General features: G+C 37.6%; 4 protein-coding genes and 1 pseudogene across 6 annotated transcripts; 4 read left to right on the top strand and 1 right to left on the bottom strand.

Moving 5' to 3' along the window:
* Positions 1–2,343: 2,343 nt before the first annotated feature.
* On the top strand, positions 2,344–3,153 carry LOC109148584. The gene has a single exon (XM_019296321.1). It carries the CDS (start codon positions 2,344–2,346, stop codon positions 3,151–3,153), a length of 810 nt encoding a protein of 269 aa, XP_019151866.1.
* A 22,498-nt stretch (positions 3,154–25,651) lies between these two features.
* Positions 25,652–31,128, top strand: LOC109148853 (annotated as a pseudogene).
* A 1,752-nt stretch (positions 31,129–32,880) lies between these two features.
* LOC109148866 (protein EMSY-LIKE 3-like) lies at positions 32,881–36,369 on the top strand. 3 transcript variants are annotated; one of them, XM_019296623.1, is made up of 9 exons: positions 32,881–33,143; positions 33,691–33,878; positions 33,974–34,083; positions 34,165–34,399; positions 34,536–34,703; positions 35,081–35,326; positions 35,416–35,481; positions 35,546–35,609; positions 36,086–36,369. In XM_019296623.1, exons 2-9 carry the CDS (start codon positions 33,780–33,782, stop codon positions 36,115–36,117), a joined length of 1,020 nt encoding a protein of 339 aa, XP_019152168.1. In that variant the 5' UTR covers positions 32,881–33,143; positions 33,691–33,779; the 3' UTR covers positions 36,118–36,369. The 3 variants fall into 3 exon arrangements, with proteins under 3 accessions (XP_019152168.1, XP_019152165.1, XP_019152166.1); XM_019296620.1 differs by having other exon boundaries at positions 32,882–33,143; positions 34,527–34,703; XM_019296621.1 differs by having other exon boundaries at positions 32,882–33,075; positions 34,527–34,703.
* Positions 36,370–36,420: 51 nt separating this feature from the next.
* LOC109148867 lies at positions 36,421–39,834 on the bottom strand. Its single transcript, XM_019296624.1, has 2 exons — positions 39,371–39,834; positions 36,421–37,006 (listed from the first exon to the last, which is right to left on the bottom strand). Exons 1-2 carry the CDS (start codon positions 39,732–39,734, stop codon positions 36,684–36,686), a joined length of 687 nt encoding a protein of 228 aa, XP_019152169.1. The 5' UTR covers positions 39,735–39,834; the 3' UTR covers positions 36,421–36,683.
* An 11,824-nt stretch (positions 39,835–51,658) lies between these two features.
* Positions 51,659–59,333, top strand: LOC109148824 (zinc finger CCCH domain-containing protein 31-like). The gene is made up of 3 exons (XM_019296568.1): positions 51,659–51,930; positions 52,478–52,535; positions 58,370–59,333. Exons 1-3 carry the CDS (start codon positions 51,849–51,851, stop codon positions 59,106–59,108), a joined length of 879 nt encoding a protein of 292 aa, XP_019152113.1. The 5' UTR covers positions 51,659–51,848; the 3' UTR covers positions 59,109–59,333.
* The last annotated feature ends 1,615 nt before the right edge of the window (positions 59,334–60,948 follow it).

Here is a 60,948-nt window from a genome sequence, read left to right on the forward strand (position 1 = left end):
TGGCTTCTTCTGAGTTGCCTTTTTGCTCGTTCTTCCATTCTTTTGGCTTCTACTAGTTAAAATTCTATCCATAATCAGGTGATAACCTATGGATAAATCTAAACTATTGATATAGTAGATCTAATGGTTGAAAATACACCAAACTTTGTACTCCCCCACCTCATCCCAATTTATATGTCATACTTACTATTTATTGGTCAAATCAACTCTTTTTTTTTTTTTTGAATACTACTAACTGTATTACATTATATTATATGTTCAAACATACTTTCTCAACCTAATGAAGCACAAAGAGTCAACTCTTTCTTATTTGTTTATTTTCTTTAGTATTTTTTACTTATTTTAAAATTTAATTTTTTGTGTTTAATGGTACTTGTAGTATAGTTTCTAACTATATAAAATTTGTATAGTAATACTAAATTTAATATTATGAAAAATTGGATTAAAAATAACTTTAGTCAAGCCTCGTTAACCGAACCAGACACATAAAATTGGACGAAATGAGTAATATTTGCTAATTTTAAAAATTTATAATTTATACTCCGTAATATTTATGAAAATGACCATGCTCACCCCCCCTCCCCCCAATAAGTCCGTGTAGAGCAATCCAATCCATTAAATGTGACGTTCGATGGCTTAAAATAAAAGATTTTTAAAAAGTTTATTCCTTTTTTATTATTATTTTTTCATATTTTTGGATGATTAATCAATATTAAGGGTAAATTAATAATGTTAATTGCTAACTGATCTCAAGTTTTGTAGAATTTTAATTAATTTGCTTGGCCTCTTCCTTATTCTTCGTTGCGATGGTTTTTTTTTTTTTTTTTTTTTTTCTTGGAGGATTGTGATAGATCCAAGCTTGTGGGTGCGTCTGTTTCTAAACTCGTTGCCGTTCTAAATAAGCTTGTTCACATAATTGTGCACTATTGCACACAGAATTGTGCATTGTTGCACACACAAGTATACCTTGTCATCCATTATTCAAAGATCAATGGATATGACTTGTACACATGGACTTGCGGAAAAGGGTGATCTCACTTCAACAGTGACATATATATATATATATATATATATATATATATATATATATATATATATATATATGGGTTCCCGTGCAGTTGGCCTTCTTAGATGTGATAGTGCGGTTGTTAAGGTGCGAGATTTTCCTTCTTAAGCTGCGTGAATTTTCTTTTTAAAGTCCATGAATTATTAAAACTTAAGGTGCGCCATTTTAAAACCTTAAGTGCGCGGTTTGTAATCTTAATGTGCGTGCTTTGTGTACTTAAGGTGCATCGGCCTAAAACTTTAGGTGCGTATAATTTGTGTGCTTAAGGTGCTTTGTTTGTGTATTTAAGGTGCGTGGTTTGTGTATTTAAAGTGCGCCATTTTAATGCTTAAAATGCTTCAACCGCTATATATATATATATATATATATATATATATATATATATATATATATATATATATATATATATATATGTTACTCATCGCCTCGGCGACAAGGCGGTCGGGGGCGTCGTGATAAGCTTGTTTGCAATTCCCTTATTTATACATTGTTAGATTCCACAAGGCATCATAACTGCAAAAATGAAAATTCTACACAGGTCATCCTAATTTCCTTGAACTAATTTGATATCCAACATCTCTGATGGCAATCAGTATCCCACTTTCAGGATGAATTTTCTCATGGAAATTCAGAAGCCATTAACCCAATAGTAGTACTACTTTTCCGTTTCCAAACTTTCCAAGTCGTTCTCTTTCTCTTCCACCTTAACATTGCTCTCCTTTTAGATTTCCATTTTCTATATTTTTCTCTATCCTGTAGCCAACCTGCATAATCCTTCCCTTGTTTGCACTCAATAAAATCGGCTAACTCGCCAAAATCAGAGTCATTTTTTGCGTTGGGTTCCATGCACCTCAGAAAGATCTCACCGTTCAATGTTTCCTCTTCAATGCTCACCATTTCTTCTTTGTCAAATAAATTGATGAACTCACCATATTCTTTGACTTGATGACAAAAAGTTAAAACATGCAAGGAATAAGCAAATATAGAAGCATTGCCAACATGAAACCAAGTAAATCATCGGTTAGAAATAACAAAATATGTAGACAAAGGATTAGGTCCCAGTGGGGAAAATACTTTCTATGAAAATTGTTACTCCGTATCATCTAAGATTGAGCCTATTAGGACTATGTTATCCATATTAGACTAGGACTATATTATTCGTGTTAGACTAGGATTCTATCTAGTACCTATATATTCGCTCTCTGTACTCTCAGATATTACGATTGAATACAACACAACTATATTCTCATCTGGTATCAGCTTCCAAGTTTTCTCTAATGGAAGGTCTCGGTCTCCCTGATGATGGCTCTGTTCGATCTTCTGAACGGACCGTTACCGAGACTTCCCCTATGACCACCGGGAATAACCTCTCATCGGCTCATCACTTTGTTTCTTTAAAGCTGATATCCCGTAATTATCTCTTTTGGCGGACACAGATGCTACCGTTTCTTGAAGGTCAAGGTCTTCTTGGCTTCATCGATGGTAGTCTACAATACCCGGTCGCAGCGCCAGCCACCACCACCGACACTGCTGCCTCGACTGCCGACAGTCTCACGGCAGCGAACGAACTCGTTGCTTGGCAGGTAGATTGGAGGAGACAAGACAAGGTTATCTTGTCCCTCTTAATTTCGTCTCTTTCGAAGGAGACGATGCGGTTCACCGTTGGTCGGTCTACTTCCCGGCAACTCTGGCTCACCATCGAACAATCTCTTGCCTCTTCCTCACGTTCTCGGGCATTACGGTTATTCGGTGAATTGCAAGCCCTTCGGCAAGGTGATTCTTCCATCGCAGATTATATTGGTCGTGCACAGTTGTTGGTTGATGATTTGGCTCTTGTCGGTCGTGCTGTTACGTTAGACGACCAGAACCTATACGTCTTCCGTGGCTTGCGATTTGAGTTTCGTCCGCTTGTAGCAACCCTAGCTCGGGGTGCTGCGGTTCCGCTTGCAGAGGTGGCGGATTTCTTGGTGTCACAAGAGTGGATCTACGCTGCCGATGGAGACGGAGGGGCACCGCAGGTTGCAATGGTCGTTGGCCGAGGCGGTGCGGCCTCCAGCCACGGTGGCCGTGGCAACATGACACAGTAGCACGTTCGTGGTCGAGGATCAGGCGGCGGCAGATGCGGTCGCAGGCACGGGTCCTCGATGCCAAATTTGCAACAAACAAGGACACAGGGCTCTCTCGTGTTGGCATCGTTACTCCACCTCCCCGGCTCCTCAGGCGAATGTAGCTGTCTCTGGTGAAAATGGTAATCACACAGGTCCACATGAGTGGTTCTCAGACACTGGTGCTACGAATCATGCTACACCTGATTCGTCGTTAATGACTTCCGCAACAAGTTATGATGGCCCGGAAACTTTGCACGTCGGTAGTGGTACAAGCTTGCCTATTGTTAATGTTGGTTCTGCTTCGTTAGCCACTAATTCTAGATCATTTACATTGCGTGATATTTTGCATGTCCCTGGTCTCTCTACTTCATTATTATCTGTTCAGCGTTTTGCCAAAGATAATAATGTTTTCTTTGAGTTTCACTCTCTTTGTTTCTTTGTGAAGGACACTTGACCAAGAAGATCTTTTTTAAAGGGCATGTGTCTAGAGGTCTCTATTCCTGGCCTACGTCTTTTCCTGCTCCAGCTGCTTTTGTTGTTGCGCGCTCGTCCTTTGTTTGGCATATGCGGTTGGGGAATCCGCACTCTCGATTCTTACGCAAAATTTTAGAGTCTTCGTATGTTAGTACATTTAATTCGAAAGATCTTCCCAATGTTTGTTCCTCTTGTCAATTGGAAAAATCATATCTCGTTTCCCATTATCTCGTGTTGAAACTACTAGTACACAACCTTTAGAATTAATATATTCTTATATTTGGGGCCCTGCGCCATTACTCTCTGCGAATGACTTTAAATATTCTGTGTTGTTTGTGGATGATTACACACGATATATATGGTATTATTCGATGCGTGCCAAATCTGAATTATATGGCATATTTGATAAGTTTCGGTCACTTGTTGAACGTTCTTTTTCTCGCAAGATTATTTCTTTTCAATATGATTTATGGGGAGAATATAAGAAGCTTGGTTCCACCCTTTCTTCTCTAGGTATTCATCACAGGCAGTCTTGTGCATATACTCATGAACAGAATGGACGGGTGGAGCGCAGGCATTGTCATGTTGTTGAGACAAGACTTTCCTTAATGGCTCAAACATTTGTTCCTTCTCGTTTCTGGGACTATGCTTTTGAGACTGCTGTCTATCTTATAAATAAAATGCCCACTCGTGTTTTGTCTGATGAGTCACCACACTTTCGTTTGCATCGTTCTCCCCCATCCTACTCTTACTTGCGGGTATTTGGTTGTTTGTGCTTTCCTGTTTTGCGTCCATATAATCAAAATAAGCTACAGTTTCATTCATCTCCCTGTGTTTTTCTGGGTTACCCCCCATCTTATCATGGCTATCGTTGTTTAGATACTAACACCAACAAGGTTTTTATCTGTCGCCACGCGCGGTTCGATGAGGCTGTGTTTCCTTTTATTTCTCCTATTGCCTCGCATGTTCCTAAGCCATGGTCCGAACCGTGGGCCACCGCACCAGTTGTGACGAGTCGAAGGAATGATGTCTCGGACACTCTTGTTGATGGCACTCGACAGGTTAACGAGCCCGTGTTGGCTCATGGCCATGATGACGGTGTTGGTCACGAGTAGTCCGCATCGAGTGAGCGGACTGTCTCGGACCAGCAGGTTGAGCAGTGCGGCAGACCGCACGGGCGTCCTCGGCGATCCACTCCGCCTCCTCGGTCGCATGGCATGAACACTCATAGCTTGGGTCCGCATCAACATGTTGTCTTAACCACTACTTCCACCGTGGTGTCTGAGCCTACTTGTTACTCTCAGGCGGTCAAGTTTCCTGAGTGGCGTGATGCAATAGACACAGAGTTCAATGCCTTGGTTCATAATCATACATGACGTCTTGTTCCTTCTCAACCAGGTATGAATGTTGTTTGTTGCAAGTGGGTTTTCAAAACCATACGGAAGGCCGATGGTTCAATAGAACGTCATAAAGCACGATTGGTGGCCAAGTGTTTTAATCAGGTTGCTGGAAAGAACTTTTTTGAGATATTTAGTACTGTCGTTAAACCCACTACGGTACGTCTTCTTTTATCTTTAGCCGTATCACGTGGGTAGTCTATTCGCCAGTTGGATATTCACAATGTTTTTTTGAATGGAGAGCTAGTTGAGACTATTTACATGCGCCAGCCACCTGGTTATGAGGATTAGTCATTACCTGATCATGTGTGCTTGCTTAAAAAATCTCTCTACGGTCTCGCGTGCATGGTTGTTACATGATTTTCTAGTCTTTGTGGGCTTTGCGCCCTCAAAGATGGATGTGTCTCTTTTATCTATTCTCGTGATAATGTTCATCTTTATTTCTTGGTGTATGTTGATGATATTTTGATTATGGGGTCTGACTTAGACCGTGTTACTGCTCTTATTGATAAATTGGCACTTGAGTTTAAAGTTCATGATATGGGTGTGCCTTCTTTCTTTTTGGGAATTGAAAATGTCCCGTTATCTGGTGGTATGCTTTTATCTCAACAACAGTACATGAAGGACATTCTCAAACGTGCTGGCATGGTGGACTGTAAGCCCGTGGTCACGCCTGTCTTTGCCGCGAACAAACAAAGGATTCAAGCAACCAAGGATTAAATCTATGGTTGGAGGTTAGTGGGTTTACGGTTATTGAAACATATTAACGTTTAATGTGGATTATGTGCTTACATTTGGTATTAGAGTTCATTTAATCGCTGCCTGGTTTCTTTTGATTGCATAAATTTAGAATTTTTACATATGATATACATTGTTGTATAATTGAGAATTCGTATGTAACTTCTTTTGCAATTATATTGGCCTGGGGTGCTGGAAAATTATTTGCTTTATTAGTTTCCGCATTAAAAATAAGAAAAAAAAAATTGCAATTGGATATTACTTACTGTTTTTTTATTGTTCATCGCCGGATTTCGGTTCGCCTTTTTGGACCTCTAGTTGTCGTTCGGTTCGCCGGTGGCCAGAGATGACGGTTGAAGCCGATTAAACATATGGTTCGCCGGCAGACCATTGTTGATGGAGGAAAGACGACGAAATTCTTTACATTATTAAAAAAAAATTGCTCTTCCAGTCGTTCTCCCTTCATTGCCGTCAACAATGGTGTTTTTTTCCGGTGATGACGGATGGACCATCGGCGACGTCAACACGATGCTAAGGCACGTCGTCTTTTTATCAAGTGAAAACATTGATTAGTCAAAATTAGTTCTTCCAAGTAAAAGTGCAACCGTTTTCTATCTTCTCCATCAGATCGTTACTGGCATCATGGACATCCCAGCCCTCACCGATCAGTATGCAAGAGTTACCATTGATACGGACCAAGAAGGTATCTCTTTCGTTGACCCCAACCTGGAAGTACCGCACCAAACTACTACCGCAGGAATCTTGGTCGGACGTTTTTTTAACGGACAAGGCTATATGATTCGATGCCATGTAATAGGTTCTCGCCAAAGTTTGGAGACCAGTGAAGGGCGTCCATATCATCAAAGTTTGATCTGTCAGGGACGTTATTTGTTCGAATTTCCTTTGGCAAAAGAAACTATGCGTGTGATTGAATAGGGACCATGGTCCTTCGATAACAGATCCTTAGTATGTAAAATTCTGTATGAAGGTGAATCGCGGATGGATGTTACTCTAAATCACATCCAACTTTGGGTTTAAGTCTTTAATCTTCCTGACCTATGGGTATACTTCGGACTCAATCTTCGCTAAGTGAATGGTTGCAGACTCTTATGGAAAATGCCACTAATGACCAAAGGGTAGAAGCTGCCTTTCTCTTTGTTGTCATATGGCAAGCCAGAAATCAATTGCTTTGGAATAATATATAAGTCTTCATCCACTAACGACATCCGAAGAAAAGCTGATGCCCAATGCAATGCATGGCTCTTATATGGCAGGAAAAAAGCACCAGTTTTCTTGGGCAACCCAAATAAAATTCGATTTCACGATGAACCCTTCGCTTCTTCTCTAAAAAATCCATCTCCGAACCGCACAACATCGATTACTTCTTCCACCGGCACCGCCGCTGCTGTAATTCCTATCAAACAGATGTGTTCGGAGGTAAGAGATAGAGAGCTGTCTGGCATCTAGGTGCGGGTGGATTCCATGTCGCCTCTGATTAGAATTGCGAGCTCGGCTATTATCTTCGCCGGCGCCGACACTGCTGGTTATGGACTCGGATTCCGGTTTGGCAAGTCCAACAATGCCGGCTTGAGTGGGACTCTGGCGCTGGCGCGACTTATGCTTTGAACGCTTGTGCTCCTGAGGTTGCGGCCGTGAATTGGCTTAATTATGTGGCTGGCTATGATGACTCGGCAGCTTTGAATCTCGTTGAGCAAGCTTAAATTTTTAATGTCCCCCTTTATGAAGTTGCATAAGTAGTACATACGAAGCCTCCATTGGCAAATTTGACGAGTTTCACCACGGCTCTGTGATTTGGGCGAAAGTGACGACCTACCTTTGCTGGGGAATGAACAAAGCCTTTAAAGAATGTAATATAGGAGAAATGACAAATTTGTCCTCAAACTTAACGCTTATTTGACAGAAAATCTAACACAGGACCACGGGTGATTGCTTTTTAAAACTCGAAGGACGTCTCAGGGTAGTTTTAAACTCAGATGACCACAACCGGTAATACCCTAATACTCAGAGGACCATTGGAGGTATTAACTCTTGTATTAAGTGTAACAATTTAATTGTGACGTAAGAGGTTATAATATGCAAAATCCGAGCATGCTTTTTTTTATGTTTTAATGCAATAATTATTTGATTGTTATAATTATGCCTTATAGAAAAACATGTTCTTTAAGTATGAATTTAGAGTCATTTAGGTCTGAATTATATGTTTATTATGCATGATATAATGCCTTTAAGAATGTATTAAGCATATTATTTCACTCTTTCATTATTACTCCACCCGTGGCTTTTTAATTAAAGTTATAAAGCACATAAAGTACAACAAAATTCTAGTTTACCATATTCAAAACCTTATCCATAGGTATATCTCCATCTTATAGATCTCCCAAATGATTTTACTTCAAATATGAGAATGCATGACTTAGGGAAGTTTCTTGGGGAGGAATACTAGTTCTATGGCCCTGGCTTAAAAGCCTTGTTGGTACTAGTCCCCTTGCGACGCTACTCTGTCTAAAGAGTTGGTACTCTGTGTAAAGAGTTGGTATTTAACTGAGCTTCATCTCGACCAACTTTTCTGGGACTATACCTAATGATTGTCTATCATATGTTGGTTTAATCTATTTGCTAGGCTTTAAATTCTCCTTTGCCAAAATGATTACAATTTTGTAATTAAAGAGTAGCCACAACATCTTTAATTGCTTAAATTGTCTTTAGATTAACTCACATAAAGAGTTGGAAATACCCTTGTAATTAATTCTATGCGATATAACAAAATTTAGCCAAAAGGCAATTTTGTTGTATTTATAGGATTGATTAGGATGAAATGCCCGACTATGATCATAATTTGCCCACAGGGATTATGTATCCGCATATAGTTTTGGTAGTTTTGTCATTAAGGATGAAAATACCCAAATCGTATCAATTCCATTTTTCATAATTTAGCCCACATGTAATGTTTAAGGCATTCATTTTTTTATTTTTTTTGCATAAATTTACATTGGTAAAATATATGTACTTTAGTCCCTTTGTGCCTCTCATCCTACCCAACTCATAATTTGTTTTTCTAGCAACTACCCCAATTGTCATGAACATTGATGTACCAATATTTACTCAAAACAAGCATAGAGAATGGAAAGATGCCCTCCTCATTTATTTTGGCTGGCTCGAAATGGACTATGCCATCAACCATCCAGAGCCCCCGGGTATCACCGCGGCAAGCACTGCAGAAGCCAAAGAACTTTGGGCTAGATGGGAACGATCCAACCGTCTATGCATCTTGTTCATTAAGTCTCGGCTTCCGAGTGATATTCGAGGCACGGTTGATAAAATTACGAAAGTTCAAGGGTATATTAAGGCCATTGATGATCAGTTTGAAACTTCAAACAAAGCCCTGGTAAGCACATTAACCATGAGGTTCACCTCCATTCGTTTTCCCCCACCAAAGGTGTGCGTAGTCACATCATGCAACTCAGAGAGATTGCAACTCAACTTGACAAGATGGAGATTAAACTTCCAGACTCATTTGTGGTGCACTTTGCACTAAATACTCTCTCTTCTAAGTCTAGCCCCTTCAAAATTTCTTATAACAGACATGACCAGAAATGGTCTATTAATGACCTAATCACTATGTGTGTGCAAGAAAAAGGGAGGCTACTTCAAGAAAAAGGGGGAGAGAGTGCCATGCTTGCAACAACCAAGCCTAATGGGAGATCTGGAAAGCGTTCCACTTCAGCTAAAGGGAAAGAAAAAGTATTAGCTGAAATGGAACGCTAATGTCAGCCTCAGGGGATACTTTTTCTTTCCATTTAGCTGAAGTGGTATGCTTTCCAGATCTCCCTTTAGGCTTGGCTGTTGCAAGCATGGCACTCTCCCCATTTTTTCTTGAAGTAGCATCCCTTCTTCTTGCACACACATAGTGATTAGGTCATTAATAGACCATTTCTGGTCATGTGTGTTATAGGAAATTTTAAAGGGGCTATACTTAGAAGGGAGAGTATTCAATGCAAAGTGCACCACAAATGAGTCTAGAAGTTTAATCTCTATCTTGTCAGGTTGAGTTGCATGATGTGACTACGCACACCTTTGGTGGGGGAAAATCGAATGGAGGTGAACCTCATGATTAAGGTGCTTGTTAGGGCTTTGTATGAAGTATCAAACTGATCATCAATGGCCTTAATATACTCTTGAACTTTCATAATTTTATCAACCGTGCCACGAATATCACTCGGAAGCCGATACTTAATGAACAAGATGCATAGATGGTTGTATCGTTCCCATCTAGCCCAAAGTTCTTTGGCTTCAGTCGTGCTTGCCGCGGTGATAGCCGGGGGCTCTGGATGGTTGATGACATAGTCCATTTCGAGCCAGCCAAAATATATGAGGATGGCATCTTTCCATTCTTTATGATTGTTTTGAGTAAAACATTGGTACATCAATGTTCATGACAATTGGGGTAGTTGCTAGAAAAAACAAATTATGAGTTAGTTAGGATGAGAGGCACAAAGGAACTAAAGTGCATATTTTACCAATGTAAATTTATGCAAAAGACAAATTTGAATGCCTTAAAAATTGCCTGTGGGCTAAATTTTTACGCATAATGAATCTATCAAAACTGTATGGTGAAAAATGGAATGTGTACGATTTGGGTATTTCCACCCTTAATGACAAAACTACCAAAATTATATGCCGATACATAATCCCTGAAGGCAAATTATGATCATAGTCAGGCATTTCATCCTAATCAATCCTACAAATACAACAAAATTGCCTTTTGGCTAAATTTTGTCATATCGCATAGATCAATTAATTACAAGGGTATTTCCAACTCTTTATGTGAGTTAATCTAAAGACAATTTAAGCAATTAAAGACGTTGTGGCTACTCTTTAATTACAAAATTGTAATCATTTGGCAAAGGGGATCGGAATTTAAAGCCTAGCAAATAGATTAAACCAACATATGATAGACAATCATTAGGTATACCACCAAGAAAGTTGGTCGAGACGAAGCTCAGTTAAATACCAACTCCGACTAGCGTCGCAAGGGGACTAGTAGCAACAAGCTAGTATTCCTCCCCAAGAAACTTCCCTAAGTCATGCATTCTCATATTTGAAGTAAAATCGTTTGGAAGATATATATGATGGAGATACACCTATGGATAAGGCTTTGAATAGGGTAAACTAGAATTTTGTTGTACTTTATGTTCTTTATAACTTTAATTAAAAAGGCACGGAAGATCTATAAGATGGGGATACACCTATGGATAAGGCTTTGAATAGGGTAAACTAGAATTTTGTTGTACTTTATGTGCTTTATAACTTTAATTAAAAAGGCACGGGTGGAATAATAATGAAAGAGTTAAATAATATGCTTAATACATCAAAGGCAATAAATTCACAAAGGCACTATATCATGCATAATAGACATATAATTCAGACCTAAAAGACTCTAAATTCATACTTAAAGAACATGCTTTTATATAAAGCATAATTATAACAATCAAATAATTATTGCATTAAACATAAAAAAAAATATAAAACAAATAAAACAAAAATAAAACATGCTCAGATTATGCATATTATAACCTCATACTCCACAATTAAATTGCAACACTTAATACAATTTAAACTGAAATTCAATATTAAATTAAAAAATTCAAACAAATCTAAAACTTAATAATTTGTTCAAAAATTGAATAATAATTTAATATCAACTTTAGGCAAAAAAATCAATTGGATAAAAACATTAGAAGAAACCAAATATGATGAATTAGAAAGAAAAAAAAAAAGAAAAAAAAATAATGAAGCCCAAAACCAAACAGGCCCAGAATAATTTGTTATTATAAAGAGCCCAGGTCTGGCCGAATTGGGCCAGACCCGGCCCAACACTTAAGGCATCATCATCTCCTTCATTCTCACAAACCTAGCAACAACCAGCTGCCATGGTTAGACGAAGCAGCGAACAACGAAGGGGGCAAGGTCGCCGATCGCCTAAAGGAGGGGACAGTAGCAGTGTTGTCATCGGGAAAGCCGAACTCCTCCACCACTGAATGACCTCTTCGCGAACCAGCTCCGCCACGTCGCAAACCAGCCGTCCAACATTCTGCAGAACATGACATGCCTTAGCATCATGTTGACGTCACCGATGGTCCATCCGTCATCACCGACCAAAAACACCATTGTTGACGACAATGAAGGGAGAACCGGAAGAGCAATTTTTCTTTTTTTTATAATGTAAAGAATTCCGGCATCTTTCCTCCATCAACAATGGTCTTCCGACAAACCATATGTTCAATCGGCTTCAACCGTTATCTCTGGCCACCGGCGAACCGAACGGCGACCGGAGGTCCAAAAAGGGCGAACCAAAATCCGGCGATAAACAATAAGAAAAATAGTATGTAATATCCAATTGCAATTTTTTTTTATATTCTTAATCTTAATGCGGAAAAAGAACAAATAATTTTGCAGCAGTCCAGACAGATATAATTGCAAAATAAATTACATACAAATTTTGAATTATACAACAATGTATATCATATGCAAAAACTATAAATTTATGCATTCAAAAGAAACCAGACAGAGATTAATAAATTAGCTCCGATATGTAAGCACATAATCCGCATTAAATTATAAACATTAATATGTGGCAATAACCGTAAACCCGCCAACCTTTAATCCTTGGTTGCTTGAGTCCTTTGTCTGTTAAAGATGAGTTCCTGGAGCTGCTATGATATCACTATGAACAATGAAGCGTTTCTTTCACTTCTCTCAGTACTCTAGATGGTGTATGAATCTTCAACGGAGAACTTAGGAGTCTAAATACCCACATCCCATCAATGTAGGTAACCAATTACCTAATGTTGACCAAATCTTAATATATATTTAGTCCGCCTAAATAGTTTGCACCACATGAATTAATAATAATAATAATAATAATAATAATAATAATAATAATAATAATAATAATAATAATAATAATAATAAAGGAAACGTTACAAAGTACCGATTCTGTATATTTCTAAATTTTGATGCAACCATTATGCTAGGCAGTGGCGGATCCAGGATTTTATCTTGAGTGGGGGCGGAAAAGCAAAGGGAAAATGTTTAAAAATGTTCAGATTTATGATAAACTATGGGATAATACTCCTCTACTCCTCAATACAAGGCCTTATACTTGACACTTCGCGACTACATAGATGAATCCTCAAAAGTTGATTTTCTATTTTTCCATTCCTGAACTAAATGTTATTACAATCAAATGTTATTTCAATTTCTAAGTTCTAACTAAAATAATTACATAATTACATAAGCAAAAATTAAGCAATACATTATGCATAAATCAGTCCATCACAGCCAGATATACATAGTATCATATTCAATTCCTCATTTTTTTATTCAACACCATAGCTAAATGCCTAAATCACATATTCACATTCACAGAATTTCAATTTCCAAATAAGCATAAATCACCAAAGCTAAATCACATATTCACAGTTCAAAGAATTTCAATTTCCAAATAAGCATAAATCAGTCCATCACGGCCCGGCCATCCATAAATCAGTCCATCACGGCCCGGCAATCCACGGCATCAACCGCATCACATAATTACATAAATTAAACCAGCAACAAAGCCAACAAACAAAATTAGGGCAAAACCATAATTAGGGAAATTAAAGAAATTATGACAAAAACAAGATTAGGGAAATTTAAAAAATTAGTGCAAAAACAAGATTAGGGAAATTATAGAAATTAGGGCAAACAAAAAATGAGAGTTGCTTATTGAATTATTGAAATTAAGCAAACAATTGAAAAGCATTCAAAAAAAAGAAACAAAAAAAAAAAAAAAAAAAAAAAAAAAAAAAAAAGAAGCAAACAATTGAAAAAATTGAACAAGGGGTGAGAAGTTGAACCTGGGCAGAGGTGAGGCCTGAGGCAGAAAACGGTGGCCAATGGCGACGGGAGAGGAAGGATCGGCCACCGGAGAGGAAGGGGCCGACACAGACACAAGAGGCCAAGAGCAGAGGCGAGGCGAGGCACACTAAGAGAACACAGTCTCTGTCTCGCATAACAAATGAAAATAAAATAAAAAATAAAAAAATAGTTATATATATAACAGCTCCAAACGAGGCCGGCCCCCATGGCAGTCCGCCACTGATGCTAGGCCTCTGGTCCATTACTGCCTGCATGACAAATAGTAGTTGAGAAATCTGCAACTTATTTGTAAAAGAAAAGAAAATGTAAACAAACTTTCACCTCGTCAAGTACAAACAAATTCACCAGAGCAGTGATAGTTAACAAGCACCCATCGGTTCCTTTCCCGTTAACCATAGAAACAGGCCAGGCTAAGCGCCATACCTCTGAACCCCTGGGAGCTTTACTTCGACGTCTATATGATTATGTGAAAAACTAAGGAGACTGAGACAGTTTCGTTCCTTCCAAAGTAATGCCATACCTCCGTTGTTTCCTCTACTATCTACGTGGAAAAGTACATCAAAAGCCAGATTAATTCGAAGCGTCTCTGCCTGCTGTCGTGCCACTTTGAAGAACTTTCGGACTGTGGAGAGTCATCAGTGATCAACCATCTGGAACCAGCCCCTCCAGTTTGACTTTTCGGATTGGCTCGTAGCTTACATTGATGCCCAACGCCGGCCTCCACACCGAAGTAATGGTATCACGGAAGAACGGAAACTTGACCGGTTTATCGGTGACCAAACGCCAGACTGCAAGAAACTCTTTCTGATCGACTATCTGCTTGATCAACCGGGACGTTAGTGAACTGGTGAACATCCGGCCTCTTCATCATCAAGATCCACCAAAGTAAGGTTGGCAATGCCATGAAAAGCACTAGAGGACGTTATGCAGGACAACTGGAACGAACGGAGAGGACGAAAGCAAGAAACCCTAAGCAAACCCTAGAAAACTCCACAGGCAGAGAGAGAAGTCTAAAACATTTAAAATACTGGAAAAGTGTAATGTTTTTTTAAAGAAGTTAAAATAAGTGCAAGTTAAAATAATCATATTAAAAGAGATACACATGATTCTTTAAAGTAAAATTATTATTAAATTAAACTATATTTATAGAAACTACATATACATAAATCTATGCGTGAGTTTATCTAGAGGTGAAAGTTTGAAAGAATGATCAGGGATCGAATCTCACCAGCGGCAGTGTGGGAGTAAAGGTTCTCTGAATGTTCTGTCGGTTGAGGTTCAGCCTTTTGAAAGAATGTACGTGTGAGTTTGTATTTTACTCTGAATGTACGTGTGAGTTTGTATTTTACTCTCTCTATCCTATTTTAATCGTGTACACGTACTTAATCGCGTTTGCACATATTTAATTTGTGTTCGCACACACTTAATCTAATCTAGACCATTAAAAAATATTAGATGGATGCACACGATGGGTTCTCACCTAAGCAAGTGTTCTCATATGATCCTATATATATAATGTGGCAGCTGGCCAAAATTACTTAGGGTACTTAGCCCTTCAACGTGCACTGGCCAAATATTTGGCCGTTGCACGTTGTACATAGCCTCTGCCGGAGGCTAGGCTAGGCCTGGCCTCTGGCAGAGGCTACTCATGTAGTCCTGTTCTCGCCTCTTGGCCAGTGCAATGGTAAAAAATTAGTGAGTAAAAATCAAATGAACTTTACAAACTATAATACATTTTATAATTTTTTAAGTTATCAAATAATATTAAGTCTTATATAAAATTTTAATAGTACAAGACTACAAGTTTAAATGATATTAAAATCATTTATAAATTTTAATTTTGTAAAAAATCATGTTAATTTTAAATTTTGAGATTAATAATTAAAATATTATTTTTAACAAAAGTATTAATTTTGAAAAAGTGTGCATGTAATGTGTGTGTGTGTGTGTGTGTGTATAGCTTAATTAGAAAGAACTTAAATTAAGAGCAAATCCAATTTAAAAGTCTTTTATAAATTTTTAATTTATCAATCTAACATAATTTGGTGAGTAAAAATCAAACAAACTTTATAAACTATAATATATTTTATAATATTTATAAGTTATCAAATAATATTAAGTCTTATATAAAGTTTTACTAGTGCAAGACTTGAAGTTCAAATGATATTAACGTCATTTATAAATTTTAATTTAGTAAAAAATCATGTTACTTTTTAATTTTGGGATTAATAATTAAAATATTATTTTTAACATATATATATATATATATATATATATATATATATATATATATATATATATAGGCGGGTTCAGGAGCGGCAGTGTCTTACGGTGCGGTTATTTCTTACGGTGCGGCAACACCAATAGTTCACCAAATATGCACAATCAACGTTAGGAAATACACCACACAAAACAGAGTAAACAGAGCCCTGCATCACCAAACACACACCATTAGGTGTGAGTAAAAACACCATACACTGTTCGGGAATACACCATTGGGGGTGGTGAGTTATATGGTGTGTTTTTTTGAGTCTGTGGTGTATTTTGTGATGTTTTATTACATTTCATTGGGGTGTGTTTTTATTACACTGTTGGTGCATATTGTTAACACTGTTGGTGTATTCTGGAATTTGACCGCACCGCCGCACAGTAAGACCCCGCCGCATATGAGCGCTCTTCTATATATATATATATATATATATATATATATATATATATATATATATATATATATATATATATATATATATATATATATATTTATTTATTTATTTATTTATTTATTTATTTATTTATTTATTTATTTATAAATTAAATCAAATAAGTTTTGAACCCTTAACCTTATAGTTGGTAACTATAAGGTTAAGGGTTCAAAACTTATTTTATTTAATTTATAAATAAATAAATAAATAAATATATATATATATATATATATATATTGTTGGAAAAAATGGCTTAAAATGGCATATTAAGTGGCTATTTTGTGGTACAATTATCAGTGGGATCCACTTCCGATTTGGGTCGGGTCAAAGTGGATTCGGGTTCTTCGTAGTGAGACGAAGAGATCGATATATTGTACGCTCAAAACGGATAATGGGTGAATGAGATATTGATTCTCAAAGTAGACCCAATTGAGTTGGAAAATGAAAGGGAAAAAGTGAGCTTTTGTCCCACATTGGTTTGAGAAGAGGATTTGCCCCACTATTTATACAAGAGCTCTTTTTAAGCTTATTGAATTGTATAGCATAGAGGCTCTATCTTGCGCAGGGGGGTGCAAATCAAATCCCAGAATGAGATCGAAAAGGCTTGGATAAAGTCTAATCTCGGTTGGTCACACATTTTCCAATTCAGGCAGCCACGAAATGAAACTGGTGAAACTTGGTTTCACTGTTTCGTGTGCCAAGGCTTGGATAAAGTCTAATCTCGGTTGGTCACACATTTTCCAATTCAATGAAACTGGTGAAACTTGGTTTCACTGTTTCGTGTGCCAAGGCTTGGATAAAGTCTAATCTCGGTTGGTCACACATTTTCCAATTCAGGCAGCCACGAAATGAAACTGGTGAAACTTGGTTTCACTGTTTCGTGTGCCACTTTGGTGGTCACCACAAAATGAAACAAAAGTTGTTTCACTTTCGTGTGCCACTTGGCCACGAAATGTAGCATGAAACAATTAACAATTGCAATTGTTTCGTGTGCCACCTTGGCCAAAACCACTACTTAGGCCGAAAGTTTGGCCTGTTGGGATTTAATTCAGCTGTTATGGGATTAATTTTTGAATTAATTTCAATTTTATTTTTTGAATTAACACCCATGTTAATGGTTGCTGTTACAAGAGTTGTAGGGATGCCTCTAAATGCCATAATAAAGGCTATTCACTCCTCATTTCCTATATAAGAAGGAGTTGAGCAGTAGCTTTTTTGGAACACACAAGAAAATAATTTTTTCCAAGCCTCAAAATACTTCTGCTTCTACTCCATTCTTGAAGCTGTGTTTTGCCCGCGCTCTTGTTCGTCGGGTTCGTTCGTTTGGGTGCTCAAACGTCGAACCGTTGTACGTTTTATCCTGGGAGACCTAGGCCACAACGCTCTTAGCACTTTTGGGAGGTGGCAAATAAGGTTTTAAGGAAAGAAAGGCACTCGCCTAACTCGTACATTTCTTTCTTCCTTCTCCTTCTTTCTTGTTTGGATTATGCTTTTAAGCAAAAAATCCGTTCTCTCTCTTTTGATATATATATATATATATATATATATTTTTTGGATTGGACTCTTAATCTGAGGATTATTAGTTTCAATTTTGGTTGATATATATTGGTGTATCTTTTTCGTAGATATACATGTATATATAACCTTTGGATCTGTTTTATATATATTTGTGTGTATATATAGATTTTGGATAAATATCCAATAATATTTTATATACTAGTGTGTGTATATATAAATATTATTTTTGGGATATTAAATCGATTGTGGTTCATTATCACCAACAATCTTAAAACCTTATTTCTTTTGATAATGAACAAATCGTTGGATTCCAAGAGTATTGGATCCGTGAATGTTGCCAGAGGTGCACATTCTAATGGTAGGAACGGCAACGATGTTGCACATTTCGAGATGCCAGTTGATGGCAGCAACGTTGGAAATAATATTTCCATGGGAGTTTCAAAAGCACACGATGGTGCTCCGGAGAACTTCGGTTCACGATCCGGTAGACCTGTGACTAATGGCACACAAGTGGTACCTATTGTGTTTCCTAACGGATCGGCTAAAAATCACGAAGGATCCTATGATGGTGTAATGACTACATGGTCGGAGGACTATGGTAGTGTTACCAATGACTTCAACCGTAATCGAAGGAAACTCAAGCGGAAGCTTAGCTTTGAAGAAGATTACGAGAAGAAGGAGAAATGCCACTACAAAGCGAACCGTCATCCTGGTGAAAAGGTTGAGGATAACTTCGCTATGTTTAAAACATGTGGATGGTTGGACGAGTGAGGTCACAACCGAGGTACCCCCGATGTGCGCTATGGACCACCCTTCGCGGAGTGGACGGTTGGGAAATGGAACAAGGCACACGGGTTGAAGGACTACTACGAGATAGGAATAAGGAATTTGTTTCCAATGTAGTTTTTCCTATTTATTTATTTTGAATAAATATTGTAGTATCATTGTAATATTTTTATTTGAATAAAAATATAATTGTTCCATTGAGTTGAATCTTGATACATACGAATTATTTGCTAGAATAATGTCAAATGTATGAAATAATTCAATATGGGTGCGTAGTGCATCACGGGGCATTATGTGGAAAATGCTAAAATGGCTTAACGACCGAAATGAAATGTAACAAGCGTGTTACATGTTGAAATCCCGTAACGAATTTCGGTTCAAGTTCATGTAGAACGATACGGATTTCAAGGATCAATTTGTCAAAAATTGGAATAACTATATAATCGAGAGCGTCTCAGCTCAAGTGTTGAATATTTTAAATAATATTCTAAGAACGATTATATGAGTTTGGTTCAACTAGTTTTGGAAATTTGGTTGATTTGGTTTTGTTAATTGTGTTATAATTAACTTGATCAAAAATTCCAAATTATACTAGTATATTTAATTTGAGACAAATTGTGTTTTGATGAATAGTGTTTTTGTAGCACTAATGGATAGTGCAATTTAATTTGGCACTTTGAAGTGCAAATTAAAACACTGTAACAGTGCTATTACGCACTATGTAGAGTGCCTAATTAGGTACTTTCGGCCACTTGGTGGCTGCACCTTTAGGTGTTGAAAACTTAAGCATTTGGTGCTTTGGTAATAACAATAAAGGTGCTAGATTATGATTGGTCTTAATGCTAATCTACTTAGCTTAAACCTTTCGTATGTGGCTAATTAAATTTAGCATTATAAAAGTGATATGTGATTAGCACGAAAGGAGGTTTGGTTAATTGTGTAATTAACTAATAATCCTAGTGCTAAGTAGCATTGTAATTATAAATTAAGCAACCGAATGTTGCTGCAAGTTTATAATTTAAAGCAACAGAGATTGCTTTAGAATCGGTGTGTTAGTTTGGTAGCAATGATTCGTGCTTGGTATAGCATGATTCGTGCCTCATTACTAAGCACTAATTCGTGTTTCAATTTCGGAAGCACTGATTCGGGTTTGTGGCCTTTCGGTCAAAACCGAATGGATTCGTACGTGCTGACTCATTCACACCTACGAGATGTGCTAACTTGTAGCACATAGTTATTCTTTATAAGAATAAAAGAGAAAACCAAAATAATCATGGATTAATGCGGTTACAAACGATCGACGTGGTGGACATGAAACACTTATTGATGATTTCTGCGCAAGCGTTGGTATTGTACTCGAGAGTACGATACGGTATTCACCTCAATCGAACGTTGTTGCCGAACATAAATATCAAGACGTTGATAAGTTCGGGTCTACCTCAAGGTATGTGAGGGGTAAGACAATACTTTGGACAAGTAAGAACCTTTTAAATAAGGTTACCCGCATGAAATTCTTACGAATTGTGGGTACGTAGGAAGCTTTCCTACTAATGCCTGAAATGTGGGGCGTCTTGCCAAAGGTGTGTATTGGTTCTTAGTACACGAGTCCTAGAGTTTGGACGTACATAAGAACACGATAAATTGAATAAGGTAATTCATCGTTCTTTGAAGATGTATTTTTGTGAAGGTTCAATAAAGGACCTAGCACGTTGAAAGAAACTTTCGGCGTAGCTATGGTTGAAGGGTATGAAAGATAACCCGAGCTCGAAGCTAGACGTAGCAAGAGAGCTAGGGTTGAAAAATCCCTTGGTCCAGATTTTCTGACGTACATGCTAGAATGTGACGCGCATATTCTAACTTGTTTACTAGAAAATAAATTGGATTTTCTGACATGATTGTTAGGAAAGGAGCCTCGAACGTATGTAGAAGCGTTGACTTCTACAAATGGACCAACCCGAGAGAGGCTACCGAGAGTAAAGTAGATTCTATCTTAGAGAATCATACTTGGAACTGGTTGTTCTTCCTTCAGGTTGTAAAACCTCGGGATCCTAAACAGATCACTAGTCGGAAGATAAAATCGGTTGGTCATATTGAAGTAAAATGGCTGGGCCTGTAATTGTAGATTACATGCAACGCGAGTGCCTCGGTTACTTCGATATAAATATTCTCTTGTGATGAGAATAAAATCCATTAGTATGATACCTGCCAAAGCCGTTTAGCGAGACTTGGAAGTTCATCAAAATGGATATATCGCTTTCTTAGTAGACATGGAACAACCCGAGGGTTTGTGGTTCCACAATGTGAAAAGAAAGTGTGTAATTGGTGAGATCATTGTATGGTTCGAAACAATTGCCTTAGTATTTGGCATGTAAGTTTTGATCATACAATGATGAGTAACGAGTTTAGTATAAACAAAGGTGACAAATGTCTACGTAATGTGTACGATAGACGAGGTTATCACTATTTGTCTATACACGATAAACTCAACATGGGTAGTAACAATCACATGATCAATTCTACCATGGTCATGTTAAATTTGAGATTTGACATGAGACGAGTGAGTTTGGCAGATTTAATCTTCGAGATTGAAATCGTGGGAAGACCGTATGGTCTCGTGTTAGGCCTATCTCATTGTGTTGATTGAATCCTTCCAAAGGATTTTAATCAAGTGGCTTGGACACCGTTAGATACTAACGTACAACTAGCCAACAATCAAGAAGATTGTACTTCTCACAGAGAATACATTCAGATTATTGGAAGTTTAATTGTATCAAATGGGTTGTACTAGGCCGGATATTGCCTTTGCGGTTAACGAACTCGGTAGACATACGAGTAACCCTAGTGTTATGCACTAGAAGGCAATAGTGAAAGTTATGAGATACTCAATGTATGCTCATGACGTTGGACTGCACTATGTGGGATATCCAGTTGCACTTGGAAAGTGTAGCACGGATATCAAAGGACTCTAAGTCCATTAAAGGCTACGTGTTTACGTAGGACAGTGCAGTTGGTTTTATGGAAATTCTCGAAATGATTTGTGATAGCTAAGATCCGACGGGATCTAAGCTGAGAGCCTTAGACTCGTGTCGCGAACGAGTAGGCCGAATGGCTATGCCATTTTTTTGGGGAATGTTCCTAGATATAAACTCGTACCTCCAATTTGTGTGCATTGCAATAGTCAAGCCAAATTGGTTAAGTACAGAGTTAGATGTGGAATGGTAAGTCTAGACTTATGAGTCATAGACATAATACCATTAAACAATTTCTCACAACGGGGGTTATCTCTATTGACTACGTGATGTCAAAAGATAATGTAGCGGCGCTAACTCGCTAACCCGAGGGTAAGCAAATGGTTGTGGAGAAATTGGAACAAGGAATGGGTCTAAAGCCCTTGGACTAAAAGTTCTATAGTGGATACCCAACCTAGCTAGCACCTAGGTTCAATGGGACAACTGAATTATGGAACGGAGCGTGTCACTGTGGGGGTCTCGGACTTCCTATCACTCCTCGTTAGAAACAGTGGCTCCCGCACGAGGTTAGCATGTTGATGCTTTAATGACTCGAATGTCGGTTGACATGCGTTAGTATGCGGGATACTTGGAAAAGAATCACCTATGTGAGAGAGAAGTGAGGGTCGCTTCAAAGGAGAATTGATGGGCACAATTCTTCACAAACTCTTGCGGAACCAGGACGGTGACCCACGACCAAAATGGGCACACTCATGAGAACAAAGCATGGTTGGGAGGTTCCTGTGTGAGATATGTCATCGTCTACACAAAACGGCAGTCGGTTCAAAGACATCGCGTTCTACCGTACCGCCAGTAGAGTAAACATGTCTTCACAAGGGAAGGTTCAAAGGGTATAGTGATCCCTACCTATCCTATGCAGGGATCGACCGTTGAACACAGTTTGTTTCCGATTTCAAAATACCCTGAAAATCAATTTTCATTCATGTGGGGGATTGTTGGAAAAAATGGCTTAAAATGGCATATTAAGTGGCTATTTTGTGGTACAATTATCAGTGGGATCCACTTCCGATTTGGGTCGGGTCAAAGTGGATTCGGGTTCTTCGTAGTGAGACAAAGATATCGATATATTGTACGCTCAAAACGGATAATGGGTGAATGAGATATTGATTCTCAAAGTAGACCCAATTGAGTTGGAAAATGAAAGGGAAAAAGTGAGCTTTTGTCCCACATTGGTTTGGGAAGAGGATTTGCCCCACTATTTATACAAGAGCTCTTTTTAAGCTTATTGAATTGTATAGCATAGAGGCTCTATCTTGCGCAGGGGGGTGCAAATCAAATCCCAGAATGAGATCGAAAAGGCTTGGATAAAGTCTAATCTCGGTTGGTCACACATTTTCCAATTCAGGCAGCCACGAAATGAAACTGGTGAAACTTGGTTTCACTGTTTCGTGTGCCATGAAACAATTAACAATTGCAATTGTTTCGTGTGCCACCTTGGCCAAATCGAAAGTAGTGGCCGAAACCACCACTTAGGCCGAAAGTTTGGCCTGTTGGGATTTAATTCAGCTGTTATTGGATTAATTTTTGAATTAATTCCAATTTTATTTTTTGAATTAACACCCATGTTAATGGTTGCTGTTACAAGAGTTGTAGGGATGCCTCTAAATGCCATAATAAAGGCTATTCACTCCTCATTCCCTATATAAGAAGGAGTTGAGCAGTAGCTTTTTTGGAACACACAAGAAAATAATTTTTTCCAAGCCTCAAAATACTTCTGCTTCTACTCCATTCTTGAAGCTGTGTTTTGCCCGCGCTCTTGTTCGCCGGGTTCGTTCGTTTGGGTGCTCAAACGTCGAACCGTTGTACGTTTTATCCTGGGAGACCTAGGCCACAACGCTCCTAGCACTTTTGGGAGGTGGCAAATAAGGTTTTAAGGAAAGAAAGGCAGTCGCCTAACTCGTACATTTCTTTCTTCCTTCTCCTTCTTTCTTGTTTGGATTATGCTTTTAAGCAAAAAATCCGTTCTCTCTCTTTTGATATTTTTTTTTTTTTTGGATTGGACTCGTAATCTGAGGATTATTAGTTTCAATTTTGGTTGATATATATTGGTGTATCTTTTTCGTAGATATACATGTATATATAACCTTTGGATCCGTTTTATATATATTTGTGTGTATATATAGATTCCGGATAAATATCCAATAATATTTTATATACTAGTGTGTGTATATATAAATATTATTTTTGGGATATTAAATCGATTGTGGTTCATTATCACCAACATATATATATATATATATATATATATATATATATATATATATATATATATATATATTGAAAAACAATATAATAAGGAGGCTGTTTGTAAGGCTCCCGGGGAATACAATCAAAGTGAGAAAGACTGTACTGTGCTTCAGAGCATCCCGAATTATACCATGAATATTTTCCTTTTGCCAAAGGGTTTGTGTGGTGAGATAGAGAGGATAATGAATTCCTTTTGGTGGGGGTGTGAGAATAGGGGAGGTAGTGGTATACGATGGGGTACTTGGAATGACTTGTGTAAGCCTATGAAGTTTGTAGGAATGTGTTTTCGATCCATTCATGAAATGAATGTGGCTATGCTAGTGAAACAATGGTGGAAGTTTTTAACTGAAACTGATGCCTTGGTAACAAGAGTTTTCAAAGCCCGATATTTCTCAAAATGTTCTTTTTTAGAAGTGAATCTAGGTTCAAACCCTTCATATGTTTGGACAAGCATTAGGGAGTCTCAAGGGGTGATTAGTGAGGGAGTTCGGTGGAGGGTAGGTAATGGGTGTGACGTGCGAGTATGGGGGGATCCATGGCTTCCTGATTCCCATAATCCTTATATTACTTCACCTGAGCCTGCTTATTTAAACAATCCTTTGGTTCAGTTGTTGTTTCATCCCGGAACGATTCATTGGGATTATGACTTGGTGCGCGATATTTTTAACCATAGAGATGGTCATCAAATTTTGAGTGTGCCTACCTCAATTGTGCCCTGTGGTGATGTTAGGTACTGGGTGGGGGAGACAAATTGGTTCTATTATGTTAAAACTGGATATAGGCTTTAGGCGACATTCCTCCAAAGGTGAAATGTTTCTTTTGGGCTATGTGCCCTAAGCGGTTGCCTACTAAGGATGGAGAATTATGTTGTGCAACCGTGTGCACCATGCAAGGTGCACACAAAATTGGATCCATAATTTCTATATTATAGATCCATAATTTCTATACTATGGATCTATAATTTTTATACTATAAATTCATAATTGCTATATTGTAGGAGGCTCAAATATTACCCCGTTTGGAGCTATTATAGAGGAGATTCGTTCTTTGTTACAAAATCTTGAGAGTGTTGTTTTAAGTTTTGTGAAGAGGGGTGCACGAGACAGCCCATGTTCTAGCTCATAAAGCTTTATGTAATCCGACCTCGGGTCTTGTGGAACACTTTGATTGTATTCCTTGCTATCTTTCGCATACTCTTTGATTAATAAAGTTTCTTTTACCTTTAAAAAAAAAAAAAAAAAAAAAAAAAAAAAACTAATTGAGTTAATAGTACGATTCTACTATTTTTTGTTTGACAACTTGCTAGCCCTTTCTAATTTACCTTTGTACAAATAATGTTATTTAAGCACTTAATACCTCCGATCAAACTAATATTTACTTAACACTTAAATTCAAGAATATAAATAAAATTAATTTAGCTCTATGTAAAAATGTATAAAAGTTAAAGGTGAATTATTAAATTTAAAAATTTATACCTTGTAACAATTATATCTTAATTTGATATTAAATTATCAAATTTTAAAATTTTTAGATATAATTATCCACATAACGGTTTGGATCTTTCAAATAATGTACCCATGTTATATTTTCTTTGTAGTATCGTCCTATCTTTTTCACAACAAAATTCAACTACAAAATTAATCTTTCCCCTCTTTTTTAAGCCTTCCCTCCACTATCCCATTAGCTACCCAGAGGCCAGAATTGCCCACGCCACCAGGAAGGAATTCAAATGGGCTCCAATAAACTGGAAAATGAAGTCGGGAAGAGAGCTTCCTCGATCAGCTCACTCTACGACGCTGGAGAATTTGTTTCTCTCGATGTGAAAAAATATGCCGATAAGCTGTTTGACAAAAGTTGATTTTGGTTGGAGTTGATATATATAACTTGTTCTTCATTCTGTTTAATCCGTTCATATGTACAAGTTTTTTATTAGCCTTTTTGCTGGCCTGATCTGTTTCCTGTATATTCTATGTTTTCACATTAATATGCACATGAAACAACATTCTCTAACCAAGTGGGGTAATACTAAAAATAAATGAACATAAATGGAGGTTGCTGGCAAGGTTGAATGAGAAAACATCATAAATTTATTTTCCAATCTTCTCTGTATCCTAATAATTCAATCAACTTGCAGTAAAATATAACCCTGAGATGAGCTGACATTCTTGTATAGTCATATCCTTTGAGTCATAAACTCATTACTACTGATCTTTAACTTAGCTTTCTGAAATCTTCTCAATCTTTAGCTGTAAAATGTATCAGAAAAAGGAGGATATGCAACCCAGAGATGTTTGTTAAGGGCAACAAAAGAGGTTAGTTCTCTGAATTTAATTAGTACCTGCCCTTGTTCTTTTAGATGCTTGTACTTGTTTGGATGATTCATGTTTAATTGATTGGCGATGGCAATTAGAGCTACACTTTTTCTTGTATAGATCAATGTAAGTTATGTAACGTAAACTTCTTGCATGTGATATATTCGATGATATGCATATGTTGATCGATATGCCACTTAACTTGAGTTTGGTATACTTTCTGTGGGGTGTTTAAGATAGAGGATGTTATAGTTCTGTAGTGAAATGAATCATTAGTTTTACATGATCCTGTTTGGTTATCACATTGAAATGCAAATTTTCTTGTACAATATATCATTCAGTGCTATCGAATGCATGATTTGTCCTTCTAACAAATGGTTTGCTTTAACTTTGTCGTGTAAATTCATATAAGCAGTGCAAAACCAATGACATATTTGATACTAGGATGTCTTGCAAATGGTCTGTGCTCATGCAGATATTCATAGTACTCGATGTAAATATAACTCATAGTTTCAGACACAACTTTATCATTTCACCATTTCTTATTTTTGTTTCCTGTTTCCAGCATAAAGACCCCTCACAGTGGAATTGAAGATGGCTTATCCTTTAGAAGATGATCCCTTGCAGTGCCTGGAGAACATTGAGAATAATGAGAACTTTACGTTTACTGCTCCACTAAAGTCCCTTAAGGTGGAGCTGAGATTCTTGAAGACTTTCTTCTGGTGCATGGCTAATAGATCAGCTGATAGGAATCCAAAGTCGAAACATTTCTTGTCAGTTATTGAAGGTGTTATTGTTGAAGCGAGAAACCACCTTCACTCCCAATACTGTGATTCTACAAATGCCTATTTGGAAAACGAGGCAGATTCTTACTGTAATGATATTCTGGAAAAGATCAACAAGTACAAGACAGGAGTTAGAGATTTTTATACATCCATTCTACCATACAGGTCAAGAACTACTACTACTTCAATAGGTGATGAAACTTCAGCAGACATCATCCAATCCCTCATAGATAATATGAGTGATCTGTTACACCATAAAACCAACTTGATTGCCTCTGTGAAGGAAAAGATCAAATCCCTAGAAGAGAAGCTCAGATATCTAAGGTCCTTTGTCAAGTTTACTAAAGCCAACTGCGTTGAGCAAGACAAAATGGAGGATCTGTTAACTCATATCCACGATGTTGTGGCTGACAAAGCAGCATATCTTTCTTACCAGTGTTGGGTGTATACCATTGATGCAAAAGGAGCACATGGAATGAATTTGAAGCTTACTGGTCTGCTAGAGAATATCAAGCCTCAAAAGCCAGAGGTCACTGGGATTTACACTGGTGTCCTTAAAGTTTTAATGGCATCAAGATCATCATCTAGCATGATGCAGAATGAGTTTGTTGCAAGCTTTGTCAACTTTCTTTTGGAAGATCTGATTGAGCTGACCAACTCGAAGAAGAACAACTTGGTAAAAGAAAACAAGAAAAAGAAGGGGGGAAAGATGAAGAACATCTCTATGGCTCCTATGGAAGATCAAATTGACAGTCTTCACAAGAAAAAGAAGAAGGGAAAGATGAAGAACAGCTCTATAGCTCCTATGAAAGATCAAATTGACAGTCTTCACAAGAAAAAGAAGAAGGGAAAGATGAAGAACAGCTCTATGGCTCCTATGAAAGATCAGATTGACAGTCTTCACAAGGAGCTTAGGTTCCTGATTGCGTTTTTCATTGATCCCCCAAAAGAATATGCCCTAACTCATCTCTTGGTTCATATAGAGTCTATGATCAAGGAAGCAGGATCCATTGTTCGTGCTAGGGAACTTCATTTCACATTACCATATTTGTTACAAAAGATGGGAAAAGCAAGCACCGAAATCAGAGAAGTATTCATCACTTTCCCAAGGAGTTCCTACACTAACTTCCCAAAGACTGATGAGCTGGGGTTTATTGATTCTCTCTTGCATCATTTGAAGGAGTTGGTTTACTATAAGATTGTTTCAGATGGCTCTCTCAAGGACCAAATTAAAATAATTCAGCAAGACCTAGTATTCCTTAGAGATTTGCTACATGATTCTGCAGAGCAGTGTGATAAACTGACCAATCTTAGGACGAATACTATGCAAGAGGCCTATAGGGTGGAATACACCCTCCACTCACTTTTAGTTGGTGACCATACTATATGGAGTCACATTTTGGATGATCTTATATATGAAATCCAGCTAATTAAGAGAAAGGCAAATCATATTATGAGCCACAAGAAAGCTAGCAATATTGGACACCCACCTGTTGCAAGGGCTCCTAGTCGCCAGAATTCAGAAGCCAGTACGCCCAAAATTCAAGATGTAGTGGTGGGTTTGGAGGGTGAAGTTAAAGACTTGGTGAGTCGTCTTACTAGCAAAGGACAACAGGATGTGGTATTGATTGTTGGCATGCTTGGACTTGGTAAAACAACTCTGGCCAAGAAACTTTACAGTAACAACAGAATCACCAATCACTTTGATGTTCAAGCCTGGTGTTGTATTTCTCAACAGTATGATAAAGGAGAGGTGTTGCTTGAGCTACTAAGTCAAGTTAGTGAGCAAGATGACCATTTCAGAAACATGAACAGTGATGATTTAGCTCACAAGCTACGTCAAAGCTTGTTGGGAAAAAGGTATCTCATTGTCATGGATGACGTATGGAATATCCAGGCCTGGGAAGACATAAGTAGATCTTTTCCGGATGAAAACAATGGAAGTAAAATCTTGTTGACTAGTCGAGTAAAAGCAATAGCCTCAGAAATAAAACCTGGTAGCACCCCACATTGCCCTCGGTTTCTATCCAAAGATACATGCTGGGAATTGTTACAAAAGAAGATATTTAGAAATGGGATTTGTCCTCCAGAATTGCATCAAGTTGGAGGGAAAATTGCAGAAAAGTGTGGAGGACTTCCACTGTATGTTGTTCTGGTGGCAGGACTGTTACTGAGGACAGACAAAACAAAAGAATGCTGGAACCAAGTCTTAGAAAAGTTAAATTTAACAGTATCTGGAGAGGCAAAAGAATGCACTGATGTACTAGAGCTCAGTTATCAGCATTTGCCTGATCATTTGAAATGTTGTTTTCTGTATCTTGGAGCATTCCCAAAGGACAAAGAAATTCCAGTTTCGAAGCTGACAAGGTTATGGATTGCTGAGGGATTCATCAAAGAAAGTAAGACGAGGAGCATGGAGGAGGTTGGCGAAGATTACTTGATGGATCTAATCGATCGAAGCCTGGTTTTAGTAGCCAAAATAAGATCCCAAGGAGGAGTGAAAGCCTGTCGGGTTCATGATTTACTGCGAGATTTCTGCCTCATGAAAGCAAAACAAGAAAATTTCCTGCACTGGGTAGATGGGGGTTCAAGCCTCCCACCTTATCCAGAAGACCATGGCATTGATCCTCACCATTCTCCATCTTCTGGCTCTCCAGTATATGAGCACCATCGACTATGCATTTACTCTAAAAGAAATCAGCTTCTTTCTGCCAAGCTTTCTGGTCCGTGTGCCTGAACTCTGCTAATATTTTCCCGTCCTGATTGGCACCCGCAGCAGGAGTACAACGTCTCAACTATTTTTCATGGATTCAAACTTCTGAAAGTATTGGATTTGGGGTGCATCAATATCGGCCAATCTTTCCCCAGTCAAATAGAGCTCCTAGTTCAACTGAGATACTTGGCTGTTTGGGGGAGCATGAAGGAAGTCCCATCTTCAATAGAAAACCTCTGGAACCTGCAAACGTTTCTTGTGAAAGGAACAATGAAAAAAGTTGCAATGCCCATGAATCTATGGGACATGCCGAAGCTAAAACATGTGCATGTGCCTCCATTTCGTCTGCACAAGTATGATCAAGATTCTCTTTTCAACCATGTTGAAACTCTCTCCACACTATCTCTCAATGACGGGAAAGAAACTGAGAACCTCATGGGGAGATTCCACATGCTTCGAAAACTAACATGCAGATTCTCAAGGTCTAAAGGTGGCACCAATCAGTTTCCAGCGCTTGACTTTCTTGAAAGACTTGAAGCACTCAAGGTAATATATGATGGCAGTGGACGGAACCGGTGCGACCTCCACTTCCCTCTGAACCTAAAAAAGCTGACTCTCTCGAAATTTGGCTTGCCATGGGGTAAAATCTCAACAGTTCAGAGGCTTCAGGTCCTGGAAGTTCTGAAACTACTAAACGGGGCGTTTGCAGGAGAAGATTGGGACATGACAAGTGAGTATGAGGATGAAAACTGCAACTTTCCTTATCTCAGATTCTTGAAACTGGACTCCCTTGACCTTGTTCGATGGAACGCCGAAGGCCATAGCTTCCCCCGGCTTGAGCATCTGGTGCTGAGGAACTGTAAAATGCTTCAGGAAATCCCATCTGGGTTTGCAGACAACAATACGTTACAGACGATAGAGGTGGGCCGGTGCACCGTCGAAGCTGCATCTTCAGCCAAGCAAATCCAGGAGGAACAAAAGGGTATTGGAAATGACAACCTCCAGGTTATCATTTATCCTCGACAACACAACATATAATGTGCACTAATTAGTTTTTTGCGACAATAAGTTTGGGTCAATCGGGACTTGGTATATTATTGTAACCTAAATCTTACTAAGTGGTCTATGTTTTAGTACTCAAAAAAAATGGTCTATGTTTTTTCCCATTAAGTGATGGTGTGTAAATTTATTCAATTACTACTCTTTTTTTTTGTATGAATAAGTCTCATGTGAGACCGTTTGGCTGTAAAACATGTAATATTTATAAGAGTTAATTCTATGAATAGTCATTCGACCAGCTCTTCTTGTTCAATACCGCTTCCCCCCTTGTCCATATAAAAACTTATCACACTTTTGCAAGTCTTAATCATATTAAGTAAAGTGTGAAAAAAGATTAGAGAATGGATGAAGAAGAAAAAAGAATGAGGGTATGGGGGATCTGTAGCTTTTTTGTGTGGGATCCAGGGAGTCCTGGGGCTGAATCTTGAGAGAAGAAGATAGTTGCAGGCTTATGGTCCAGTAGATGGACTGGAGGCTGGTTTTTTAACCATTTTTTGACATGTGCAGGTACAGCATTAGAAGCAGGGAAGGAAATAATTTGGCAGAAGAAGAAGAAAGCTGGAATGGAGTGCAATATGATTTTTAATTAAAAATTGTGAACTCTACTGTTGTGTTGTGAACTGTACTGTAAACTGTGATTGGCAGGTTGGACCTCCTTTGGCAAAATACAGAGGCTCTATACAAGGGATATTTGTGTGTGCTTTGAGGCCATAAGGGTGGTTGAGGGAGGACCATTGCTCGGGATGCAAGGTTCAATGGCCCCCCTGGTTAAAATGCAGAGCTCTGTACAGGTTGGGTTTACCTGAGTCTTGAGGGTGGAGGTGGGAGTGAGTATGATTGATTGGCTTATGGGCATTGGTCCCACCCTTATTTTGATTGTGGTATGGATTGTGAGTGTTGGAGTAACACCTTGCTTGACCTTTGACACTTGGCCTTTGAAGGGGATAAGTTGGTTGATGGATATTCTGTGCATGGCTGAGCCCTGAGAGAGATCATTCATAGGTTCAATGAAGTGCAGGGCACTAGGTAGTTGATTTGAAGTCCACTTTGGGGCCTGAGTGTACATAAACAGTTTTTAATGCAATGAAGATATAGTTTTTCTTTTAAAAAAATATCATATTAAGTAATGAACATTAAGATAGCATTCTTCCCATCAATCATCGTACCACTTCTTTGAGTCACATTTTCGCCTTAACATGACGAAACTGATACAGTAAATAGGGGTATACGTAGAGTGCCCCGTAAATGTTACGGACTAAGTACGGAAACTCGGGGTTTCCAACAGTGGGCTGGGAAGCTCCGGTTCAATTAAACGCTCAAAAGTTCTTTTCCAGATGCAATAAATGTCCTATTTATAGGAAGAGGAGGGGACAGGCTTCGGCGACCCGACATGGGCGGCACGTGGCAAGCATGCACCGATCACCATCGAGGTCGTGTGATATCTCGCCACGCGGCATCGCCCTGGCCAACCAAGGGACACGAGGCCAGACACATATCGATCGGGGTCCGAGCGAGGGACGGTCGGGTGCGGGGCCTCGGATGGCCCGCGGCAGGCTCTCCTGCGGCACAGGCGGTCGGATGGGTCGGTCGGGAAGCCGCCCGGACGGCCAACCTGAGGCAGTCTCGTGGTCTAGCCGGTCAGGACGTAGCTACCGACTGATGCCGAGTGGACATCTACGGGTACTGAGGGTATATCTCTATCAGAAACTATTTTTGTAAGCGAGGCAAAAATCCTTATAAACAATAGATTTTCAATTTTTCAACATCACATCTCCTATATTAAACACGAACCCAATCAACCATAAATATGTCAAATCTCTTTATTTATTTATTTTATTATAATTGAAAAATATTTTTATATTGAGTCTTGATTATTGTGAATTTGTATGAATAGTAAAATTCAATATCATATAGTACCACTAAAACATGAAAGAAATATGTCTAATAATGGTAGAGGTTCTTTTACAAAATATTGAGGAGTATTGTTTTCGTCTAAAATAGAACAATTAAAAGGGAAAATAGAAGAAAATATGAAATTAGAGACCAGAGAGAAGCAAAACTGAAAACGAAAAACTTTGACTACACGACACCGTTTCGCTTGTTCTGCTTCCCATATTGATCAAGCGATCGCCGCCTTTTCCATGCGCCCGGCCACCGTCATCCGCCGCGGAACCACCGTCATCCGCCCCACTGTAACAAGGTCGTCCCACTGAGCTCAATATTTTCTCAAATCTAGTTTATGAACAACGCTCTTTCGGATGGTAGGGGGTGAGTTTCGGAAGCAATTTAGAATATGCTTATGATGGATTAATTCATATTTTTCTATTTTTAATTTTTTTTTATTCCTTGCGGGGCTAAGATTTCTGTAAAATGTTGCTTAGGTTTTAATAAGAATCTCGAAAACTTCCAAAAACAAAATGCGATAAAGTTTAAAACAATTCTTTTCTGGGAAAATCTTGCTTGTGAATAACGATACAAAAATAGTGATTAGAGTTTCTGTCGATCAGAGAATAACACAGAAACATATTTGAACTGTTTGAATTTTTCGTAAATGCTTTCCAATACAAAAGAAACTTTTTTTTTTGTCATTCAGTTTTCTGAAAATAAGAAGGAATTCTGGGTATAGTGTTTGATATATCCACTGTACTTTATCTTCTGCATTTTGGTTTGTTTACTAAGGAGTACCAATTTATGTGAATCAAACATAGTTACATAGGCATTGCATTATGCATCTACATGATCTAATCATAGTACTATTTGCTTTATCTCAATGTACCAGAACCTTGAGGTGTAATGGTTTCTGATCATTCTGCAGGTAAGATGATGATTGTCCATTTAGCCAACAAGGGATTGAGCTGTTGTGTATGAGATATGTATAGATTTTGCCCCCATAGCACTGCATAGATGCCTGGCGATATGGAGATGCAAATACATCACATAGAGCAAGAAGCATACACTTCAGTGTTGCGTGCCTTTAAAGCTCAAGCTGATGCCATTACTTGGGTTTACATCTTTGCTATTGACCGAGTTTAGTTATTCATTAGGTTTTATTTAAAAACTAAAGTGTGAATGACCTTTTATGTTTTGTCGTTGTTTAGGAGCAAGAAAGTTTGATTACTGAACTTAGGAAAGAGCTAAGAGTATCGGATGAGGAACATAGGGAGCTTCTGTCTAGGGTCAATGCCGACGACATCATTGGGAAGATAAGGCATGGCAAATTGTTAACACCCTGTTACTAGCAATCTTTTAAAAGTATAGGACTTGACAAGTTACGATAACTGTTTTTCAGGCAATGGAGGAAGAGGAAAGCAAGTGGTTTTCAACCTGGGATGGCAAGTGGTGGGCTTCAGCCTTCCCATGATCAGGTGCCAAGTTCAACTTCATCATCACACAAGAAAAAGAAAAAGTCAAAAGCATCATTACCCTTGGTTGCACCATCTCCAACGTGTAATCTATCTAATAAACCATCTTCATCAATCCCCAAAAGAGGCCTCTCAAGAACAGAGGGAAAAAACCCACAGCCTGTAAGTTGGTTGTTTCAACCTTTTCAGCAAATGCAACAGATTGATACATCTCTCTCTTTATTTTTTCGCAATTGTATTGATACAATATTATTGAAGTAAGATATTTGTGGCTGCATTTTTTATAAAGTCCATGCAGTACCCAGTTACAGGTTTCAGTGGAAGGCACCAAGCTCCTCCTGTTCAGACTTCTTCAGGCCCAGTTGGGACAGCAAACTTTGATCCATTAATTCGAAGAAAAGTTTTGTCAAGGACTGAAGATGAAAACATCTATGAGGCTTTTATAACAGACTATAATCCACTGGAAGTAAGCATCACCTCTAGGCTCTAGCCATACAATTCTCTTGCATGGAGCCCTTGAGTATGTTTCATTTTAGCCTGTGAATTTCTCAAAATTGCCTGGTTCAGAATGTTGAACTTTGACTGAAATGATATTAAAAACTTCAGTTGTTACTTATCACTCATTTTGAAGAATTTCATTGTATATTGTTTAATGAAATACACATTCTTACTCCCAACCAAAAAAAAAATCTGAAAGAATAACCTTTTCTACTACTGTGTTTTGAACTTGGCACTCTTATTCTAACCTTATTTTATAGCCTTTTATACACTACCTCCCCCTGAAGCAAAGTAGAATGGTAATGAACACATCTATTGCCACTGATGGTTTTCCATGTTTCTTAGATATCACCTGATGACATTCAGTTGGAAAGTGATGGCCCTAGAAAGTCTTCCAAAGGTTCGCATAATGGAAAAAATCAAGCATCGAAGAAGTCTGTGGTTCGTGGAGGTGCAGCTGCTGGTTCTGGAAGGGGTAAAGGAGTTAAGAAGTCTCAGTTAGAGAACAATATCAATCCAACAAAAAGTGGCACTGGGAAGGGATCTATGGGTGATATTGAAATACTTCACACTGATACTCTCTTAGAACAGGTAATTCATGGAACATGCAATATTTATCCATATTGTTAATATAAAAGAATGAAATAACAATAATTTCCCATGCCTGGAACTTGTGTTAGGTGGAGAAAGTTTGTGCGTATTATCCAGAACCTGATGTAATAGAGAAATCAAAGAAAGTTCTCAAAGTAAGTATCACAAAATCTTTAGATTGGTATTTTTGCAGAGATTCTTATTTAACTTCATATCCAGGAACATGAACAAGCCCTTGTTGATGCGATTGGGAGGCTTGAAGAGGCATCTGATGGTGAAAGTGGTAATATATGAATGCATATTCCTATATTCCGATTGATCAAGAAGTGTATTGTGTCACAAGATGCAGTTTTTTTGGATGTATAGATCTGGCAGATAATAAATCTGTAGAATATTGCAACTGAACTATAATTTTGACCTGATGTGCTTGTTTAGTTCATGCACTCTATGTCTCTATTAATGAGACAACATTACTTGGTTTTGTCACAACTACATGATAGTTGAGTTCGCCTAAACTTGTCACCTGTATTTTCAGATTTTTCTAGCCGTTAGTTTGGAGTCTTGCATGATCGTACTGCTTTCTCCAGTTTCATAGTCTAAATTCAAGCTTTTCTGCATGATACCTGGCAATCTGGCATGCTAGGAAATTTTCTTTTTCCTGCTATTATAATTTCTTATCGGAACTCTGAAAGTTGTGTAATCCATTTTCGTTTTATTTTTATGGTGATGTACATGATACACTTGCATGTCCTGTATCAGTTCACAAGACTGTAAGTGGAAGAAGAGCATGAATGGAGGAATGGCAAAAGATTGCTGCAAATTTGCTTCAGAAAGATTATGGCATTATCTTGACCAGGGTTTTCAAGGCACCTGTGTCACTATCTCACAATGCTACTCAGCTAGAGATCTTTATTGGCTCAGTTTTTTCTTTGTACAAAAATGTAAATTGAGATTTGATTCAGTATAAGTATTCTGGATAATGGATATATATATATATATATACACAAGGTCTACATTTGCTATCAAAATGATTACTTTCTTGATATGCTAAGATTCTGGTTTCTGAATAACCATAGCAAAGCTTTCTTTCAACATGCTTGAACTGCAAGATTACAAATTTATGCAAGGGCAATATTTACCTTATTCTACAGCACCAAAACTTCATATAAACAAAAGAAAGTTCATGAGCCCTAAAAATGATCTTGGCTCAAACTAACAATACAAGACGTGGCGATGCGCTAATATCATGCGTGCCAACCCCTCCTCCCTTCGGTTTAAGGGCTCAAAGTGACATTCCTACACAACCTACCTTTGTTTTCTAGAAACCAAGATCGATATGAAGCGTGAGCCCTGAAATCTACAATGATCTAATAAAGTCCAAGATCGAGTTCACCATGGCATCATCGTAGCCCGGCCCTTCCAATTCGAAATGGCCGACCCCTTCTACGAGATAGGTCTCCGTGCGTCCGGCTGCACCACTTAGTTTGTTCTTCAGCTGCTTGACACTGGTGAACCCATCTTGAGTTCCCATAATGAACAGCTTTGGTTTCGGTGACTTCAGTATGGCCTTGTGATGTCGTCCAAATAGGACCGAGGCCAAGAAGCCGAAAGGATACCCTATGCTCACATATCCCACAATTTGATCAACTTGATCTACAGCCGAGCCAGCAATTGGTGCACCTGCTCAACAAAGTGACGGGAAGAACATCAGATACATTAGCACGACAAAATCCAAGATCAACTCGTTTGAAGTCCACAAACCAAGTGAATTGATTTCCCATTCACTATTTATTTATGTGTTCTTATTTCAGTTGTAGAGCTAATGATCTGCACAATTTAATGAGTTACTCGATTCAGATGAAAAGCACACTAATTCCAGATGAGCATGTATGGCAGCAAAAAAAGGCAATATCTTAATATGCACACAGAGAAACAGAAAGGAGATGACCAGAAGGCAACTTCATCTTTTAAAAAACTTATTTAAGATAAATAAATAAATAAATAGTGAGACCAGAATGGCTAAACATAAACCAACACATGCTCTGTAAGAAAAATAATTAAGTAGAAATTAAACTAGGAACTAGAATTTGTAAAACACAACCACAAAAATATGCCCTATAAAAGTTCAGAATCTGAGATTACGGTATACTAAGAAACATGGTGTTACAAGAACACAAATAAATCTTGCAGATGTACCACAAGCAATGGAATTACAGCAAATATTATCAAACACAAAACACTCGTTACAAATCCTTCAGTTCAAGCATAAACAAGGGACTTGAGCCCAACACTCTCGAGTCTTGAACAAGAAAAGGGAAAGTAGACATATACTCCATATTTTATAACCGCCTGCATGACTAAAATGCAAGCCAGTCACCCACCAATTTGCAAAACAAGAAAGCATTAGAAACCCAGTTTCCAGCACATTCCATACTGAAAATGATGATATAATTTCCATATCTACATAGTGTACTCCAACTAGATTGGTTTTAAACCTAGGAAGTATGACCAAAGTATACTCCTATTAAACACACCAGGCCTTTCAGTTTTAGAAGGAACTGAAGCAAAATGTCAAATGAGACTTAAAAGTTAAAAGTGCCTTCTTGATGAGTTAGTACAGCAAATTTGTAAATTCCAAATAAAGAGTCCAATGAATATAGTGCATAAAAGGTTAAATGGATAAGTATTTTATGTGTGTTAAATTGTGCTTGTGGTTGAAGATAACCTAAGTAGTCACTCAAACAAAATGCAATCAACCTAAGGACATGTTCTCAAAGTTAACCCGAAAGTTACCAACACGTGTTCCATATTGTTTGTGTGGTGAAAAGGTATCTGCTTCATGTAAAGTTGTAACTTGTAAGCGCATCCTAGTCCAGAGGTGTTTTCTGGCTACTACTGGTGAAAAACTGAGAATTGAGAAAAGGACCGTACTACCTAGAAAAGGAGAAGGCAGTGACTGGTGATTGACAGAAGACCAAAACATCAAGGCTTATTCAACTCAAGTGCAATCATTAATACTTGGCAGAATGGATGTAGATGGCAATAGGGCATCTAAGGTCATATTGAGACTCCAAAACAGTAGCACTATAGCTTCAAGATTCCTTCACAAATAGGTTCAGGAAATTAATATGTGTTGGGTGGAGCTCCAGCTCCTTAGTACCTCAAACAAGTCCTCTCACCCTTTAACTAATTGCATCATATTACTCAGTTCATTGGGATTCTGCATTAGTAGGCATAAGTTGCACGGTGTTTACATGTCATGAATGATAAGCACTTACAGGAATAATCACACCAAAGCTTTTTTTGCAACATAGTAGGAAAATAGAAATATTATCTTTAACCCAAGTCATATCATTTTGTTACAGAAACTTTATTTGTCTATGCAAAAGCTTGTTTAGACTCCATAAACAAGAGTTTCAGTTTCTTAAAAATAAATGGCACCACCACCAGAAAATCATTACCAACATCCACTCTTTCTACTTACTCAGTAGAAAATAACCTCTGCTAAATAGTTCATGTACAAAATTACCAAATTCCAAACCCATGAAAACCATGATATATTCATATTAGCCAATCATCAGCAGAAAAGATTTGGAAAACAGCACAATGCATTATTATTTACATTGGACAATCTAACATCAATAAGTGACAATACATATCCATCAAAAATATATACATATTGAAAATCCAATTGTTATTAGGGTTCATATTGCATCGTGAACCTGATACAAGAATTTTGTACCTTCCGTTAACACACATTCTGTACCTACGGTTAACAGTTTATGTACATGTAATCAAATAACTTGATAATTGCTTACACATAATATGATGGTACAGAAACTATTAACTGCAAGTATAGAATGTGTCAATTATAAATACAGAATCTAAAGGTTACAACTACAAGTACACAAGCTATCAATTGCAAGTACAGAATGTGTTAACTATAGATAAAGAATATGAAGCCCTGGTCCATGGTATAATTTGCCTTGAAAATCTATATAGAATAAAAGAGCAAAGAAAAAACAAAAATTGAAGGAATAGTACCTGCAGAAGAGCCCACCAACAAAATCCTATCAGTGTCCAGATTTCGACTGACCCATTGGCAGACAGCAACAACATCCCTGATTTCCTTGAAGCCAGTGAGAGACGGCTTCCCTGTGGATCTGCCGACGCCTCTCATATCAAAGGTGACAGCTTTGTAACCTGCGTGCGCTAACCCTCCTGCAATTCCACCCAAGAGACCTTGACATCCACCCAATATGGAGTATGGGTGCACCAACACCACCACCAAGTTCCTTTCCCCCTCCACTTCTGCTTGTTCTCTTCGTGAATAGAAGATTCTTGCGTGGAGACTGCACCCATCACTGGTTTCCACTGTGCAATACTGCACTGCATACTTTTTATCCATTTCTGGTCTTTAAGCAAAAGAGATTTTAGATATTGGAAGAAGAAAGAAGAGGGCGTGGAGAATGGAGATCAAATTTCAAACCACGAATCTCCTCCTATTTTGCCTTTTCCATTTTTCCCTTTCATTTGGGCTTTCATTTTTTTTTTTTTCTTTACCTGTAATTTGGGCTTTTATATATTAGGGTTGGAAATTAAAAGGCAAATTATATTATGCACCGTAGTGCATAATCGATTATGCATCGCGCGTCTTTTTTTTTTTAAATAAAAATAAATAGTGTTCGTTTTCGTCGTTTCGCACCCTTTTGCAAAAAGTAATTCTGTTGTTCAGTGTCATTTTGTATACACTGCAGTTTCAGTTCAACACAACTACAGTTTCATTTCGATATAACTATAGTTTCATTCGATATTTATAGACTCAAATATGTGAAAATGTTATTTAATTTTATTTTATATACACTATATTTTCATTAAAACACAACTACATGATCATTTTGATATAATTACAACTTCATTGTACAATATACACTCAAATATATGAAATGTTATTCAGTTTCATTTTATATACACTGCAGTTTCATTTCACTATAACCACAGTATCATTTTGATATAACTGCAGTGTCGATTTAGATATACTATAGTGTCAGTTGGTATTTAATACACCAAATAAGCGGACTCCGTTAACTCTAACGGCGGGCCGTTTCTTTACTTAAAGAAACGGCGCCGTTTTTTACCGCGGTGCTATAATATAACGACTGAAATTAAAATAAATAGACAACTTTGATTTGGTTTTGATTTTGAAGGCAATTTATATCATGGAAAATGACTCACATAACATTGTGGATCATGAATCGAAATTGTGATATACATAATTCATATTTGTAAAGTACTGAATTTCATAGCATATTGTACAAAAAATCACAACACAAAATACATACACATGTTATATATTTAATTATTTTTTAAATCTAATTTAGATACATAATTTATGTTCATAAACACAGAATGAAGGAACAACGGACAAGTAGAATCACTCTAAGGTATCGAGCTTATCAGAATACCCCAACTAGCAAGACATTGAAGATCTATTTTTTGTCCTAAGAAAATTCATCACGAGGAATCAGGTCTTCCAAAAGTTTGTAGAAGGATAAGGATGAGACACTTGGTGTGTTTCCGACCTATGATGAAGATAGGACAAGCAATGCACGTTTCTTTTTAAATTAACGCAAAATTTGAGAAAATAGCGAAAGTTATTAATGAAGAAACCAAATAGTACATGGCAAAATCGTTGGAGTATTGCGACAGTACTAGACACCAAGCCCGACCCTGGGCAAATGCAGGCTGGATCCTTGCCCAGGGCACACCTCTACCTAGGGGCCCATAGTCCATATATATATATATATATATATATATATATATATATATATATATATATATATATATATATATATATAAAATAAAATTCTTTTATTGTTTTGCCATTTTTGTCACATCTATGCGACTTTAATTTACGAGGAAGTCGGGCCTGAGTTAAAGAGAACTGGATAAGCGCAGACTCTCTCTCACACCCACCCTAAGCGTCGCCAACTCGCCGATTGCCGAGCCTTCTCAACGGTAGAAATGGAGTCATCAAATTCATCAATAAAAGTTTAGAAGTTGGAAGCAAACTCAATCTGCAAATCCACTTATCCACCATTCACCATCGACGACAATCAATTTCACTGGCCCTATCTAAGTATCTGCAAATCCGCCTTCAAATACCATTTACCACCCGGCCTTCCGCAATACACCTTCGTCTAATCACCATTCACTTTCACGGGCTCACGGCTTAATGCTCTAATTGCAAAGGAATTTTTTTATTTCAAGTTTTACTGCCCTAAGAACTTAGTATGCAGTGAATTAGGAATTTAGGATTTGTGATATGTTTACTGTAATTAGAATTAGGATTTGTGACAAAATTTTTACTGTAATATTCAATTAAATGTAGTGATTTGTTTGCTGTATTCAATTATGGGTTTTTTTTTCTTTTTCTTTTTTTTTTTTGAGAATTCAATTTTGCAAACATGCAAATCCTAATTCAATTATGTGTATAGGATTTGCAGATTGAATTGCTACTGTATTCAATCCTGATTCTGGATATTCTGTTTTACTGTGTACTCTAATTAGAATTGGAATTAATGTAGAATTAGAACCTAAGTAGAATTAGAATTAAAATTTATGTTAACTTCTAAATATCGTATTGGGGCCCTTTTTTCACTTGCCTGAACCTATAAAACTATAGGATCGGCCCTGCTGGACACTTGTCGCAATAGGGACAATGGTCATATTCAAATAAATTACCAGCATGTCCTCCTCTCTATACTATAAATAGGGAACTTCAGACTCTAAAGTAGCAACTATTGAATTTTTTAAGACAAGAGAGTAGAAAAGCATAAAAGAAAAACTTTCAAAAATCTCTAAGTGTGAAGACAGAAAATGAGTTTTCACTATCATATCCAGAGGCTACTCAAAGCATAGCAATCCATCAAGTTTGTGAAAACAAACAACAACCCCATACACAGAGTTTGGTGTTGACTATTTTTCACTCAAGGCAACTTGGTAGATGACTCTTGGAATGGAACCTAGGTGTTGAAGATCGTTAGGAGTGCATATCTGGATTGAAAGAACACCATCTTTGACTAGTAGTGTTTGGTGGATACACTATGTAGTCTTCCACTTGTAATTAAGACGATTATTAGTCGAACTTCCTTATACATAAAGGAGAAGAGTTGAGGCTTAGTCTAAACCACTATAAAATTTATTTGTCTCTATTTTAATTTTATACACTTTACTTTCAGCGCACTTAATTGATTATCGACTAACCCACTATTTGAATCGATTCACACAAGTGCACATTTTTTTCAGCTAACTTGTTCAGCTACTTATCTTTAAACTTTACCAAACCCGTTGTAAGTAGTTTTTCAGTCTGTCGTTGCCTGTTACAAGTTAATTTGTTGGTAGCACGCTATTGAAAAATTGTTTAGAAAATTTCTAAGCTAGCAAAATTTGAGAAAGTCTATTCAACACCCCCCCCCCCTCCTATAAACTTTCTTTTTTCTCTTGGAACCAACACGATTTTCCAAGCAAAACATGAAGGATTGAAGCACTGCGCAAGAGGCTAAAGGACGTGACCCGGGTAGCTAGTAATGGCACCTGAGGCTCGACCTCTAGCCGCTAGTCATTCTTGCTCCGAAGCCCGTCTCTAGGCATAGGTAGTGGTTCATGACTTGTTCTCCTGGCCCACTACATTTTTAGGGGTTTGTTTGGTTCTCCTCTTTGTATAAATTAATATTAGCTTAACATTACAAAAGAGTAAATTTTATTTTTGGTCATATGACTATTGGGGTCTTGTTAATTTCAGTCCATGAGTTTCAAAACTATCAATTTAGTACCTTAACTATACAATTTTTTTCAATTTTAGTCCATCCAGCCAAATTTTTGGCGAAAAATGATTGAAAAGACAAATTTACCCTCAAATTTTTAAAATAATAACTTAAAATACATTTTTTTCTGCTGCTGTCATCGACAATAATTTCTCCGGTAACTGCAACACAATCAACTTTATTGAACCTACGACAAAGCGAAGGGGTGGACGACGAGGGAGACACGGGAGCCGTAGTGAGAGAGAACTTGCTTGAGCGGCGGCCACGAGTCTCTATTGTCGGGACAGACAAGGTCAAAGAATGCTTCAATCAGTACGGAATCAACCCCGACGGCTCTTTCCTCGTACCAGAACCCATCCTGCCTTGTCGAAATTGGAACCTGATCGTAACCCACCAGAACAATCGTCAACACAACAAATCCTAACACCAACCCCAAAACCGTCATCATCTTCCGGCCACCTCCATCACCATGAAATAATCGAAGAAAACAAATGAATCTTTAATTATACAGATAAAAAGGAAAAGATGCTGCCTCTAACGTAAAGTAGTCATCTTTAATTATCAAATTTAATTAATTTGGTTCTTCTTTAATTTATGTATAGTACAGTGAAGTGATTTATGTATAGTACAGTGAAGTGATTTATAGTGTGGTTGTGTTGACTTACCGGAGAGATGGTTTCCGACGATAGCAGCGGGAAAAAAATTAGTTTAAGTTATTATTTAAAAAATTTGAGGGTAAATTTGTCTTTTTAATTATTTTTCGCAGAAAATTTGGTCAGATTGACCAAAATTGAGAAAAATTACATAGTTAAGGCACTAAATTGACAGTTTTGAAACTCATGGACTAAAATTAAAAAGACCTCAATAGTCATATGACCAAAAGTGTAATTAACTCCATTACAAAATCATGTTCACTTTTATCACACAACATTCTTCATATACTTAGGCATTCTTCATATACTTAGGCATTCATCGAACATTATTGCTATATTTATTTTGTCTTATCTGTTTACCCTTATTATTTATGTGGATTTATTGATTAGTACATACCCCAAGTCAATTAGTTCCATCATTTTTGCTTTCATTAAGAGCTCGGCATACAAGGTTGAGTGTGCTTTCCACTTTGAGTCTATGGCGATTGTGATCAAACCATGGCGAGGTCTACCTCTCGCAATTACCGCGATTCCCACAACACCAACGTCAACCCAAGCGAAAATAACAACCCGAATGGAGCTGCGAGCGAGAAAAATGTGCTACTAGCCCCGGGCTACCATACTCCGCCTCGCCAAGGCCTCGGGCATCCAAACAAGGGTGGCCATCATCAAATAAGTTGCAACCATGCTCAAAGAGTTAGTAGTGGTGATCGGGGCATGAATGTCGCCCAATTAAACCAAGCCCATCGTTGGGGAGATAGATATTAATTCACCTAGAAGATCAATGCGAAGCTGTGCAAAGGATACGAGTCAAAGTCACCTAGGGCGCTACTATGTCCACCCTATATCGATTGGACACCCGGGTACCAGCTCGGGGTCACTTGGGACCCAACATGGCAACAACTGCCTCATCCTAAGGCGAGTCTACTACGAGGAAAACGAAAAGGGCGCCCCGAGCCTCAAGTCATCGCGAATATGCTTCATGAATAGAGAGATCTGGATAAACTATTGAGTGAGCCCTAGGCTCATGCACTAATGAGGTCGAGCAATTGGGAAGGAGGATGGATGAGCTCCAAAGAAAGATAGAAGCCCGGTAGGACACCCCGAAGTCGCAGGATGTGCTATCCACCCCATTTACCCAGGCTGCAATGGTAGCACCACTTCAGCAAGAATTCTTATTCCCGACCATAAAGACATACACCAGATCGTCTGATCCTCGAGCTCACACTTCCCGATACCGAGTCGCGATGATGATGTTGAGGGCCAACAACACGATACTATGTCGAGGTTTCTTAACCACTATATACGGGCAGACCCAATATTAGTTTGAATCCCTTCTGAAAGTATTGATTGCCACCCTCTCTGATCTCACAAAAAATTTGATGGCATATTTCGTCGGGAGCATCCATAAGGAGAAACATTTCTCTTTCTTATGCTCCGTAAGGGAAAAGGGCTATGAGACTTTGGTCCAATTCCTTGCATGTTGGAAGAAAAATGTGACTAACATTGATGGCTTCGAGGGGAAAGTCACGACCCCCATTTTCACTAATGCCTTGAGTTCATGAGTGTTCCACATCTACCTCAATCAGTACCTCTCGAGATCCTATTTTCTCCTTATATTCTATCCCTTATTATGTGGCACTAGTCAGTTGGTTACTATTTTTTTTAATTGTATGTAGGTTAACCAATTTATGAGCACCAATGAATGGAGGTCACATAATGAGCGATAATATGGGAGGGGGAATTCAGGATGGGTAAGGAAGAGTTATACTATATGACCTTTACTCCTTGACTTTTACTCCTTGATATGGCAAATGATGATAAGTTATCTTCATCATATGGGTCACATGGAAGATGTCAACATCAAAATTTTGAGAGAGGGGGTAAAAGTTAGAAGTATAAGTAGTATTTTCTAGAATTCCGAGTAAGAAGCATTTCCCTATAAATAAATATAGACGACCCGACCTCTAGGCCTACAAGCTGGACCATAAAAATATTGGTCTGACCTATTTTCCTACATTAGTCTTACTATAGACTAAATTATGATGTTTTTATTTAAAAAATGGGTCAAACCAAATCAAAACTAAGTCGAGTCGTAGGCCTTTATTTGGGGTTCGATTCAATCCCACCTCTATTCATAGTCGGGAATTTGACTGAAATGATAATTTTTAACACGTGTGGACAAAAATATGAATGTTTTAAAACTTAGACAAACTTAGGAAAGACTCCATTAAGACTTGCATTTTTTTTTTTAGTTAACTAAATATAAAAACGCAAGTCCCAATAGAGTTTTGATTTTTTAAAATTTTTAAAAAAGTAGAATACAAGTTCCAATTGCATGTGACACTATGTATATGCCACACACAATTGAGACTTGCATTTATGGTTTGTATTGTTGTACACCAAAACACAAGTGCGACTTGCGTTCTTATTTAAAAAAAAAAAAAAAATAGCCAGAAAGTTACTCTGGCCAATCAACTAGTATGATACAAACACAAGTGGGACTTGGATTTGTGGTATGAAATCCAATTCTCTGATTCCTCGTATGCCACTGCTTGTAAGTCTCCGGCCACTCCACTATTTCGCTCCTTTTGCACGCAATCACGTTTAGAACATATCTTCACAGCAATTCGCTAATTCTTGTTCCGCCATCATCCATCCTTTGTCCTCTCACTGCATGGTGGCTTTGAATATGGATGAGAAGTGGAAGTAGGTTTCCCATAATCTTTTTGTGAAGAAAGAGGCGTTGTACAACTCGTTAATGATCCTGTGGACGAAGAATTTTGACTCTATTTTTTGATTAGCTTGATAACATCGTCTCTAGGATTGTTCTTCACTACTGTATTGTCCGCCACATTCTTCATCATATATAAGCAGTTTGTCACCAAAATTTCATTTTACTCAATCTTCAAATCTTCTGGGGTGATTGTTTCCCATTTTTTGACTATGACGTGTTCTCCACAACTGCCTTAGCCATCTTTTTTTTTTCTTTTTCTTTTTTAAAATAAAAATGCAAGTGCGACTTATGTTTTTGGTGTACACAAGTACAAACCATAAACTCAAGTCTCAGTTGTATATAGTGTATTTACATTGTCGCACTCAATTGGAACTTACATTTCTTGTATTCTACATTAAAAAAAGTTTCAAAAAAAGCAAAACTCTATTACAACTTGCGTTTTTTATTTGGTCAACACAAAAAAAAAAAAAAAAAAAAAAAACACACACACACACAAGTTACAATTCAAAACATTTATATCTTTGTCCACATAATACGTATTACACAATTTCTCTCTAGGGTTTGCTAGAGTTTTCTCCTCCCCTAGGGTTTGCTAGGTTTCCGACGGTTTCCTACGTTTTTTCCGGTGATCATCACTGTTTGGCGACGCTAATGAGTACGCTGAGTTGGAACTGCCGTGGCTTGGGTAATCCACGGACAGTTCGAGAGGTGGTGGACATGGTGTCCAAAAAGCAACCCGACTTTGTATTTCTAATAGAAACTAAGGTAGCGCGAGATCATGCTGAGCGTCTTCGTGTTACGATCGGTTTCGAAGGCTTATTTTATGTTGACAATGATGGTTTGAGTGGTGGATTAGCGTTATTGTGGAAGAAGAATAATACGGCGAGACTCCTTAGTTACTCAAGAAACTACGTTGATATTGAGGTAACTATGACAGGTAATCCGGCCTGGAGAATGACGTGTTACTATGGTTATTCGGACCGTAATAGGCGTGCTGAATCATGGGATTTGTTGAGAATGTTGGCGGCAAAATCGAATCTCCCGTGGGTGGTGGTGGGGGATTTTAATGACTTGCTATACCAGTATGAGAAGAGAGGGGGAAATCCACATCCGAATAGCCTTCTTCGAGGTTTTGGGGAGACGATTGAGGATTGTGGATTGGCCCAGTTGCCAATGATTGGATACCCATATACCTGGGAGAAGGGGAAAGGGACTGCAAACTGGATTGAGGAGAGACTTGATAAGGTCCTAGTAACGAACGAGTGGCGCAATATAATTCCCCATGTAAAGGTTATGAATTTGAGAACCAGGAAGTCAGATCATTCAGCCATTTTTTTCACAGTTCAGGAGGAGGTAGGGAGGGATGGGGTTAGAAGAAGGGGTTTTAGGTTTGAGATGGCATGGTTATATGATGAGGGATGTAGGGGTGTGGTGGAGCAGGCGTGGCAGGAAGGGAGAGGGCAGGGTTTACAGGGTTGTGTTCAATACTGTGGAAACCGGTTAACACGATGGGGTGGGGATCGGTTCCATAAGTATGGGAAACAGATTGTGCAGCTGAAACGGGATCAACAACGTTTGAGAGGATGCACTGACTCGGCCTCTCTTGTCGAGTTTCAGCGAATAGAGCAACTTCTGAGTCGCACTGAGGCCCAGGAGGATGCATACTGGAGGCAGAGAGCCAAGCAGCACTGGCTCAAGGAAGCTGACGCCAATACCAAATTCTTTCACAGGTATGCCTCTCACCGAAAGAAAAAGAATACTTTACTTAGATTAATGAATGACAATGGGGATTGGTTGGAAGGGGATCCCATGAGAGATATCATTCTGGACTATTTTAAGAATATTTTCAGCTCTGGGGATCCGGGAACTGGAGATGATTTTTTTGGGGGGATAGAACCCAGGGTATCACAGGCGCAGAATGACTCACTATTACGGCCATTTAATCTGGAGGAAGTAAAGGATGCATTGTTTGCAATGTATCCGGATAAAGCACCGGGACCGGATGGAATGAATCCGGGTTTTTATCAGCATTTCTGGGATGTGGTAGGAGGGGATGTTGCGAGTTTTGTGCTAAACTGTCTTGAATCAGGTGACCTCTCGTCTGGCTTGAATGAGACAGATATTGTGTTGATCCCTAAAAAGAGTAATCCAGAGTTAGTAACTGATTTGCGCCCTATAGCACTTAGCAATGTCATTTACAGAATAATAGCTAAAATGATGGCTAATAGAATGAAGCCTTTGATGGAAGGAATAATATCTGAGACACAGAGTGCTTTTATCCCAGATAGATTGATAACAGATAATATTCTATTAGCTGCAGAAGTGGGGCACTTTCTGAATCGAAAACAGTGTGGATTGAGGGGCTGGGGTGCACTTAAGCTGGATATGGCTAAGGCGTATGATCGAATGGAGTGGCCTTTTCTCCGTAATATGATGATGGCATTGGGTTTCCATGATAGATGGGTTGATTTGATTATGAAATGTGTGACCACAGTCTCCTATAGTATTCTGATAAATGGCTCAAGGAGTGACCCAATAATACCCACGCGTGGTTTGAGACAGGGAGACCCGCTATCCCCATATTTGTTTATTATCTGTGCAGAGGGACTCTCGTTGTTACTACAACAGGCTAACAGAGCGGGATTAATTCATGGATGTAGGGTAGCAAGAGGTGCCCCTCAGATTTCTCATTTGTTTTTTGCGGACGATAGCCTTTTATTCTTTAAGGCTAATGTGGAAGAGGCTAATGAGATAAAGAAATGCCTGACTGTATATGAGGATCTATCGGGACAGGTGGTTAACTACCACAAGTCGAGTATTTGTTATAGCAGGAATATGAGTAATGTGGATAGGAAAAGTGTGGCCCAAGTTTTGGGGGTGGAGCAGGCACCAAACTTTGGCAAGTATTTGGGTCTACCTTCGTTTGTGGGTAGGAATAAAAAGGCAGCTTTTGCATATATTGAGGATAAAATACGCCAAAGAATTGGGTCGTGGAATAAAAGGCTATTGTCTCAGGCAGGGAAAGAAATACTGTTGAAAAGTGTGGCACAATCTATGCCTACCTTCTCAATGAGTGTTTTTTTGCTACCTATATCAGTATGCACGGCTATAGAAAGAACGATGAATAGATATTGGTGGGGTTCTGGGACGGACAACCGAGTTCACTGGAAGGCTTGGGACAAGCTATGTGTTCCTAAGAAGTATGGTGGATTGGGTTTTAAGGACCTACGTGCATTTAATCTAGCTATGTTGGGGAAACAGGCATGGCGAATGCTCACTAAGCCTGATTCCTTAGTAGCTCGTGTTTACAAAAGCCGATATTTTCCCAGGGATACTTTCTTTGATGCGCAGGTAGGAAATAATCCCAGTTTTTGTTGGCGGAGTATAATGGCATCAAAGAGCATAATTTGTAGTGGGGTCAGACGAAGAATTGGGAATGGGGAAACTACATCTATATGGACCCATCCATGGTTACTGGATGACCAGGACCCTATGATACAAACAGAGATGCCTATACAGTTACGAGAGGCCAGAGTAGTGGGGCTAATAGATCAACAAACTGGTACATGGGATAATGAAATTTTATCAGATTTATTTCAACCTACGGATGTCGAGAGAATTATGAGAGTACCTGTATCCCGGGATTATAATGATGCATGGTATTGGTACGGGGACCCGAGAGGATTATATTCTGTGAAAAGCGGGTACAGACGATTGGTGGGAGATTATGAGAATAATCAAGGCCCCTTTACTAATTGGTTAGCTTTATGGGGACTAAAAATTCCACCAAAGTGGAAAATGTTCCTTTGGAGAGCTATTTGTGATATTTTGCCTACAACTACGAACTTGCTTTTAAAGAGGGTGGAGGTGAACCCATATTGTGCTATGTGTGGGATATCACATGAGAATACAATGCATGCATTAGTCTTGTGTGATTTTGCAAGAAACATTTGGGATCAATCCAACCTTACAATCCCCAATATTGTCACGGATATTTTTCATGTTTGGTTTGGGGAACTTCTAAATATTTTAGATTCTGATGGAATGTTATATGCAGCATCAATTCTATACAATATTTGGAAAGCTCGAAATGGTGCAGTTTGGGAGGCGTTTTTACCACGCCCGGGGTCCCTACTCAGAGCCGCAGCGGCAGCCAAGACCGCATGGACTCAGTCCCGCCCAGCCGTGGCTGCCACTGCTACTGCTACGCTGCCGACAGAAAACCGCCACGCTGCCCAGGCGAGTCCCACCGCCGGCCGCGGTGCTGCCGACGCCGCCGGATCCTCTGTGCCGCCAGTGAGAAGATGCAGGGTCGATGCGGGATATCTACACGAGACAGGGAATGCAACTGTAGGGGCCGTTTTATTAGATGGAGATGGAGCCTATATCTCGGCACTAACCGCGCCGCTACCGGCCTGTACGTCACCACTTATGGCTGAGGCTTTGGCGTGTAAGGAAGTTTTATCATGGCTAAAGGATCGAGGTGAACAGAATATTGAGATCTACACGGATTGTTTGACACTACAACGCTACCTTACATCATCAACCACTGCGTTTCGCTCTTACGTTGGCTATGCCATTGATAGCTGCAGGCAAATTGCCGTTTATTTTCACTCATGTTCTTTTAATTATATTTCTAGATCGGACAATTATTTAGCTCATGCTTTAGCCACTACGGCTTATCAGCAACCTGATACTATGTACTGGGATACTCACCCACCAGACATTATTTCAGCATTTTTCTAATGAAGCACCGCAGAAAATTTTCAAAAAAAAAAAATATCTTTGTCCACAAGTATTTAAAAAACAAAAATCTAATTTCAGTGAATTCCCCATTATTATTTCTTAGCCCTAGTATATTTCTCAATAAATGATTATTAATAAATGACATAGTCATTGCATATAGCCCATATAGGTCATTGAAAAAAAAAAAAAAAAAAAAAAAAACAATGATGAAATGACGAAAACTGCAATTAACTAAAATCGGTCCGACTAGGCTTTGACCGTGCAAACTCTGGAATCTAGATGACTAGATGCAACGCCACTTCGAGAGCACGTGATTACGCGATTATATTACACTGCCTTTCCTTTCTATTTTATATTTCTATTTCTTTTTCTTTCCGGAATAAAAATTTACGAACCTCAGCGCCCACTATATTATCCAATCCTTCCTCTCGAACCTAGGGTTCCGATATACTCTTCTCTTCCGGCCTTCTCTTTCTTCTCTTCGACGCCACCATTCTCTCTCTACAACTCTCTACTTTCTCTCCTCCGAATCTTCAACCCTACAACTAATTTCTTTCGCAATGGAGTTCGGAGGAGCTCGGAAGAGAGGAAGATTCGACGCCGGCTTGAACGGCAATGGCGGCTACAAGAAATCCAGACAAGGTCTGCTTTATTTCTCTGCTCTCTGTATTTATTATCTCCCGTAGAACTAATTGGCTTCATAACGTGTACTTTCTCCTTGTGTTGTCAAATATTGAGATTAGCTCATCCTTTTGAACGCTGGAAATTGATTCTTTTTTTTCTGATGTTTCGAAACCTTGAGTTTTCTTCTTCTTTCACTGGCCTGAGTTGGTTTCTGACTGTTTAGTGGCTTTCCAAGTGTGTTCGATTTGGTTAATTGGTCGTGCTTTTAAAATATTATATTTTTCTATGTTTTTTTTTTTGGGATCTATGGTAGTTGCGTTCTGGTTTTGTTTGTACCTGTGTCTTAGGAAACTAAAGCCTTGACCAATTGTACCAGAAGAAATTTTCCTGTACCTTAATGGAGTTAAACTGTACTTAGGATTAGCAAGTAGCAAAAGAATGCTCTATAAAGGGAGTTAAGGGACATGACTGGGAACAATATTGTGTCTTTTCTGATATTTTAAATTTCATATAGTAACACTTCACTAAAACATTGACTGAAAAAATGGTTAATGTTCTGCAACAGAATCAGAGTATTCAAGTGGTATAGGGAGCAAATCAAAGCCATGCACAAAGTTTTTCAGGTTCTAATCTTAACCTATCTAAAATGAATGCTTTAAATCCAATTTACATTTATTCATAATGTTATGTAATTTTAGTGAAGAATGTTTCATGTATCCAGTGCAACTTAATCCTCTTTATTTGGTTTTTACTAATGAATTGGTCAAAGAAGGTTGTGAAACAGGCATACTTGTCGTTTATTTTAAAACGACTGTTGAAACTTGAAAGTGGGCTGATGTTGTGACTAAAGTTGAATTAACTACTTGCTCGGATATAATTCAAAAGCTGTTCACTGGGCTGAATACTCCACCTGCTTTCACTTAAGCAAGTATAAAATTTATGCATTACTCTTGCACAATTGGCAAATAAATGCAATGCGAATTTGCATCTAATTGGCAAGTCATATTGGTGAGACTATTCTGCTTATTACTACATGATAAAACCAAGGTTAAGAGATGCAATTGGTTGTTTGAATGGTAGTTATTAGTTGATGCTTTTCCCTTTGAAGCTTCATGGATTTGACTTCTTTCTATTTGCCAGTACTATATATTGCAATCTTCCTTGTCTGAGATGGTTTGTCTTTATGCTGCTTAGGTTGCATTGTATATCTTAGGGCCGTTATCTGTCTAACATTAAACATTCTCAAATCAAAAACATAACTTATATGTCAAGTCTAGTGTGCATTTCTTAAGACATTGTGCTCTTGGACGTGTTATGCTTTGCATACCACGCTTGTAGAGCAATAAGTGCATTGTAGAAGACATAGTAAGATGGAGGAACCCTAAAATAAACTTTTTTGGGGGAAAGTGGATACTATTGTCACTATGTGAGGCTTGTGTTTCACTGGTTATTCATTAATGTGGGGCAGACATTAGAGAAATTTGTCTGCGTAAAGTGTAAATTATCAAGAATATTGATTAAATAAAGTGTAAAAATATCAGTGTAAATTAGAGACATTAAAGCTGAGGAAACCTGGTTGCCTGTGCTCTAGAATATTGATTTTTTTTTTCCTGGTATCAAGTTTTGTAAATTTGGTTTATCTGATTTGGGGCTAAATGCATTGAATTTAGAAACCAGATCAATTAATTTCAAATCCTAACCTATCCAGTTAGCATGCTTTTTCGAATGATGATAATATTATGATATCATCTGAATTGTAGTGTTATTGGCATCATCTAGTTGCTAATGTTTGGTTATGAACTAAACATTTGCTTTATTTGTTCTCTGTGACTCTCGATGTAGTTAATATCCTACCAAATGGGAAATTAGTAGCTATAATTTTGATATTCTGCTTAACACTTCTATCTGAATCTTGGCACATTTTTGTAGTGGCTATGCATTTTAAGCATATTGGTGGTCATAGGTGCTTTCTCATACTTCATTGTGTATTTATCAATGGACCTTATTAAAGATAGATTACACAACCCTGATATTTGGTGTGAAGTATGGGTTGATTCACAGATTAAAATAAGGTGTGAGTTCTCAGTTCTTTATTAGATGGACATGATGATACAAAGAATATCAGTGCTTTTTCTGGCATGTAAGTGGTTGATATGGAAGTAGAATAAAATTCTCACATGCGGTAATTGTCTAGTTCAAGCTTAGCTCTATTTAAAAGGTGCAGTGCTTAAAATGGATGAAACAAACGTCTTTTAAGTTGGATGGATAAAGCTCAGCCTATATGTTGGTTGTTGATGTGCTGTGATATAATTTTGAAGTCTTTGGTGAAGTTGGTTGATGAACGAAAGGCATTCCAAATTGAACCATGAAATTTGATGTAAAGCTCAGGATGAAACCGAGTGACTTGTAAATGGATGAGTCAATTATGTGTAGCAGTTGAAAAAGGAATTTTATTTGAAACACATTTAATGGTGGGAATAGAACAGAAGGCAAAGGGATACTGAAGTGAGATTGCATAATGTTTCCTTAGATTTTATTTTTTTTCATTTGGCTGACATAAGCTGCAGAAGTTTCCCTTTTTATGTCATGTCTATATTGTAGTAATATATGGCATGGGTATTGAGCTTTGCCTTTCCCCCGCATTACAGGATTGAAGTATAATAGAGGAATTTATTTGGACTGTGTTTTGGGCATATTGAAGGGTACATGCTACAGTTTACTGAGAGATTGATTCAGGTACTATCTTTTGATATTTTTCTGTTTATATGCCCATTTAGGAGAACTGTAAAGGGGTAAGTCATTGACGATCAAAATGGTCATGGAGGCTATGTGAATCATTGCTAGCTTTTTCTTTAACTGGCTAACTGGTATTGTTATGTTCAGCATTTTCAGAGTTTATAACAGTTGACATTAGGTAGAGACACATTTGCGCTTTGCTTATGGATATGTTTCTTCTGTTTGAATGAGTATCTAATAATGCTATAGTCAATATAATGATTGCCTGATAGTTTGATTATTGAATTACTGGATGACATTTTTTTAAAAAATAAGTTAATCTTTGTTCTTTTTCAATTTTAAGACAACTTTTGAGCTATTTTATTTATAATGAATGGTGGAATGTTGTTGAAAAGGCTGATATATGTCCTCATACTGTCATGATGCACAGAAGACCTTACTGACTTGACCCTTCATTTTATTGAAGATTGTGATTGTTTCTGCCATTTACATTGGCTTCTCTTGATGTCACTTTTTAAAGTCAAGTTGATTTGGTTTGTTCTTTATCATGTTGGAATGGTTGAAAATTGGATGCAAGTTGCATTTGGTTTGAGTAAATGTGGTGAATAATGGGAGAACAATTTTGCAATGAGATTATTCTTAATGTTGGAAATAATATTTGGAAGGATATGAATGTGCTCGTGGTGTTGTTTGGTTTTGTGTTGAATTATGATTCATATTATAGGAACTGGGCATTTGAAAGTGGGTTAAAATGGGTGGTTTTACATGGTAAGCTTTTATGACCAGGCAGACCAATGTGATTAAGCCGAAGTAAAATTTGGAGATATGAATGTGTAAATGGTGTTCTTTGATATGATGTTGAATAATTTGGACGTTAACTTGGCTTTCACCATTGTTTAAAAAGTGAGTTGTATATGTGGATCAGTGGATGTGTTGGATACTTGGATTGCTATTTTTATGATATGGCTGTGTTTGTGGAAGGTTGATGCCATCATAATAGTGGTGGGCTTGATTGCTTGAAGTTATAAGATGCTTATAAATTGAAAACTGAGATTCTGAATACCGTGTTTGGTTAGTGAAGCAACTTCGTCTCTTATGGGAGTTATCTATTGGCTTTAAAAAATTCTAGCAGAGAGCAGCATCATGCTTATATGGTACTAGTGTTAATGAATTATTATGCTGTGTGACCTGTTATCCCTTATTGGAATCTTCTGTTTTTTGTTCATCTAGACTGCTGTTTTAATTTAAATTTAATTTTTGAATTTCTACTTGTATGAGAAAACATTCTTATTATAACTTTCCTGAAATTAAAATTGTGCTTCCTTGTCCTTTTAGTTTGAGGATAAATTCATTGTATGCCTGTTTGCTTGCTGAGTGATGAAATTGTGTCATGGTGGTGTTTTCTGCTGAATATGTTGGTTGTAAAAAAAAAAAAAAGAAAAACCCTAAAAATACTACAGCAGGCTGCTGACATGTTCTAGATTCAGTTCTTGATAACTTTTTCCTTTTTTGTAATTTTTATTTAATTTTTTAATGATTATCATTTCCTACATGACCTAGATGTATACTCCGTAATATGTTTGAGAAAATATTTGATGCACCGTCGTTGTATAGGTTGCTATACAACGGCGGTGAACTAAATCATGCCACCTCATTAAATGTAAAGTCAATTTTAACTAAACCCTTTTAAGCAAATTATAATTATTTTATGTTTCCAAAAATAATTATTACTCCGTATTATATTCAATTAAAACGAAGTATAAATTAACTTTCCCTCCGCCATTTTTGGGTTTTGAAAAAGCTCGGCGAAGAACGGAAATTTTTTTATTTTATTTTTAATAACATTGTCTCTACTTCTTCCGGTGTTTGCATTGTTCTTCTGCCTTGGTTCAGATATTCTTTGTGGTGTTGTGAATTCTAAAAGTTAAATATTTGATGCCCTTGTTTCAACATTTTCATTGTATGCAACACATTTGTGAGGTGCTGACTGTGTTAAGGGGTAATTTCATACGCTTGGGTAATTAAAGGTGAATTCTAATTATTTTGTACTGCTCTTTCTTTGTCAATGAGGTATAGCTGCACTGATGGAATTAGTCTGAATTGGTTGAGTTTGTAAATATAATGTAGTATAATGAATATGACAGTTCGTTGTTTAGAGATTTAAAGACTGAATAATAATTATTTTTAGTAACATAAAATAATTATAATTATATTATATTAAGAATTATTATAATTTACATAAAAGGGATTAGTTAACTTTACATTTAATGAGGTGGCATGATTTAGTTCACCGCCGTTGTATAGCTCATATACACCGATGGTGCATCAAATAATTTCTCAATATGTTCCTATTTAAATGTGTAAAAAATGTAGATTCTTTAATGGAAACATAATTACATTTTTAAAAGAATTCCTAAAATTCTCCTGAATTGTTTTATTCTCTCACATTATCTTTATCTATGTGTGTGTTTGTCCATACTCTTACACATGCCATGTGATAAATGTTTATGATGTCTATCATAAAGAGTTCCGTTTATGCCCCCTGCCTTTGACCAGCCAAGGAGATAGTTACATGAGTATGAGTACTATATAGGTTTCTTACAGGTTTGATTGATAGTGCTATTTATGGATCATATTTTTGGAAGTTCTTGGTAGGGTTAAAGAAAGGAAGATATAATATTTCATTAGAGAGATATGTATAGGGAATTGCAAGTTCGACAAATATACTGTAAAAAATGCTGGACAAGTTGGAAATTTGGAATATTCTGAGAGTTTCTGAGTGACCAGATGGGCCTTGTTATTTGCTTTCTCTCTCTCTCTCTCTCTCTCTGGAACATTTGGTCCCTTAACTGGTGGTGGTGATATCACTTGTTAAAATTGATTCGTTATACGTTAACATTTTTGTCTAACTTATCTCTGACATTCAAGTAACTGAAGGGTTCTACTTATATTTGTTCCGTTCATGTGATTAGAGCTTTTGTTGTTTGGTATCATCCTCTGGCCCTCTGTGCCTTGTTGTAAGGAATTGAGTAACCTAATTACTGTTGGATTTGTGTGTGTGTGTGTGAAAGGACAGATCATATTGGTTAGGCAAGTAATTTCCCATTCTAGGTTTGGGCAAAATGACACTTTGATGTTCTGTGAGTAAGTTGGAGTAAAGGTGTCTTAAGTCCTTCAATTGCTTGCTGTAGAATGATCTATTCTAGTAAACTGGAGCTTTGAATGACCACATTAAGGTAGAAATTGTGGAACCGTAGAATCAATGGAATTATGTGATATTCAGATTGACTAATCCCTATGTATGAGAATCAGAGAATGAAGCTGAATATTATGTGCTGTTTGCAAAATTTGTCTTTGCAGCTCAAGATCTCTTGTTTTGTTGGGCTTAGAAGTCAAATTCTCAGCAAAATTTTTGAATACAGTATTCCTGTTGTAGTATTTTAACTTTTGGTAGTTAGTATGGCACACCCTACACAACAGATCTTTTGAGAATGGCAATTCTTGATTATATGATTTCTGTTACACTTTTAAACTATTGAATAATTTTCATCTGAACCCAAAATGTAATTGCTTTTATACAATGAGAAATCTTTTAAGTAATACATTGATGTTGGATTCTTGATGTTATTATACTGCCATTATGGTTTTGCAGGAAAACATAAATGCAGTTCAGGTTTTTGGAATCACAATGTCACACTAGTTTTTATTTTTTGGTTTGCAGTACCTCAGGATGCCAATTTGGAGAGAGCTGCCACTTTTTGCATTATGTGCCTGGTGGGCTCAAATCTGTGACTCAAATGCTTGGCAACAATCCTGCTCTGCCTGTGGCTACTAGAAACTCTATGGCCATGCCGTCTTTCCCAGATGCACCATCTCCAACAGGTGTTAAGACTCGTTTATGCACCAAATACAACTCAGCTGAGGGTTGCAAATTTGGTGACAAGTGCCATTTTGCACATGGTGAGTGGGAACTTGGCAGGTCAGCACTTCCTGCTCATGAGGACCCTCGTGGAATGGGTCATGCGTCTAGGTTTGGTAGACCTGAGCCAAGTCAAGCCGGGCTTGGAGCAGCTGCAAGCTTTGGTTCATCTGCCACAGCTAAGATAAGTATCGATGCTTCTCTGTCTGGAGCCATAATCGGAAAAGGTGGTGTAAACTCAAAGCAGATATGCCGTGTGACTGGAGCCAAGCTCTCAATAAGGGATAATGAATCTGATCCTAACTTGAAGAACATTGAACTTGAAGGTACAATTGACCAGATTCAGCAAGCCAGTCAAATGGTTCGGGAGCTTATAGCAACAGTCAGTTCAAATGCAAAATCCATGAAAGGACCACGCTCTGCTCCAGCAAACAACTATAAAACGAAACTTTGTGACAATTTTGTGAAAGGCTCATGCACTTTTGGTGATAGGTGCCACTTTGCACATGGAGCCGAAGAGCTGCGTGGCGGTGGAATGTGAGCTTTGGAGTTTTAATTCAGGATTATTGTTTCATGTGTAGTACTTTGGTGCATAATCATGTGGCTGTAGTTTGTTATTTTTATTTTTATTTTTGTTTTGTCTGGGATTGATCTCATTATAGATGGAATGTTAAAATTGCATTAGGTTTTTGACTATTTAAAATATGACTACTCATCTTTGTTTTTCGTTGCTATTTCTCTAGTACTGGGTAATTTTGTTGTGTGATGCCGGTTTGTCTTGCTCCTGCACTTCTCTTCCTCTTTATTTTATGCTGTTAGTTTAAGTTATATTATGATTATGATGGATAGTATTTTTTATATTGAATATCTTAAATTTCTTTTGGGAAAAGGTTTGAATTCCCAACTCCAAAGTTTTCACACATCCTAGTCGGATTGCGCATAAGAGATTTATCCACTTTGTACATAACCTTTACATTGCAAAGATTTAAATTTTGGTCTCTTCTCTCAAATACTATCTGTTGAGATTAATATCTTAAATTCTTAATGTGGCATGCGGTTAAGTGCTATAAAACTATTTTCCTTTCAGTTCTCTATGATTTGCTCAATTTTACAACCGAATAATCTGTCAGATGATATAGAATTACTCCCTATCATTTTAACAAGAGTTAATTCTAGCAATAGTCCTGACTATTGTAATTTTCCAAAATCAATCTTTGACTTTTAATTTGGATGAAAAAGACACAAAAATTTCTTGATTCGAATGTACATAATTGTATAAAAAAAATATACATAACTGTATGAACAAATATACATATTCACAACAACTTTTTACCGCGCCTCCCAAAACAACGTCGATTTGGGAGGCACGCAACACACAGTGATACGCGCGTCGTGGTGTAGGGTATAACGATTGATAATCCATCTAAGTTTGTAATAACATCCAAATATCCATTGAAACTTGTAATGTCAGCCCATGGCCCAATGGGCAAACACTATTTTGTATTTTCAGTTTCGAGGCTTTTCGTCTTTTAATATAAATATAAATATATTACATTAAAGATTAGAGATCACATGCACAAATCCTCATTTATTATGTAACTAGTTTTTTACGCGCATTGCACGATTGCGATAATGCCCAATATTTTTATTTTTTTTAAAATAAGTACTTTAAAGTATATCAAGACAAGATTATATTGGAATTGTTCATGCATAGATAATTGAATGTTAAATTTGCGTATTTAAATAGGTAATTCTAAGATTACAAATGCAAGATAATATAGTCAAGTTTGATTATAATTGTCAATAAAATAGTTGTATAGGTTGGTTGAAACCAAATACGGGACATAACGGAGAGAAAATAAAAATTATGGCATAAAATATTAAATATATACTAATATTGAAGAGCTAATTGCTGATTGCCAAACAAGGACATTGCGAGATAGTTTCCCACTTCAATTTGTTATGTGATTTGAATACTCTTGTTGTCAAAAAATCCCCCAAGTAGTTAATATGACTGACTTAATTAAATTTTTTTATTTTTTATTTTTTTAAAACAATTATTATTATTATTATTATTATTATTATTATTATTATTATTATTATATGTATACCCTTAGCTCATTTTACATGTTAATCTAAAAAACTAATTTTTTCAAATATATTTTTACCAACCATTGATATAATTCGCTGGTCAAATTCGCTAATATAATCCGCTAACGCTAACAGCTAACTGCTGATTGTCAAACAAGGACACTGCGAGGTAGTTCTCACTTCAATTTGTTGTGTGATTTGAGTACTCTCTTTGTCAACAAATCCCTCAAAGTAGTTAATATGATTGGCTTTATTAATTATATATATTTTTTAATTTTTTCATGGTATTA

The sequence above is a fragment of the Ipomoea nil genome, unplaced genomic scaffold (assembly GCF_001879475.1).
Source record: "Ipomoea nil cultivar Tokyo-kokei standard unplaced genomic scaffold, Asagao_1.1 scaffold2144, whole genome shotgun sequence".
Taxonomy (NCBI): domain Eukaryota; kingdom Viridiplantae; phylum Streptophyta; class Magnoliopsida; order Solanales; family Convolvulaceae; genus Ipomoea; species Ipomoea nil.

What these genes read in the sequence shown, in the direction of transcription:
- LOC109148584 (XM_019296321.1), top strand. Translation starts at nt 2,344, where the DNA reads ATGGAAGGTCTCGGTCTCCCTGATGATGGCTCTGTTCGATCTTCTGAA.
- LOC109148866 (XM_019296620.1), top strand. Translation starts at nt 33,780, where the DNA reads ATGCCTGGCGATATGGAGATGCAAATACATCACATAGAGCAAGAAGCA. An exon ending in AGGGAAAAAACCCACAGCCT is followed by an intron (nt 34,400 to 34,526) that starts GTAAGTTGGTTG and finishes TTTTTTATAAAG; the next exon opens with TCCATGCAGTACCCAGTTAC. An exon ending in GGCATCTGATGGTGAAAGTG is followed by an intron (nt 35,610 to 36,085) that starts GTAATATATGAA and finishes GTCCTGTATCAG; the next exon opens with TTCACAAGACTGTAAGTGGA.
- LOC109148867 (XM_019296624.1), bottom strand. Translation starts at nt 39,734, where the DNA reads ATGGATAAAAAGTATGCAGTGCAGTATTGCACAGTGGAAACCAGTGAT. An exon ending in GTTGGTGGGCTCTTCTGCAG is followed by an intron (nt 37,007 to 39,370) that starts GTACTATTCCTT and finishes TTTGTTGAGCAG; the next exon opens with GTGCACCAATTGCTGGCTCG.
- LOC109148824 (XM_019296568.1), top strand. Translation starts at nt 51,849, where the DNA reads ATGGAGTTCGGAGGAGCTCGGAAGAGAGGAAGATTCGACGCCGGCTTG. An exon ending in CTACAAGAAATCCAGACAAG is followed by an intron (nt 51,931 to 52,477) that starts GTCTGCTTTATT and finishes GTTCTGCAACAG; the next exon opens with AATCAGAGTATTCAAGTGGT. An exon ending in CCATGCACAAAGTTTTTCAG is followed by an intron (nt 52,536 to 58,369) that starts GTTCTAATCTTA and finishes TTTGGTTTGCAG; the next exon opens with TACCTCAGGATGCCAATTTG.